The following is a 72,089-nucleotide window of genomic DNA, read 5'->3' as shown; positions in this document are numbered from 1 at the left end:
GTAACCATTTAATATGGAAAATGGAGAATTTTAGTGCGAGAAATTTGTAACTCTTTTTACTATGATAACATCACTAAGAATAAAATCAAGTGAGGCTATGCACATAAACAATTCCTATAGTAAAAGTAACTACTTCAACATAGAAAATGAATTACTTCAATATGGAGAATTTGCAACTTTTTTTTACTATAATAACAATATTAAAAATAAAATTAAGTAAAGCTATGCGCATCAACAACTCATGTAGAAAATTAATCACTTTTGTTGGGAAATGAACTTTAGTGTGAAAAATTTACAACTCTGTTTACAATGATAATAGCACTAAAAATAAAATCCAGTAAAGCTATGTACATCAACAACTCCTATAGAAAAATTTATCACTTCTGTACGGAGAATGAACTAGTCTTGTAGGGAAAAATTTACAAGTGTCTTTTAATAGACTTAAGCCACTCCCATAAGAAACAAGTGGTACTAGTTAAATGAACAACTGTAACATTCGAAATTAGCAACTAGGGTAGGAAAAATGAATAACTTGAGTTTGAAAAATGAACAACTTGTGCACAGCTTTGCAAATTAACAACTTATATTAATAAACTATTATTTTCATTAGCATCAAATCTTTTTTCCTATACAAATGAATCACTTTACAAAAAGCATCCCATTCCAAGAAATCCTATTTACAAAGATCTACTTATATCAATAAACCCTTTTTACAAAAAGCAATCCATGCCCAAAAACTAAATGAATTGTGTGGATGCATTCATATAAAAACTCTAAAAACAAATTTTGTTAAGCTAAGCTTTCTATATTGTAGGATCTTTACATTCTCAAACATGCTTGAACCTGGCAGCACACTTTGCAAGGGAAACTGAGTGTTTGCTATCAATCCATGCCAAAAAAACTAAATGAATTGTGTGGATGCATTCATATACAAACTCTATAAGACAAATTTTGTTAAGCTAAGCTTTCTATATTGTAGGATCTTTACATTCTCAACAATGCTTGAACCTGGGCAGCACACTTTGCAAGGAAAGATGAGTGTTTGCTATCACCAAATTGGGAGGACTCAATGAACTTCTCTATGCAAGTATTAACAACTTTAGCATGTCAAATTAACAAATTAAGAAGTGTAAAGGTAAATTAACAACTCAGTATATGTCAACTAACAAGTTAGTTAATATGAATTTTAAAATTATAGAAAATCCAATTCACAGTTTACTCATGCTAAATAAAATTACAAATTTCTCATATTAAAATTATTCATTTCCTTATAGCAATTATTTATTTATAGGCTTACTTTCACTTGTTCATACCTACACAAAAAAATACCATCGCCATCACATATTTGCCAATCATGGCTTCACATTTTTCTTCCTTTTCCATGACTCATGTTTCTTTCTCTCACTTGTGCTTCTCTTCCTTTCTCTGTTGTTGAGTAATCAATCCAAACCCTAGGGTTTTGGATTTGGTTTGTTCTTTTGGCTGCAACACTACAAATCTTCAAACTCAAGCCTGGATTCATTCAACACTATTTATTTCTTAATTTTTACTTGTATGATCTGATATATGCTTCAAAATGTCAGCTGTTTATGGAGCTCGCTTGATCGCCTTCAAAGATAGAGGAGGAAAGGGAGAAGGTTTTATATTTTTTTTTAATCCAAAAGAGGGTTAATTTTGTCATTTCTCTTGACATTTTAATTTTACTTCATTACCCCTGGTCTATAGTAAAGTTTAAAAATTTAAGGAACTCTCATTTTAATTAAGTGTGGTCAAAGAATGTACTGAAATTTTCTCTTATATACCCTAATTAAATGTTAGAAAGACTATCAAAAATAAATTTTTTTTGTTTTTATGAGGAAGTAAATGAAAAAATTTATTACATCTTAAAGCAGAGTTAATAAAATTTAAAATTTTGTTAATTTTAATAAAACATGTAAAAAATAACTTATAAATTGAATCATAAATACTTTCTTAAATAAAAGATAATTTTTGCTATTAAAACTAGGAGATAATTTTCCCCGTTATAATCCTTCCCGCTTCACAATCTAGCTATGGCTCTAAAGAAATCTCCTGAGGAACCTTATCTTTGCTGAAGAAACTCAAATGGTTTCAAACATTAGATTGTGATGAAGGTTTTTATTTTGGAAAATTAAATACTACTTCATTAATACTTAAACATACTCCCTCCTCTCTCAATTATAAGCAAAAACATGTCACACAATTCTTAATAATTTTAGTGATTCTTCTTAATTATGTTTAAAATTGAATATAATTCTTTTTCCTCGGCTAAAATATACAATTAGAATGAGCAGCACAATTAGAAACATGCATTAAATACATTTAAAATTGGGTAACTTTTCCTTATAGCTAATAATAAGAAAATTTGATAGTTTATGCTAACTGAAAACATGAAACAATTTATACGAAAAATGTGTCTAATTGAAAAACCAAGCTAACACTTGGCCGTACTAAGGTAATAACAATGAACACAAATGTGAAATCCAAACAAAATGATTACATCAATAACTTAATCCTGAAAGACAACAAGCATTATATTTTCAGCTCAATTTATATTTCCAATTAACATGAGCAAGAGCTACATCTAAAGAAGATTGGTATCAGCTCTTCCCTCCGGTATTACCAGATAAATATCACAAGCAGCAAAATTATTATTATTATAATTATTTTGAAATTATATACAAACTCGTCGAATCACAACCCAGGGACTTGAATATATATGAACTCAAGTAGTCTATGTATTAATACTAACTGTAGTTTTAAGAGTGAGCACAAGAGATCACAACCGATCTCAATTTTCTCACCAACAACCGAGCTGCCAAATTACTGTTACATTTAATGAAAGAGGAAGACAATGAAAGAATTGCCTTTTGAAAGCTACGCTATATCCAATTTTGTCGGGAACTATACATCAGTACCTAGTTGACCCAGCCCTGCAAAAATCACAGAACAAGGTCAATCAATACAAGATAACGTGCAGAAGATAACCAAAAGTTGATCAATCAAGGCATAGACTAAAGGCTACATGCCTTATGACATCATATATGCCTTATGAATCAGACCAGTGACACACTTGTCTTAGGACTCTCACTAAAAATGCCCAGAAAAACCATGACAATCGTATAGCAATGGCTTTTGAAATAGAGGCCTTTTAGCACTAACTATAATGGTGTTGCAGGCCTTTCAAACAACCAGACTTCTAACAATATAAAATCACTTCATGTTCATAGAAGGCCTTCCACTGCCAATCCAAATCATAGTGGCCTTCCGCTGCCAGGTGGACATCCAAAGACCACTTCATGTACAGCTTGATCATGGAACATGAGTGCTCTTTCAGGAGATGCGGGAGAAATTTAAAGGGGGTAAAGGGTTAGATTACTGATCATGCGGTTGTTTAGTGCGGGGCAACTCCATCTAATCTTTCAAATGTGTTTCAGTTACTCCTCTATTGAGCTATTTTGCTTTTGCTGGTACAATTTGCACATTATATGGGCTCGGACTCGATAGTTTTTAGGCTCCCTATCCAATTCAAATGGGTTTAGAGCCGTTTAAAGGATTATAGCCTGTGCCTGCCAAGTAGCTGAATTGGATCAAGAACCGTTTTAGTTTAGAGACTCAGGATCCCTCTGCCCATTCTATTCCCTCCAGATATATTGAATGCTAAAGAATGACTGACTCTAGGGGTTGAATGGGAAAAATCAAGGAACATAAAACCGGACCGGTCATTAAACCGGTGATGGCACTGGCTCACGGGTTAGTGGTTCAATCGGGGTTGAACCAGTGACAAACCGGTTATGATTAAAATAATACAATTTAAATAAAAAGACATTAATTATAAAAACATTCAATCAAATCCAACCACTCAAAGTCTAACAATAATAAAATACTATATTTTTGGACTTAGCATGCTCTGCCTCTAATTTTTCATTTTTTGACTTCAATTTCACTTTTTTTGGTTATCTTATTTTTGAACTCAGAGCTCTGAAAAATTAAAACTGAAAAAAAAAATAAAAAACAACGTCGTTTTGGAGATAAAAGTCTGAAAAAATAATAACCCGGTTAACCCAGTTAACCCACCGGGTTATACTGGATTACACTGGTTCACTCCCTCACCGAGTTACAAGTAAACCCAGACCGGACAGGGGACCGGGTCACCGGTTTCCGGGTTGACCCAGCCAGTCCGGTCCATTTTCAATACCATGGGAAAGATGACTCTAGTGCTGGAATCCTACGTCACTAAATTTTTTCATGCAGATAACACAACATATTACCAAAAGGTTTATTAACACAAACCAAGCAACATTCAGGCATCACAAGTTAACCAGATAAAGCACATTGTTAAGTAACAATACACCAGAGGCAACTGAAGGCTTGGCCCATTGATCATTCTTCAATCTTTCCTATAGTTTGTGCGTAGAAATACAGGATCCAAGAAAACCGACACCAGCATGCAACCAAATCCTTGTCCCCCCACCCAAAAAAAAAAAAAACAAAAACAAAGAAAACAAAACAAGACAATACAACAACAACAACAACAACAAGCCTTTATCCCACTAGGTGGGGTCGGCTACATGGATTGCAAGAAAAAAAACAAGACAATACAAAACAAAACAAAACACAAACGAAAACAAAAACAAACAAACTTCCTTCTAATCTCTTATAGCTTATCTGCCTTTAATAATAATTAAAAAATGTAGATAATAAGATTCACCCAATTTATATTTGAGAATGAGTTGGTTGAACTCGAAAATTCACTTGTTAAAATTGAAAAATTGAATAAGTAAATAATTGAATTGGTTGGATGGTACCAATAAAATCCACCATTAACACCCCCCCAACAATTTCCTATTGAATTCTTGTTGAATTTACTGATCAACTTGTTTTAACTACAAACATTCAAGTCTACATTGGCCAAACATACATGCTTCAAATGGGCAAGGGAAAATCAAAGAACCAAATTCATACCTAAATAATGGTTTTCGCTGCTGTTCTGGCCTGTCCATACCATCTTGCACAATTACATCTGAAGCTGACCGGTCTGTTCCACCAGGCAGCGTGTCTACAATGTCTATCAAGCCCTGCAAGTCAAATATGGTATATCCTAAGAAGTTTTGTATTTCAAAAGCACCAGGATACCAAGCAAATTGAAGTAAATAACACGACGTTACTGGAATGCGAGCACAGCTGCTCTAGCAACAAAGAGACGTGAAGAGGGTTAATTTTCCACTATGGAAATAATCCAATGCTATGTTTGGGAACATGTGAATTTTGATTTGGATTTGGATTTGGACCAAATTCCCTGTTTGGACTATTTGGACACTTGCAAATTTTATGGAAATCAAAATTTTATCTTAATTCCTTCATAATTTGAAATCCTTTCTAAACCCTTGTTATTTCAAATCTCCACATGCACCCTCAAAACACTACCTAATAATAATAATAACTTTTGTTATTTTTAGATACATGGATTTGAAATGTAAGAGTTGAAATCCAAACTTCAAATCCAAATCTACCAATCAAAACACTGCCTAAAATTATTCTTTCATGCTGGACAATTGATCTAAAATGAATGGAAGTAAACTTCACTGTAGAAAGAGTTTATTTTAGCTATCAATGATAGGATAATGAATTCAGTGAGTATTATTTTCATCTTAATATACTTTAGCAAATATAGATCAACAAAAAAAAAATTGTTCTAGAACATATTAGAAATGACAAAAACGAAGTTTCTCTGTGGGGGAAAGGAAATAAGAAGATAGGGTTAAAACCTTGACATTCGGGTTTCCAGAGTATTTGAGCAAACTGGGGGGCTTCCCAGGAAGTTTTGGCTGCCCCTGCTACATATTTACCATATTATGTTAGATGATAATCTATAAAGGAAAAACCAAAAAATAAAATTGAAAGCTAAACAACTAGCATTATGAGCAATTCTAAATGTCACTTAAACATCCACAACAGAGGGTGAATGATATCACATTTCTATCAACAGAAGGACAGTGTCAAATGTCAAAATAAGGTTTGCATATCTAGCAACCAAAGGGTAAGGAAGGGGAGACAAAACACACAAAACTGCAGTAAAAATTACAATTACCTGCAAAAATTCAGGACTTTTACTCGATTTTCCATTTACAAAGTTGATGAGGTACTCCAAACCATAATTTGCATAATCCTGCAATCACAATATTTTATCAGCACTTCATTTAGGTGATACAACAACAACAACAAGAAGCCTATTCCCACTAGGTGGGGACCTTTAGGTGATACACTGTAAAAGTAATAATCTAAGCACCAAGATCAGTCATACATATCGGTAATTAGCCAACAATAATGTCATACATATCAATAATTCTATTACAAGAATCTTTTTTAATGTTTGTACTCTTCATCATAACACATAAAAGCTCAATAAGCATAATAATACCTTTCAACATAAAAATAATTTTGTACTATTATTGTTAATCTTCAACCATTTTTTAACATAAGAGGATTCATTAAAAAGAGAATAGGTATTAAAAGAGGATTCTTCATGGATGAAAAGACAATACAGTAAGTACAGGAGAACATTTTACCTGCTTCCAACTCAACGTAGCTAATCTTTCATCCTGAAAAGGAATAATAATAATACAGAGTAAGAATAGTCCAGGAAAAGACAGTAGTGTTTTATTTCTCAATTGATGAGTAAGGATTTCTTATGCTGCAGGTAGACAGATTCCAGCTAAAGCAGAGAATAATCCAAAATCAAAGCAAGCCTACCCAGAGCATTCATTTCTTAAAGCAGAAAAGGAGCTCACAAAACTTAAAAAGCTTTCAATTTTGTTTTTAAAAAATAAATGGCAAACAAAGAAAAAAAAAATTGAAGCAAATAGATCTTTTTGTCTAAAAATATATGCTAAACTCCAAGCATCCATCCATCTTCATAACTCTAAACAAACAAAACCACCAAGACAACCAATAATTAGCCAAATAAAGATAACAAAGCATACCAACGTTTCCACCGTTTGTTGCAAGATACCCAAGTCATCATGGAAATTAGTGATTGTGTTTCGAACTCCAGCAACCTGTTTCAGAGGTATAACAATATCAATAAGGTGCTTAACATTTTTCTCATAAGTTTATCCAAAAAGAAAATGTGACCCAACTAAGCTTATGACCATAAATCATATCATTTAAAGAGGAGAAAAAAAAACTATCCTACACTAAAAAGTTACCTGTTACAAGCAAGATATGTATTTATACAACTACCTCCTTTTAATATTTAATCCTTCCTTCTAAATTGCAGGCGGACAAATATCAGCTAAATACATGGGTAATCTCTTTTGACTACACCTATCTTTCTATTTAAGCATATTTAGAATCATGAACATCTATATGTGACATTGTGTCAAAGGGCATACATCATCCTTGATCGAACGTGCCAACTCATTCTGCTTCAGCATTTTATCATCCAAATTTTGAATTCTCTGAGTCAAATGCTTCTTGGCATCCTGCATACGAAAAAAATTGAAAGGAAGTTAAAAGATAAACCAATCATAATTATAAATATTATAAACATTACATAATTTCCATGGAAAGACAAAGCTGCTTTGTATCCCCCCAAATTCACATGTATGGAGAGCAGAATAAACATTTTCAGACCATCCATGGGTAATGGTGTCAATACGTCATGTGAATTAAATAAAACCATACATTGATCATCAACAACAAATGGTGTATCCAGTACTTTATGAATATTAGTCCAATCCGTCTCAAACTCTTGAACCTCATATTTCATGAGTAGTAATACAAATAAGCACATTTTTAAAGTAACTGTTAGCAGCATTTCCACACAACTGAAACGATGATAAAATGTATTTCAATCACCAGGTTAATGTAAATTAAATTTTATGACAGCAGCATTCATATCAATGGCCCTTCATCCCCCTTCATGTGCACTGGTAGGATGCGCATTCACATGTTCAAACAAAACACTGCATGTTTGAATGTTCCTAACTAACATGAAAAAAAAAAAAATTAACTCCAACGAAATAAATGGACACTTACAGCAATGACATCTGAGGCATGCTGCAGCTTTTTTTGTCAGATCTAAGACAGCCTTTTCCATGTTACGTTTTGTCACATACATAAGATCTGAGAAAGAAATACCCTGATATTGAGTAAAAAATGCAAAAGATCAATAAACCAAATCACAAACTGCTCGGAGATAAAAAAGATAGATCATTCAGAAGAATTCTGTAGTTATCAAATAACTATGTAACTCTTCAAGAAAAATTTTTTAAACAGATACTGGCCAAAAAAAAAAATTAATAACAATAATAATAATAACTTATGACAAAAATAAATCAATGAAGCCCACTGAAAACCCCACAATTGCCCTAGTCATTCCGTACCTTCCACCACATGTAACCATACCCTAGAGCACCCAAGGTGGCTGCCGGAACCACAAAGGATGATAAGTTGCCTGGAAAAAGGATAAGCGCAATAAAAGCAGTCAAGACTCAATTGTCCAAAAAATATCCAAAAAAAAAAAAAGTGGAATAAGCTTCATGAAACGAATTGATGCATGGCCAACTTTAAGATAGAAATAATTTCTCTCTAAAAGTAAAATGCAGAACTTGAAAATAAATCACAGAATATACTGCAGTAACCAGAATAGGAAGTAAATTGTACCCATTTGCCCAGTACTCCCATTCAATATAGTGATTGGTTTATTTGCACCTAATTGTCGTACCTCATTTGCAAGACGACGAACCTAGAATGAAGTCAAGCTAAATTATCATAACAAGATAATTCATACGTATTTTGTGTGTGCATTTTGGAAACAAAAATTGACATATTCAATTGGTTCAAAGATAATAATTTTTCCAACTACCTGATTAGCAATGGCATCAGCATATTCACTGTCACCATCAGATTGATCCCCAGATTTTTCCAATCCTTTTACCAGCGACTACGAATAAAAATGTATAATAATCCATTAGGATAGGAAAAATCTAGATACCCTAAAAATTGTAATTGGACTTGTCAGTCCTCAAATCTGGAAAACACCATGCAGAAGCTAAATTCGTAAATCATCCAGCAGGACTGCGGGAGGAAACACACATGAACTACTGACAATCTTCCATGTATATTTAGATCATTATGAGTCAGTTCGATTATATAGGAACCCACCAATACCCTTCACAACGATCGCTAATTAGAATAAAGTAACAAAAAAATAAACGACTATTTAGAGAACCAATCATCCCGGCCTCCACAAAATTAGGTCTCCCCAAAATTCCAACTATGACATACAATCTAGGGAGAGCTGTGTTCCTAAATTTTAACAAATGGGGATTGTAAAAGAAAAACTAAAAAGTAAAACCGCATCTATAGCAGCGTGAACTCAGTCCAATTCGATTAAGCAACAGAAAGTAGCAATGATTACAACCTGAAGCTCGCCAATCAGCTCCGACAATTTCCCGTTCTTAAAAAGAACCGTGCCAGTGTATCCTGGACACACAAAAACTCAGATCAAGAACGCTGGTTCGAACTTCATCAGCGACTACAAGAGCGAAAGATATATAGAGAGAAATAGTGTGTGCAGTAGTAGTTGTACCGGCTCCAGCTATAATAAGGATCTTCGAAAACCCTATTCCAGATTGTAGAGCCATGGCTGCTGATTCCGATGATGAAAAAGTCCGAAGGCAGTTGACGTCGGATTCGGCACCTTGAACTTGAAGTAGCTGATGGATGCCGACCCTATTTAAGAGGCAACGCAAGGTGGGCAACCGACGTCGTTTTGCAGCCAAATTCCGTTAGGCAGCTCAATTCTCAATACGAACCGTTCGATTTATCTGATGCTATGGATCCTGCCACATCATTCATTACTTTGCTCCATATTAAGTAGAATACTTTGCTCCGGCTTCACCTTCCATGAATTTGTTTTGGCCAAAAAATTTATGAAAAATGAAAATTGGGAACTCTTCAATTTTCAACTTCTTCCATTTCCACCAATGGGCGCTCGGTAGAGTTGGCAAGGGCTACTACCTGTTGGTGACACCGGCGACAGACGTGTACAGCGAACTCCTAATTGGTTGCTTGAGTCGTGCCCGGAAGGACACTGTCCTTAAGAACTATTCCGGCACACCCTTCGACATCCGGCAGTTCCCAAGGATTAAACAAGCACCTCCTCATTGGAACGAGGGAACAGAACAACGGAGACAAAACGTAAGCACAGACGAACACAGACAGATTTACAGAGGGAGGAAGAGAGAACCCCGAAAACTCAAGAGGCTTGTGTCTCGCTCTATCTGCACCCATGGCTATATATAGCCCGAAGGTGGATATGAATGTTGGGGGGGTTACCACCGGATTAAAAGCTCGGTTACACTCTCATAAAAATTGTTTAAAAGCTTGTCTGGAAACGTTGGGTTACACAAACGTATGTAAAACACATTCAACCTCCTGTCTGGAAACGTTGGGAAGACAAACGTTTGGAAAAATTAATTTGTTTAATGATCAAAAAATGTTCTTGGTTTGATTTCAAACTCCAGACAGCCAAAATTTGAGTTTCTCCGGCAAGCCAAAATAATTATTTATTTGTAAAAATAATCCGGTAAAAGAAACCCACTACCTCTTGAACTCGCGCGCAGGGGGGGCGAATCGGCTGATTTCAACTGCGATTGCCCTGAGTTGGCCTGTCTCATGTGCGCGAGGCCACTTCTCTTCCAAGCCCATTTTACTAGCCCACTTCATTCCTTAGTATATATACACTAGGAGAGTCTTTCTTTTAATCAACGTGGGACTTTGACACATACACACTTTTGACACACATACAACAATCCCCCACATGTGTCAAAAGGATCTATGTTCGTTTGAGTTATTCACACGGAGGATAATCACTTTGAATTTGGTGTCTGTCGACTTGAACCAAACCTAGACTAATAAAACTTAGCACATAGAAAAGTCGGTGTAACTTCGTTATTGAACCAACAGATCTTGAGCATGTGCTAGAGGTCTTATTAATCGGATTATACCCCCACAGTCTCTGCTGTTAACGACGGTTTTGCACGTTATCAACCATGCGCACGCCTGGTTTTAACAAATGCTCTAGAGATTTTGCCACGATCTCATAAGAGCGGCCTCACTCCACATTTATATAGGTGTTTTCATCAAGTGTATCTGTAATGAATACACCATCCGTAAGGACTATGAAAACATTAAGAGCTTTCGCTCAGCCTCCGTTCAATGTATTCTAGCACTTTCTTAAGCCATAGGAAGGGATAAAATTTAGTGCTAGCAGAACTAACATGTGACTTGTTCTTACCCATTGAACCTTCTTCATGGGATCTCCAATCATAAAGGTTGGGTTGCCATCACCGTTAATTTCAAACAGGCTTAAGTCCCATTCCCCTCGACGTTTCAATAATAAATTTCTTCCCTAGGGGTTTAGTTAACGGATCCACCAGATTTAACTCTGATCTCACATAATCGATTGAGATGACCCCGTCTTTAAGCAGCTGCCTTATAATATTATGTCTCAATCGAATATGTCTACTTTTGCCATTGAAGGTCTTATTTTTAGCCGTTGCTATTGCAGACTGGCTATCACAATGTAAAGACACTGATGGTGTGGGCTTTTCACCTATTGGAATACTTGCTAAGAAGTTTTTCAACCACTCAACCTCAGTCCCAGCCAGCTCCATTGCAATAAACTCAGAATCCCTTGAGGATTTTGCGTTGATCGTCTGTTTTGCAGACTTCCAGGTTATTGCACCACCACCAAGAGTGAATATATAACCACTAGTGGATTTTGTCTCTTCTGAATCCGAAATCCATTTAGCATCACTGTATCCTTCCAATACAGTGGGAAATCCACTATACAATATACCATAATTCATGGTACCTCCCAAATATCTCAAGACTTTCACCAGAGCCTCCCAATGTTTACTGCCTGGACAGTGAGTATATCTACTCAATCTGCCTACAGCATAAGCTATATCAGGCCTAGTAAAGTTCATCAAATGCAACAAACTCCCAATAATTTGTGCATACTCAGATTGAGCAACGGGGTCACCCTTGTGCTTTTTTAATTGCACACTCGAATCATAAGGAGTACTCAAAGGAGCATCTTCAAGATGTCCAAACTTTCTGAGGATTTTCTCAACATAATGTTCTTGGGAAAGCAAGATTCCATTTTCATTCCTTATGATTTTTACACCCAAGATTACCTTGGCTTCACCCATATCTTTCATATCAAAATTTGAAGAAAGAAAATTTTGTTTCATTAACAACACATATACTAGAGCCAAAAATTAGCATATCATCCACATACAAGCATATAATCACACATTCATTATTTACAAACTTTGTATAAACACATCTTTCTACTTCAACGGTAGAAAATCCACCAGTTGTCAAAACTTGATCAAGTTTCTCATGCCATTGCTTAGGCGCTTGTTTTAAGCCATATAAAGACTTCACAAGTTTACAAACTTTATTTTCTTACCCAGGAATCACACATCCTTCAGGCTGTACCTATGTATATTTCTTCTTCCAAATCACCATTTAAAAAAGTGGTTTTAACATCCATTTGGTGAACAAAAAGTTTGTAAATTGAAGCCAAAGCAATAAGAACTCTTATAGAAGAGATTCTAGTAACAGGAGAAAATGTGTCAAAATAATCTATATTTTCTTTTTGAGTAAAACCTTGGCCACAAGCCTTGCTTTATACTTATCAATTGAACCGTCTGAAAATATTTTTTCTTAAAAATCCATTTTTACAATAGCCTTAGTTCCTTGGGGCAAATTTGATAAAACCCAAGTTTTATTTTTCCTTAAAGAATCAATTTCAATTTCAATTGCTTCTTTCCAAAATTTGGCATTAGGAGAAGAAATAGCTTCATAAAAATTTAACGGTTCATCTTGTACTAAATAAGTGTAAAAATCATCTCCAAAACTTGTTTCTTTCCTTTGTCTTTTACTTCTCCTTAAAACCAAATCCTCATTTAAATTTTGTTCAAACTCTGAATTCTCAACAGGTTTAGAAACATGCTTAATTTTTAAGGAAAAAATATGTTCAAAAAATTCAGCATCCTTAGTCTCAACAATTGTGTTTTGGTCTAAAACATTACTTTTTAAAACTAAAAAACGATACGCTGCACTTTGTTCAGCATATCCAATAAACATACAATCAGAAGTTTTAGAGCCAATTTTCCTCTTTTTAGGATCAGGCAATAAAACTTTTGTAAGACACCCCTACACTTTCAAATATTTTAAGTTTGGAGTAAACCCTTTCCATAACTCATAAGGTGTTTTCGTTGTTTTCTTATGAGGTATCCTATTTTGTAAAAAAACATGTAGACAAAATAGCTTCTCCCCACAAGTTATCAGGGCAGAAGAACTCATAAGTAAAGTATTCATCATTTCTTTTAATGTTCTATTTTTCCTTTCTGCAATACCATTAGACTCGGGAGAATAAGGAGGTGTTATCTCATGTATAATTCCTTCTTTTTCACAAAAATCATTTAACAAAATATATTCTCCTCCTCTATTCGATCTAACTCTTTTAATTCTTTTGTTTAATTGATTCTCAACTTCTGCTTTATATAAAATAAATTTTTCAAAAGCCTCATCTTTGTTTCTTAACAAGTATACTTTAGTATATCTTGAAAAATCATCAATAAAAGTGATATAATATTTTTTACCACCTCTAGTCATGGTTTGTTTTAAGTCACCTAAATTTGTGTGAATTAAAGATAGTAATTCAGACTCTCTTTGACTAGAAAAATGAGGTTTTTTACTTTGTTTAGTTTCTGCACATACTTCACATTTTTCAAAAACATTGTTTTTAATTTCAGAAAGTAATCCAAGTTATCGCATCCTATTTATATAACCTTTACTAGCGTGACCTAGTCTAGCATGCCACAAATCAAAGGAATCAATCATATAAACAGGCATATACTCAGAAGATTCAATCTTATTCATTTCATCAACATTTAAAACAAACAGTCCCTGATTACAATACCCTTTACCTACAAACACATTATTTTTTGTCATTATAATCTTGTTAGACTTAAATAACACTTTAACCCCATCTTTCCCTAAAAGAGCAACTGACACTAAGTTAGCTCTAACTTCAGGCACATACAGAACATCGTTCAGAGCCAGAGTCTTTCCTGATGTGAGCTTTAAGACCACTTTCCCTTTTTCTTGAACTTTAGCAGTTCGGGAATCAGCAAGGTAAACATGGTCTTCCCCTTCCTTTACAGGATTATAGGTGGTAAACATCTCTTGGCTAGCACATATGTGCCTGGTAGCCCCGGAGTCTACCACCCATTTCTTCACATCAGAAATCAAGAGAGCTTGTGACACCACTGCAGCAATGATATCATCATCACTGTCACCATCTCGTTGTACCAAATTTACATTTGGCTTTCGAGGCTTATCATGGGTTGCTCTCTTCCTACACTGTGCTGCATAGTGTCCTGGTTTACCACAGACAAAACAGTCTCTTTTCTTTTTGAAAGAGGGGTTAGAAGCATTGGGTTTGTAATCAGATTTTCTATTTCTCTTGTCTTTAGTTTTAGAATCATACCTCTTGTTGTGAGGCTTTGTCTCCACTAAGTTGGCTTTGAATGTCATTTCTCTGGTTCGAGCTGCATGTATTGCCTTACGGTTGGTGTCTTCGATGATGATGTGAGTGATCAAGTCAGTCAAGGATAGCTACTTCTGTTTGTGTTTCAGCTGCTGTTTGTAGTCAGACCATGATTCTGGCAGCTTCTCAATCAGTATCCCAGCAACGAACTCGTCTGGAAGGTTGATGTTTTCAGCACGAAGCTCCTCCAGCAGCTTATGATATTCATTGATTTGCTCCTTCACATCCTTATTCTCGGTCATCTCCCATTTGTAGTAGTTGCCCACAACGAACTTTTGTTTGCCGGCATCCTCAGCAGTGTACTTTATCACCAGGGACTCCCATATCTTACAAGCTTCCTTGTAGACACAGTAGACATTGACTAAATCATTAGATAAAGTGCTAATGATAGTGTGTCGGCATACCTTGTTTGTATGAGTCCATGCAACTCGCTGGGCTTGATCAGTATCAGCAGGAGGCTCGGATTGAGTAAGAGCAGCAGCCACACCATGCATGTCAAGGACGGTGAAGACACGTTCTTGCCAGCGTTTGAAGTTCCGGCCATCAAAGACTTCTATCTTCGATATGTTTGGAAACGGCCTCGGTAAGGGGACGACAACAGCGGCAGGGACGTACTGACCTCCGGCCGAACCACTCGGCACACCTTCGGGAGTGACATTCTCAGCACTGTTGGTCGCCATTAGGTTGAATAGTTCTTAAGATTGTTGGCAACACCGGCGGCAGACGTGTACAGCAAACTCCTGATTGGTTGCTTGAGTCGTGCCCGGAAGGACACTGTCCTTAAGAACTATTCCAGCACACCCTCCGACGTCCGGCAATTCCCCAGGATTAAACAAGCACCTCCTCATTGGAACGAGGGAACAGAACAATAGAGACAAAATGTAAGCACAGACGAACACAGACAGATTTACAGAGGGAGGAAGAGAGAACCCCGAAAACTCAAGAGGCTTGTGTATCGCTCTGTCTGCACCCATGGCTATATATAGCCCGAAGGTGGATATGAACGTTGGGGGGTTACTATCGGATTAAAAGCTCGGTTACACTCTCATAAAAATTGTTTAAAAGCTTGTCTGGAAACGTTAGGGTTCCACAAACGTATGTAAAACGCATTCAACCTCCTGTCTGGAAACGTTGGGAAGACAAACGTTTGGAAAAATTAATTTGTTTAATGATCAAAAAAACGTTCTTGGTTTGATTTCAAACTCCAGACAGCCAAAATTTGAGTTCCTCCGGCAAGCCAAAATAATTATTTATTTGTAAAAGTAATCCGGTAAAAGGAACCCACTACTCTTGAACTCGCGCGCAGGGGAGGGCGAATTAGCTGATTTCAACTGCGATTGCCCTGAGTTGGCCTGTCTCATGTGCGCGAGGCCACTTCTCTTCCAAGCCCATTTTACTAGCCCACTTCATTCCTTAGTATATATACACTAGGAGAGTCTTTCTTTTAATCAATGTGGGACTTTGACACACACATACTTTTGACACATTCAACCTCCTGTCTGGAAACGTTGGGAAGACAAACGTTTGGAAAAATTAATTTGTTTAATGATCAAAAAAACGTTCTTGGTTTGATTTCAAACTCCAGACAGCCAAAATTTGAGTTCCTCCGGCAAGCCAAAATAATTATTTATTTGTAAAAATAATCCGGTAAAAGGAACCCACTACCTCTTGAACTCGCGTGCAGGGGAGGGCGAATTAGCTGATTTCAACTGCGATTGCCCTGAGTTGGCCTGTCTCATGTGCGCGAGGCCACTTCTCTTCCAAGCTCATTTTACTAGCCCACTTCATTCCTTAGTATATATACACTAGGAGAGTCTTTCTTTTAATCAATGTGGGACTTTGACACACACACACTTTTGACACACATACAACACTACCGGCATTCCTCAGGACGAGAGTTCAAACCCTGGGGAGTGACAGACACGATAATTAACGCGACCTCCAAGAGATCGTCCCATCGGTACCTCGCTACCACCGTAAGGTCTTCTCGCAGGGGGTCCGGATTAGTCTGAGGCGGGCAATGAACCCAAGATACCCTAGGATACTGGATGGTTTATACCGAAATATGGCAAAAAAAAAAACTTCTTCCATTTCCCTGTTTGTATGGGCCCAAAACAAAAATTTTAAACATCTTCCTAAAGTTATTTCGTTTGGACAAGGTTTTACAGAGGAGATGAGGGCTCTTAATCTCTTGTTCATAAAAAATAAAATAAAAATAATTTATAAAACTCAAATGGGTCACTAATCAAACCACTATTCATGGTTTAGTGGTTGAGCTATAGTTAAATTGGCCATAAATAAATTAATATATTTTATATTACATATGATTAAAATAAAAGAAAATAATCATCCATATTAATAAAAATAAATATTCAAATCCAAAAATAATATAAAAAATTTAAATATATGGGCCCATTCATATAGCATATAAAATATAAATAGTGTGAATATTCAATAAATTTGATAGATGCATTTATAAGCTGATTATATGTGTAATTGTTATTAGTTTTCAACCTTAAGTTTCCAAAATTATTTGCATAAATTAAATCATTATGTAAAGTACACAATTTTCCGACCATGCGTCCCAGAAAAAATTCAATTAAAAACACTAATGAATTTATACATAAGGCTTTCAATGACTATTATATGCTTATTAGAAGAATAACAGAAAAAATTATTTTAAACGTGTGATCTAGCAAAAATCATTCATTAAAGATGAGAACAAACTTCCAATGTTCAATTTGAGATATTTGATTTTACAGATTACACCCATTGAATTTGACTTTTAGTCAAGCTATATATATATATATATATATAATCTTGGAATTTTGAATGAGCAATATTTATTATTATTCCACCACACATATAGATGGATATTAAAAGAAAGTTTTAGGATAAATGTTGGGTAAGAGCCTCCTTCTTTTTTATTGTCTCTAAATGAAATGAAGAAATATTTCTAAAAGAAATAAATGGATTTAAGAGACTTATATTGCATGATTAGATAATTGTCATTCGATGACCAAGCTTTCCCAACATAGGAGGGGAAGAAATGAGAAGTTGGAAAAGAAAATTTATTTCTTCTTCTTCATAAGTTTATCAAATATTCATTCATAAACTATTAATATGCTAGATACAATTATTGATTTAAATGAGAATTATTAAATTTCTTATTCCAGCTAACAAAATTATCCAATTAGTATAAATGAAAATGACCAAGACATGCTTGAAGCATGAATTAAAGATCAATTGGCTTCCAAATATAAATTTTTACAAAAAAAGGGAGAAAAAAATTAAGAAATATTATTTATTTAGGACGTAGATGCTCCTTAAGAGAAACAAGATATAACTAATTGTAAAAACTCTAGAAGAGGTTCGAGTACTTAAAAGTACTAGAAATCTTAATAAGTTATGTGATAACAGCAAAAATGAAATCATAAAGGAAAAGATAGAGTTGTCAACAATATTATTGATAAAAAAAATATCATGTGAACAAATGAGGATCTTGTACACAAATATTTCATGAAAAATAGACAAGATAATTGGCCAAAGAAAATAAAAAGAAAAAGATGTAATATGTTCAAGTAGAATTACATTTTGTAACTCCACTAAGTTAACCATATTTAACACATTACCATGGTAATTAATTAAATATTGGTCATATAAGGCTACCATTGAAAATAGCAATTTGACATAATGATTCACTCGACTATTCACTTAATTAGGAAGGTTGAAAAGTATGGCCCAAATAATTGAAGGTAGATGTACCATATTGAGCATAATATGAAGGTTCTAAAAGGATATGTGAAAAATTGAAGTTGATCTAAGGGTTGTATTGCTAAAAGGTACATAAATGAAGAGGCAGTTGAATCTTCTTAGGAGTACTTAAAAGATGGAAAAAATGTTAGGCTTCTAATGGATAGGCATATGGCAAAGGAAGATGAGGAAATGATAGTTGAAAAGAAATTAATCATTATATCACATAACCATTAGGAGCAAGCACACCTTTTTGTATTGCATAACTTAAATGAGATTCTCGAATATGTTGACAAGTACAATGCCAAGCTTAGGAAGGACAACTCTAAAAGAAATGACATTGCAATTACAAAACTTCATAACAAGAACTTCAAACATTAGTTGAAGGTGCATATTGTTGCCAAGTATAATGCCAACCAAACATTGGGTATTGAAAGGAGTTAGATGCTTGTCCAAGGCTCCAAACATACAAGTCCTTTCTTATACTAATTATGTAATCAATGGCTTCACATTTTACACTAAAGAGCAAGATGAAAGAAGCATAATGTAAAATAGTAGTGTAATTATGATTGGTAAAGCGATGTATGTATCTAGTACTAAAGATAAAATTTCCATATATGCAAGAATGTCATACTTCAGAGTTATTGAGCACATATAGGAGTTAGACTATAGTAAGTTTAAGATTTTGGTTTTTGGTTGTAAGTGGATTGATAATGAGAATGTCTTTCACATGGACAATAATTTAAGGTTCATACAAGTGAATTTAAATATACTAGGCTAAAAGACTGAGCCTTTCATTTTTATATCATGAGCTAAGCAAGTGTTTTATGTCATTGATCCTGTTTTGTCAGGTTAGTCGATTGTGTTATTGTCAAATAAAGGATTTAGAGAGGCCATCAGTCCATTAAATATTACAGTTAATGATGATCCATTTGAAGGGATGACACTTGAATGTAATGCTATCAAAGATGACACCAACTATATTAGAAGTGATCACAAAGATGGTACTTAGATTTTAAAAAGAGGAAAAAGAATAAAAGACAAGATTAATAAATTAAACCAAGCTGCCAAGTTGAAAAAGGTTCAAAAGGAGACAAGAAAAAGAAAAAGACCAACTTAAACATATGTTAGTTATTTATGCTATTTGTGTTTCGATCAATTAATTTTGTTTGTAACTTGTGTGACAGGTAAATGGCTCAAAAAATAGATTCAAAGAGACATAAAGTTACTTCTAGTGTCATTACTCCTATAAACCCTACTCTTATTGCTACTACTCCAACTAATACAACTCCCATTACCACTACTCCAGTTGATATTGCTCCCATTGACATTAAGTATGTGGACCTTTGAACAATCCTCCTAGTACCACTTCCAGTCTTGACAATGAGGATCTTTCTACTATTCCCACTAGCATGAATAAGAAAGAGGAAGCTCAAATGTCTAAAACAATCAAGAAAGGTTTGGTCATAATGGAAATGGTGTCTAGGAGGAGGTTGGCCGAACTTAAATATTCCCTTAGATGAAATCCCAAGGATCAACCAATAAAGGAAAATAAGCATAAATTTAGTAGTTATATCAGTGTAATGATTCAATCATAGCTTCGCCTATTAGTTAATGATTGGCGTGACGTTGATGAAGTGAAAAGGGAGTCACTATGGGAACTGATTGAGGTAAAATTAAAATTCTTAGTTAATTGGTTGTGTTTTTGAATAGGTAGCATTTCATATAACTTATGCCTTGATTGTGTTATTGAATAGGCAACATTTCATATTGACGCTACTCGAAAGAAATGTGTCCTTGATGTGGCAGCCAAGCCACATTGATAATTTTGGTACTACGTGGGAATGAAATATATTATCTTGGTTGAAAGAATTAGTGGTGAGGTTCTCTGATAAAGGATGTGGAAGTGAAATCATGTTAGTTTAGGGACAGAACCATAAAACAAAACAAAAACATAAGAACAAAAAGAAAGTGATGAAATTTATGATGAAAATAAAGAAAGAAATGAAATAAATAATGGAATAATGATCAATGAGAAGATCCTTTAGAGCACCTACATCTAAAAACCTCAACTTTCAAAGATACCACAAGAGTTGATCAAGCTCTTGATCATATCTGTTTCTCACATGGGATACCACCATAAAACATTAAGGCTCACAACAGTTATAAACTCTGAAATGACTAATTTCATTCAACTTCTCTTCTATTTTACAAAAGGGAGCACACCTAATATATATAAGCTCATAAAGAAGACAATTTCTTAAAATTAGAACCATAATTTCCTAATATTAAAAGGAGAATGAAAATAATGTAAAATAAAGAAAAAAAATATTCAATCATATAATTTAAGAGATATGATCCTAAAATTATGGGATTACAAAATTTAAAAAATAATATAACTAATCCTAATCTTTGACTAAACTTAAAATAGAAAACTATGACCAGTTTTACTCCTTAAGAAAGAGAGTCAAGTCAAAGGACCATTAAATTAGGAAACAATTAAGAAGACAATCAAGGGATCATAAGGGACTCAAAATCACACCACCCTTGACCTCTTCATTAAGGTTTCATGCCTCTATGCTTGCAAGAGGCTTTACTTGTAGTCTTCCTTACATTGGGCTAGGGTTTGCACCTATTGGGCTTGAATCTTCATAAACTTGGGCTTATGACACAACTTTTTCATGGAGTGAACCTTCTAAATGGATGTTTATCTCACTAATCACGTCCATACACATGCATGGGCTATTTGAGCAACCATTTAGGCTTGAATAAAGTTCATTCACATTCTGAAACTCCTATAGTTCGTTAGGCAATGCATTTGAGACCCATTTAACATATTAAAGCTCTATTGGATTCCTCTATGTGTATATAACAACATTAGGCCTTCAACAAATTGGAAATTGACCCATAGTGGCTTTAGGGGTGGCCTATCATGTGCTATGTCATATTCCATACGTGCAATTATCTATGTCAATGTCCATGTGATCCTTTTATATTTTTGGGTCACTGGTTGATTGTTGCCCTTAATGTTTCACCACTTTTGTATTGTGAACTTTTTGGCCTTTCTGAGCTTGTTGGACATGCAAGACCCATACTTTGTCATTCCTGAGTCATTGAGAGCAATTTTTAGATAAGATCAGTAGGGTGCATTTTTTGCCAACTATCCTAGCAATAAGTTCTAAGCATTGAGCCAGTGGAATAGGGATTTGAGGGCAAAAAATAATGATATGCCCTACCTAGGATCCATATAGGCTATTTAGACATTGAGCAAGAAGAGGTATATATATGTATGTATATTAAATTTAATAGTTTTTATTATATTAAATGACATGAAAATCTTTTTTGTCATTAACTTGTTGTTGTATTGATTCACATAGCTCACGAGATTGGGCACGGGAGAGGCATCCATGTCACGTGCCAAGCTTTTCATTCTAGCCTAGATAGATAAAAATAGCACAATCACTTCTTTACATGTTCAAGAATTTGTTGAAAAAGTTGGAAGTACAATCTTTAAATAATTTAAATAATTTAATTTAATATTTCCTTACTTAAATAACCTATATATCTTTTATAGAGTGCCATCTTAAAGGAAGTCTCTAGAGGTGATCTTCTAAGGATTGAAGATATCTTAGAGAAGGCATTATGCAATAAGGATCACCACAATCATGTTAGAGGTGTCAGCATGGATGTCACCAAAAAGCAAATTGTGAGTGAAAATATGGCTCTAAAAAAGGATGTCAATGCTGAGCTTGAGGCATTAAAAGCATGAGTAGTGTAATATGAAGAAATTATAGCAATAATAAGGAAGACCCATGGACTTGGAAAGTCAACCTTGTAGACTGTCCATACTCAGAAAGATAGCTGCATCATGCTCCTTATGACCTCCCTGAGGTATTTGAATTATTTTACTTTCTTCATTATAGTTCACAATTGTTATTTCCTTATTAACTTATATTTTTTTATGTCTAGGGCAGATAGCCTAGGTAGACATAGAGTTTCCATAGGAAAAATGTACAATGTCCTAAGGTAACATGTTCATAGTAAGCCCATACCTGAGGGGCAAGTCAACGAGTTGATTATTAAGCCTAATAATGCCAATTAAAAGCTGTTCAAATAAAACTATGAGTTAAAAATTATAGCAGATGCTGTTGGCTCTTATATTGGGAGATGGAAAAACTCTATCGCAGGTATGCCATTAATTTACACTACTATTTCAATTTAAATTTAAATTCTAATAATCAATGTTAATTGGTACTTAGTCCAAGGGGGTGACCTCCTTAAACAATCAAGTTAGCTATCAAAACCGAGAAACAACTGACCTCTAAGCTAGCACCAGTGGATGTTCCTTCTCCTTTACTAAAGACAAATCAAAACAAGCTAGCAAAGTATGCACGAATAGCCAAGAACATGGTGGCACAATTCGTACTATTGAATGACGACATGTATCGAAAAGAGGTTAGTGAGATAATTAACTTTGACATTGTCAATACCGTCCTGACGTGCAATAAGGTCGTCCACTACCCAATCAACATTTATATGAGGTACTTAATTACTCTTCCCATTCACATTTCTAGTTGTTGTTTTTATTCATATTTACTTTCGTTAATTTCTTCATTCAAGTACTTGTATGATACCTTTATCATCCTTAGTAACTTAGGATCGAGGTTTGTGTTTGTCAATCCCCATGAGTTCCTAAGTTTTAAAGGCAGTCAAAAGGATAAGCATTTATAATAGTAATCTCAAACACTGACTACGTACTTTGAGGAAAGATTAGCTTCAAAGGGGATGATGTTTTTAATTCCTTATTTGAATGGGCGAGTTACTTGGTTTTCTACTGCCTTGATTGCAATTTATTGTCTTTTTAAAATTCCAATTGTAACATACATCATCCAATTCTCCTAAGGAATATTGGATGCTTATCATGATTGAGCCAGTAGATCCTAAAGCTCCAAAGGTGTACTATTTAGATTCATCTACTTATGGTAAGGATCCAATTAACTGACAAGATATGATAGACATATTCAATAGGTAAGTACATTTAGTAACTAATATTTTATTTATTTTCAAAATTCTACCTTTTTAACATTTTGTCTTCCTTATAATAGAGCTATTGTGCCACGTCGCGTCAATGCAAATCTTCTAAATAAGAGGTTGTTCAACAAATACAAGGATGCCATTGAATGAAATGTAATATAGGGATGTATAAATTATTTCCAATTACTCAATTGTTTTCATTTTTTATATCAATAACATATATATTTATCGTTTTCTTCATGTAATGCCCCCGACAAATTGATAGCAGTTATAATTGTGGCTAATGTGTGATTAGGTACTCTAAAGACATCATCGTTCACAGGCAGCCTACAATCCCCCTCACGGTATCTATCATTTGTAATAAATTATTTTTATATTATAATGAATATTAATTGTCATCAACTAACTTTATTGTCATGTATGTGGTAATACTATCCAGACTGTGCTATACCTCATTTCGATGATACCCATATTAATGAAGTCCTCGAAGATTGGAGTGAATGTGCATATGAAAAGTGGGGCATATCTAATACGAAGTGATAATATATAGTTGGTTTAAGAATATATTAGTTTAGTTGGCAATATATAGATTTTAGGAATTAGTATTTTAGTGAAAATTGATTTGTTTATATCATTGACTTTTAAATACAATAACTTTGATGTAATTAAATTGTAAACATTATATTTTTGAATTGAGTAGTATAGATCTAATTTTTGGACTACTCTAAAATATTATTGAGTATATATGTATTTATATTGTAATAGGTTGCTAAAAAAGTAGCCTCCTTATTCAAAAAAAAAAACCTAGCCTTATAGGACGATTATGGACATAACCATCCTATATGGCCTAATATAAAGGACCATTATCACCATAATCATCCTCTATAATTGGCCACCATAACTGTCCTATATAGTCTCTCTGAATTTCTAAATATGAAACTTCATATAGGAGCATTGTTAATAAGCATCTTATATTATCTCTAATATAGGATGGTTTAATAACCATCCCATATAGATTAAGCAATAGAGGATAGTTAAAAACTGTCCTTTATTGAGAAAAACAACTATCCTCTATTATAAGATCTATTGTAGTGCCTTGTCTTGCTCAGAGCTACCACCTATAAAATATTAAACAAAGGGTGAATATAACTACTCAATAAACAAAGTAACTAAAGCATTCTCATGCAAATCAAATAATCAAAAACATCCAAAGTGGCAATTTATAAAACTAGGTAACAACATCAAAGACATTATAATGCAATACATGATCATTCACATCTCCAAACATCCATCATTGCTGACTGAATCCATGGACTACACAATAAATAGGAGCTAGACCTATGTAACAAACTCTTCAATTATAAGGGGTGATTCAGCCAAGGCCCCACACTCATTCTTGAACCATAGATTCTTCCATCTTGAACATAGGGGTGTCTCAAGACCCTATTACTAACTTCTCTAATTGGGGATTAAGGGTAAGCCCTTTTACCACCTTCACTATGTAAGGCTTAAGGATAATATATAGAACTAAACATTAAGGCCTTGCAATATTGGTGTGATCCACGTGAATATAAATGTCCACACCATAAAGGCAACCTCCCACTATTATTATGATCATGCAACTCGTCACATGCTAAATCACATAGCATATCACAATATCATCATCGTTTACCAAAATCAAGACTTGAGATCCTCTTTTTCTTGTTTCACAAATATATTAACATACAAAGCTCTAGTTGCACATTTTAAAACTAAAACAACCTACACACATTTAGATATATATATATATATATTCAAAGTTCATAAACACCTATAATTAATTAACAAGTAATAACATACAATTGACTACCCCAATTACTTCAAATCTTTGAAAACATAAAGGTTACCCCCAAAAACAACTTGCTTTTAAGCTCAACTCAAGCTCTTCAATAATTCACGAGGTTAGTCTATAATTAACATCAACCACCATCACTAATAATTATAAAAAACAACACTTCCAACTTCTAATTTCACACTTTAACAACCAAATTTCCTAATCCACAACCTCAATCTTGCAACCAATAAGTTTATTAACTCCCATTAACTTCATTTCACTCCCATTAATCTAGGTTTTAATGTAACGCCCAACAATATAAAATCATTCTTTAGAGGTCTAGGGTTCATCCAAAATAGATGACCCTAAACTCACAACCTTGTAAAACCTTCTAAACTAGGTATAGAATACATAAATAACTCTCTTTAGTCTTATTTAAACCAATGAATTTAGACCTATAACCATAGATATGAAACTTTCTACGTCAAACCTAGCTTAAAAATCTACTAGAGAGGGAGATGAATGATAGGGGAGGCATACATTAGGGTCTACAAGCTCTTAATCCCTTTCAAATGCTAGTACCTTCATGCTTATCTCTCTTTCTTTCTTTTCTTTTTTCATTTTGCAACTCACATTAGCCAATTTTTTATTTTAAAGTTTCATCCATCCACCACGGCACAAGGTGTGTCCACTGCAGCAAATGACACAAAATGGCTAGGCCTTAGTTTGTTTCCCCATTTTGGGCCCAAGTGATCCAAAACATTTCCATATTCAATCCAAATGCTGTAAATAAATTCAATAGGCCTATTAGCCACTCTAAACCATCCTTAAACTAGTTTAAAACTCAATTTTACTTATTTAATCTTGATTAGTTCACTTAATCCAATGATTAAAAATTCAAGATGTTTCACTTTTAATATATAAAAATTATGATCCTACTGTCTAAACACCTAAAATGTAACATTATCACAGGATAAATGTTTTATGTGACAATAGAATAAAAAGTCATTAGATCTGGAGAATGACTTGTCAATGTAAGGATTTTCACAATGGTATAATATTGATTATAATGAAGTATATTATTATTATGTGGTGGATTTTTACATTTACTATTAAATAATCTGGCAATTTATGAAAACAAAGTGTACAACTATTGAATATTGTCAACCTATGCATATGGCTTAGTAAATAGTAAAATTTATATGAGAATCCTTGAAGGATTTAAAATTCCAAAAAGCATGAAAAAAATTCCTGGGAGAATTATTCAAAATATATGCATGAGTAAGTTCTTAAGCTCATATGGATTAAAATAGTTTAAGTGTGTTTATGTATTGGAAAAATGATAGGCTTTGATCAAAAGAATTTGAGAATACATTTTGATATTGAGTTTCTATTCAAGTTGTTGATTGAATATTTAAAAATCCAAAGGTTTTAAAATCATTATACTCTTTTTATTTTGTTGATCTACAAGAATATTTAAAAATCCAAAGGTTTTAAAATCATTATACTATTTTTATTTTGTCGATCTACAAGAATATATTGAATTGATTGGTCTTGAAGTACTATATATTTGTGAATATTTATATACCTTGCTAATGTTATATTTGTTATAATTTTGTTAGTTAACATATAGAAATCGAAACAGAGATGTGATGTTACAATAAATTGTTTCATGAAGCAACCGCACAATATATCATGCATGCATGATGCTTTTTAGAAAAACTTCTATTTGTTGGTACTTTCACAATGCATATGGCAAGTGGAAAGCGTATTGATCATTCAACATATTCAAAAGATATGCTAGAGGAATATTTATTTCTAAAAGTCATATGATAATAATGCTTCTCGTATGGATCGATTAAAAGTAAGACCTATTTGAAAAAGCATTGACAATGATCATATTTGAGAAATTAGTATATTATCTTGAATTGAACCTAATATAAAGAGTGATGTTGTCATTAGGAAAAGTAAGTGTGCATTCTACTCTTTTTTTAGGTTTTGTCTCATTGAGTTTTTTTGGTAAGGTTTATAAAAAGGTAGTATTAAATGATGTATTAACAAAATAATGTACTTTTTTTCTTCTTTTGAGGTTTGTTTCACAGGGTTTTTTTCAGTTGAAATGTTGTAATAAGGCACTTTTTTAAATAAAGTACATCCAATACGGAGTGTTATAAATATCAAGAGTTTTGTGGAAACCCTCCCTCTACTTCCTCATCTTTTCTGAATTTCAAGCAATCTCATTGTTCTCCAACATTGTTCCACTATACCCTCCACATCACTATTACATTAACCTAATACTCAACTGAACTCCCACTTAGAAAATACATATCTTACAAAGCTTTTATAAATTTTGGGGAGGTCAAAAGTATGTAAAATCAATATAATATTAAAAAAATTTAAAAAGCTTAATTAGGGAGTCATGCCCCTGCTAGCCGGTCCCCTCCGTCCACCTTTACATGAGATTCATTATCCATAATTTGTCATTTAAATCATGAGTATTATCTTTTGATATGTAAGGCTATGTCTATAAATAGAGCAAGACATTTGTAATAAGATGTTCAAGATATAAGAATTCTTTCTCTTGTCCCTATTGCATCCTCTTCTATAATTCTCTACCGCTTAGCTTGCTTAAGGGACGTATCCACATTGGGAAAAGAGGGGGCAATTGCCTCCATGAAATTTGCAAAAATTAGACTTTCTTTTTTGTTAAAATTGCACTTGCCTCCTCTTTAAAATTGCAATTGCACCCATAAAAAACTAATTGCCCCACATTTTCTTTAAATCTATCACGCATATTTAAAAATATTGTTTATCCTTTTATTTATATTAAAAAATTATAGTGTAAATGAAATTAAGGTATATTTTAAAAATTTTATATAATTTATTTATATATTACTTTAATTATTACTTAAAATTATATTTTTTAAAAAAATATTAATATTTATATTTGGTATAAATATTGCTCCCATTACTAAATTTTTCTAGATCCGTTGCTTTATTTTTTTTTTTTAAACCAGCAACCGCTCTGTTCTTTATTTGAATTTTTAGGATCTAATCCTAACCCAGTTCCATATACATGTTTGTGTGCTACACTTGTGATTAAAAGCAGCCGGCTATACATGTGTGTGTGTGTGTGTTAAGTAGAATATGTCATGTGTCTACATAATAATAATAATATATGCGTGCATGTTCGTAAGTTTTGTCGTCCTTGTCTTGTACTTTCAGAATTTTGTCTAACCGTGGAAAAGCTGAAAAATTCATAATAACAGGTCTAGGGCAAACCCTATCTTGCCCCCCCCCTATATATATATATATAAAGCTTTGAAAAAATTGTTGGGCATTTGGGAAGTTAGATAGAGTAGGTAAAGAGCTTCATGAGTTGGCTAGCTAACTTCAAATGTCTTTCACATCTGTGCACAAGCCAACAAGGCTTCCATTATTAATTTGATTTTCCAACCAGGCATGGTTAATTTAATTTCTGGTCCAAGATTTTGGATGTAGATTTATTAATTAATTAAGTTCATATCACATTTAAGCCGGAAATGAGCTTGAATATGTATAATGTTGACAGCCAATAAGGATTTGAGAGAACCCCATATATGTAATTTAATGTCTTCCCTATTTATCTAATAATAATTTCATAACCTAAATATACTACTATTACATCTTGTGTATACGTTCAAGTTTCAAGCAATTGGACTATACTTTCGATATGCACCTAATTATATATATATATATATATATATATTACAAGCCAAACACACACACACTCACGCACGTCGTATTGCTTATTGATCGAATTAATATTGCCGGCCCTTCTTGCAAAAGATTGATATGGCTAATGCTTACAAGCCTTCAAAATTAAAGTACGTCATAACGATTCAGTTAAAAGTTGATTATTCTAAAAATTATTCGATTAATTTCTACACGCATCCTTAGCTTGTTTTTCAAAACATATTCATCTGCAGAAAATGACCCTTGAAAGACTCGAGTGGCTTTGAAAATGAACTTTAATTGTTTTTGACGCACTATATATATATATATATAAACTGCAATATAAAGTACGAGCTCTTAAAAAAAATTAGTAAAAAGTATTGATGTGTGTTTATACAACTAATTAATTAGCGACACTTAGGGTTTCACCAAACTTATGAGTCAATGATACTGCCCTCACTTGTATTATAATTTGAGGTTTCTCTGAGGTTGTCTCTTTCTTGCTCCAAAATGTTAATTCGAGTATCTACTTTAATTAATGATATGCTTAAAATATTTTTGGGTGTGTGTGTGTGTATCATGTCCTACATTTAGTTCTTTAGTGGACCAACAATATTTAATTGGTCATATGACACTTCGATTTCTCTACAGATCACCTCCAGACCATAATCAATAAAAGCGTGATATTTAGATTTATATTAAACTAAAATGTTATTTTCTCTCTTCTATACATAGAAAGAGAAAACACAAATGAATCCGTTATATGTAGAAAAAACCAAAAGTCTTATAAAAAAAAAAGAAAGAAAGAAAGCCAAAACAGTCATGCATGTGAGATATTTAAAGAATCTTACCATGCAATAACAATACAGTTTTCAACATGCAAGATTATAAAATCAAATCCTGCTGCTAATATATGGATCTTATTTGTGGAGAATTTTTTTTATATTACAAAAGGAGCAGACTCTTCCAAAAGCAAAAATTGATATTTAAATCCTCAACCACTTATTTAAATGATAAGAACCCTTATCATTTAGGCCAACTTTAGTTGGTGGTAGAGAATATATTTCCTCACATACATTGTCCGTCTAAAAAATTTGAGATTTCATGTTTTCTAAATATTATATGACAAAATTATTGATGTTAGTATCTCAATTCATATAAATGAAATAAGATTCAAGTAAAGTGACATGCGTATCTGAAGAAACCATGACTAATTGTGGTACATTGATTACTTCAAGTATAGGCAGACACATAACCCACTAGATCTCCATAGTTTATAGAGAGTTCAGAAATAATGGAGAGAGTGAAAAGTATCGTGTTTTGGTTATCGATTTATTGATTTATCAATTCATATGAACTAGATCAATAACTACTTTAATTAATTAATTAACTATCTTACATTATCCTTGACCCAATCAGTTAAGAGATAAAGAATAATTAATGGCTATAAAGTTGTAGGTTAGACATCTATTCATTGGGTTCACTTGTGTGGTCCACCTATTATGATCTATACAAAATTATAAAAATCAATCTGTTTGGACTTATTAATTAATATAAATCCAAAAATATTTATAAATATTCCAACAAAAATCATTTAAAATTGTTTGATTTAATTGAACAATAATTATTATCACGTCATGAGACACTTGTTGAGTTAGTGTATTGTCACTCATTGGATCCATCAAATCCTTTAATCAATCATTTTTTCGTTGATTATTAATTGACCTTTCATTATTTATAAAAAGCGCAGCTTTCTTTCTTAATTAGATTTTGTGTATTTATATGGTAAAATATGTCTAGTTTATGACTATAATATTAAAAAGGGTCCTCTCTCTTACAAACCTTAAATTTCAAATTATTTTATGATGTGTTTGGATTAATGCATATTTGGATTTGGATTTAATTTGGACCAAATCCTTCATTTCGATATACAAAAAATTATGAATTTAGGTTTGATTCAAATCTCACTACAAAAAAATATTTTTTGGCGATGACTTGGCATGTGGTAGTAACTTGGTGTAATGTGGGAGGAGATATGACAATGTGGTGCATGACGTAGCATGAGGAGGTGTACATGTGACGAGATGACATGGAGTGAGGTGTTAGATGATGTGGCACAAGGCATCAAGTGATATGACATGAGGAGGCGCACAGGTGGCAAGATGACATGCACATGCAAACTCACACAAGTGGCATGAGGTGTCAATTGACATAGCATGAGGAGGTGTAGACGTAGTAGAGTGACATGGCACGAGATGACTCTAATTTTTTTTCAAAAGGATTTTAGCGGCAACATTCAAAAAGGACAAACTTTTAGTCGCAAAAAACTTTTGACTGCAATAAATGTCGATTAAAAAATAAAGATAAACTATTGATATCTCTGTGACTCTTGAATCTTTTCTCATATCTCATTCTTTTCTCTTATCAATTGAAAAATATAGATAAACTTATTATTTGTAATTTATAATTTTCATTTTTGTTTCGAAACTCGATTTATATCTTTCTTCTTCATTTAAAATTTTTAAACTACCCAAACAAAAGATATTAACTAAGTCAAATTTAAATGTAAGATTCGAAATGTAAAAACCAAATCTAAATTGATCAATCTAAATGCTGCTGGCCTGCTACCTAAATCATATTTGTTAAGATCATCGCATGATAAATATTAAAATACCATGAATGTGGTATAATTTGAATTTATTTTTCTTTGCTGGGTAGTTTAATTGGGGTTGTTGACATTTAGTTGTAACTAGAGCCAAGAAAATGGATTGAATCTGTGGGCTAACCCATTCAATCCATAAATTTTGATGGGTTTGATTGAAAGAATTATCTCATTTTTTTAAAACAAGTTGGGCTAGCCCAACCTGCAAAAATGACGGGTTAAAACGGATTGGCCTAGGGGTTAACCTATTTTTTAAAAAATAATTTATTTTTTCAATTATAATATATCTTTTTATAAATCTACAATAATGACTACATTTTTAAAATTTATAATTTATGAGTCTCAATTATGTTCTTTACATTTGAAAGATAATGTAAATCTTTCTTACAATTTGCAAATAAAATTTTTATTATAGTTTGTAAATTAATTATTTATAAGTTTTTATATAAATATTTTGAATATATATTATTTGTTAATCTGATAAGATCTATTAATTGAAATTACGAATATAATTTCATTGATAAAAATAATATAGACTTATATTCAAATTTTATTTTAAAAAATAATATGAGAAAAATCATTATCTATATATATGATATGTTGATTATAATCTTTAAATAATTTTAAAAACTAAAATTACATTTTGCAGGCCGGCCGGCTTGCTAGCCTAGCAATGTACGATTGGGTTGGGTTTTCCTAGCCCATTTATTTTGGCAGGTTAGCCCAATCCAACCTGCTGATGCGCTAACTCGTGTAAACTAGCCCGCAACTCGTTTGGATAGCTCTAGTCGTGATTATAACGTGTGCAAAAGAAAACCTCTTTCTTTGAATTCTAGCAACCATATGTATATATATATTAATTATAATATGATGAAAGTCAAATCTTATTATTTTAGTATATATAGAAGAAGCCAGACCAAATATATATATATATATGATGAAGATGACAGAGAAAGGATCATTTGACGTAGAACATTGTAGAACTTCATAATAAGATCAAGGAGTCTCACGCGGTGACGAAGAGGTTGGTAACAATAAGGTGATTTTCTGTAACCCAGCTTTGAGTTTTCTTATCTTAATATCTTTGGAAACATTTCTAGCTTTTTTGTTTTTTGGGTTGGTTTAAAAATCATGTTGTCCTCTTTTGTTTGAAATTAATTTGGTTTGCTGGCTTGATCCAAAGATTGCAGGACAGACTTGATCCAACATATTAATTGTAGTGCATTATATGTTAGTTCCGATCCTCAATCAATTACAGATATCTAATTTTACTTTATTCATTGATATAATTACTTCGTATCTAGCTCGTATTATTATGTCAATTATTATTATTATTATTATTATTATTATTATTATTATATGTAATTTATTTCTTTTTTAACATGATTCTTAGCCATCCAGTGGCTAACTCTGGCGGTCTAAGCGTAGAGGTTAAAATTTGAAACGCTTCTGATTTTTTTTTTTTAAAGAAGGTTTAAGCCTTCAATTTTGTTTAAATAAAATTTTGTCACTTCTTTCGAACACTACATTAGTTTTACTTTTAAAATGATAATGAATATTTTACTTAAGAATTTGCGCGCGAGATTAGGGATTGTGAGCATATGATTTTAAAAAAAAGATTAAGAGAGAAAAGTGCCATATGTTTAATTTAGAAATTTCTTTGAAGCTTCATTATATTTCATTAATTTAGAAAGATTAAGAGGACAGCTATGATATGGTGTCCCTTAATACATTGTACCAAAATATTAACATGTCCTTAAAAGCATTTATATAAACTTTGGTCTTCTCCAAAGTAAGAAAGGGTTGCAAAAATATAAAATCATTAAATCAACAAATTGAGATTCCTTTTCTGTGAGTGAGCATATGGTTTTACACCAAACATATCATTGCCTCCCCTTGATTGACGAGCCTCATTATAATTAGGTTAATTGAGTTAAAATATATTAATATATATTGATGTGCTCCACACCTTCAATGTTGATCTTCTCTTAATTGAATCAAATTAAATTTTGGCAGTATGAGTGATCCTTAATTAATTGGAATTAATAATAGAGAGGAAAATTAATTTCTTACCGCCCATGCATAATTAATTAGAATTGGTTTTGTATCTTTAGCCTTTTCTAGTTGATATTCTCCGACCATTGAATTATAAAAAAGAAAAAAGTGATAGTCCCTTTTGATTATCAAAAAACTAATAACAAATTTATACTTAAAACACTTTATTTAATATGGCTTATTCTGTTTCATGATAATTAAATCATTGATTGAATTACATTACATATATAGTTAATTTTGAATACAATTAATAAGTCTGTTAAAAAATTACAATTGATAAAAGAGTATAAAGTAAGAATAAAAACTACTACGTATGACTACTGTTACTATATTGAAGTGATAATCATTTGTGAACAAAATCACAAAAGTGAAAAAAGCATACAATCAAATATGAATTTAAACGTCAATCAAGGGATCTCAATCACTATTTTCAACACAAAAGCACACATAGGTTTTGTTTTGAAAATTCCCACCATTAATTGGTATATAAATATTTCACACTAAACAAATCTCAACGTCTCTCTCTCTCTCTCTCTCTCTCTCACGCAGGAGAAGGATCAAAAGTTGATTGAATCAGCAAAGGGAGAATAAATAGGAGAGGCTAGAGAAGAAAACCAGAAGTTGAAAGTATTATTGGCAGAGCTTGTGAAGGAGTACCAATCACTTCAAATGTATTTCTTCGAAATCCTTCAACAAGATCATCATCATCAACAAGACGAGGCTAAAAATGCTGCTACATTAATAGGCACAGAAGACCATAGCGCTAGTAGTACTCATCATGAACAATACAATATTACCAGAGAAGAGAATGAACTAGTCTCTCTTTCTCTAGGGTTTTCTTCATCCAAAGATCAGAATTACAAAAGTTGCAATTATAGAAATTCTCTAAGAGAGGACGATCAGAAGGATTTGGGACAATCATCATCAGGGCTTGCTCTAGGGCTTGATGTCAGATTTGACCCTACATCATCATCATCAGCTGAAGTTGAAAGTACAAACATCATAACCATTGAAGGTACCTCTGATGATGATGATGATGATGATGAGATGCAGCCACGCAGTAAGGTTCTCAAGAAGATGAGGACTTCTGAAGATCACAGTATTACTGCTTGTAAAGCTACTCAACAACTTCATCATCAGCTCAAGAAAACTAGGGTTTCTATCCGAGCCAGATGTGATACCCAAACGGTTAGTATTTAATTTTAATCCTAAAGTCATTATACATGTTTCACATGCATGTTACATAGAACATGAGAAATGAGACTAAAAGTATTTTGGGGTTCTAATCTCAACACTTGTAAGATAATCTCCACTGTTCATGGAGTCTATTTTTTGTGATATGTAAAAAACAAAAAAATATGATGAGAAATGAGTCTCACTGTTTATGAACTGTGAATAGGGTGTGCTATGATCAATAACACGTTAAATACTTGTGAAAAGCAAATATAAAGAGAAAATGGTGAAGACTATAAGGAAAAACAATGAATCTATCTGTACACATATGTTTATATATGTACACATCAGCAGGTTTCAAACAAGTCAGAACTTGCTTGAGATATTTTTGTGTTGCAGATGGATGATGGATGTCAATGGAGAAAATATGGACAGAAAATAGCAAAGGGAAATCCATGCCCAAGGGCGTACTACAGATGCACTGCGTCACCATCTTGTCCTGTCAGAAAACAGGTCTGAATTAACTCTTCTTATCTTAATAAACTCCATACTACTTGAGGTATATAGTTGAGACTTTCTGTCTTCTTGAGCTTTCTCTACCGGGGGAAAAAAACACAGAAATTGGGTCGTATGCTTTAAAATTTGATTCTATTTTTTTTTTTTTGTGAAGCTTATCTATTTTTAAGAGAAATATTTAATTGAGATTATTTTAATTTCCCATAAAGAGTTTTTTTTTCTAGGGAAAATTATATCCAACTCCCCTCAAGAGAATTAATAACAAATAAAGATAAATGCGGAATGAATTGTTGTTAAAATAAGAACACAACTTGTTTTTTCCAAAATGAAACTTGTTGTTAGTTCTTATCTGTAATTAATTCCCTTGAAAGGGAACTGGATGTGATTCTTCATTTTATCTATTTATATTATAAGATAAAAATAATTAAATTCATAAACTATATCCCTATAAATTGATACTTCCTCTGTTCAAAAATATAATGTATTTTTTGAGGAGTTAGATATTAAAAAATGTAATGCATTTTTAGTCTTTAGAGGTGTAATCATTACCTTTTTTTCAAAAGTGCTCCTATTGATAATGATTTTATATTTATTATAGGGTGTTTAATAGGGATAAATATAAAAAAATAGGGTTAGTTAAAAAGTAAGTAACTACTTTATTGGGAGGTGAGATTCAGTTAAAAATGTCTTATATTTTTAAATAAAAGGAGCACTATACATTAAAAATAAAAAATAAAATAATCTATATATACAAGTAAAATCAAAATTACTGTAATTTTACTATGTACAATCAAGTGTAGACCAATTTGCTTGCACATACAACATGGAACTCCATAATGCAAAAGAAAAAAAAAAGTGGGGGTTGTATCTAGTTATACATGTAAGGTTAAAATTTTTCAAGACAATTTCTTGCACATCATTAGGCAAAAATTTACTTTTTAGTATTTTAAAATTTTAATCAACCATAGCTAATTTTAACAATTAAGTTCAATATATGATGAAATCATGCTTTTTCTAAATTTTGAATCTTGATTAAAGTGGTATATATATATATATATCCAAATATATATCCAAATTGAATATTTTTCAGGTGCAAAGATGTGCTGAGGATATGTCCATCTTGATAACCACTTATGAAGGAACTCATAATCACCCTCTTCCTATCTCATCACCCACACCTTTCACCTCCTTATCCTCCATTATTGCTCCTCTAGCTCCTCCTCCATCTTCGTCACAACAAAATACAAAATTCGCCACGAAAATTTACAACGAAAATCAGGAAAAGTCTTTACCTTCCATAATCTTCAATAATAATGTTCTCAATAGCTTGTCTAGTGCCTCTTCCATTTCAAGACCATCACCACCACCATATCAGCATCAGTATTTCCCAAACTCTTCCATTATCTTTATTTCACCACAACCACCACCTTCTTCTTCTTCCTCCTCATCCTCCTCCTCTCATCATCAGTTCACCAGAACATTCACTTCCTCGGGCTTCTCTTCCATGTATAGTACTTATTATATTCACCTTTATCTCCTTCAAAATATTTGATCTCTCCTTGTTGTTATAATGGTGGTAATTGTTTCAGTAATGGAACCGTACTACTGGCCCCCCACCAGATGAACAGATCAAGCCAAAGCAGTGATGGTAAAGAACCATTAACAATTGAAGATGAAACAAAAGCAATCACCAGTACTAATCCCAAGTTTCAGTCAGCCAATATTGCAGCAGCTCTCACTTCCTACGTCAATACTAATAATAATGGAGGTAGCAGAAATGGCTTGGACTGCATATTTAATCAACATCAAGGTATATGATGAACAATAGTAATATGTGTCTTATTCTTCTTCTGAGATCAATAAAGCTCAACATGGAAATTGACTATTTCCACCTGTACCAGCAGCGTCTAGAAGCGGCTATAACTCTGGTTCCGCTTATTCAGATAGAAGCAAGCTGATGCTGGAACAGTGGAAGAGAAAGAATTTGACTATTGCTCCGAAGGAATCAAACCTCTGATCATTAGTGAGAGAAAAAACAAGGGGTGAAGATACGGATCCATGTCTTCTGAAAATTGAAGATATGTGAAGTTGGCAAAGTTAAATGCAAAAGCTAAAGTATGATACATTTTATGGGATTACATGGCAATTTGGTCCCTTAGCTAAATTATAGGTATAAAAACGTTTGAAATCCTAAATTCGTTTTTTATGTAATTTTTTCCTGAATTTTTAAAAATGATATAATGTTGTCCCTACTATTAATAAAAATTCACTTTTACTGTTAATTGGTCAAAAAATGACAAAAAAAATTAACAAAATTATAGGAAAAAATCAAAAAATTGCAAATATTACAAACAAAAACCCAAAAAATTATAGAAAAGGCTCAAGAAAATTTTCTTGGTTCTTTTATGTAATTTTTAAAGTCATTTTTTGATTAATTAACTATTAAAGTTAACTTTGGTTAATGTAGAAAGAAATATTGAAAGAAATTTTTATTTAAAGTTAATGTTAACTTTTGTTAACATTATATTGTTTTCAAAAATTGAAAGAAATATTATACAAAAAATAAATTTAAAATTTCAAATGCTCTATAAACCTCTCGTGTTTAGGGGTCAAATTGTTATTTAGCTCTTCTTTAATGTGCATTAATTTAGTTAATGATGACAATGTGATTTTATTGAAAAACAAATTGTCATGCATGTTCATGAAAGAAAGCTTTCTCATTCTCTTTTCGATTTTGTTTTCATCTTACGGTTTTCATCTTCAGAGAGAATCTGTTCTTGTAAAAATATTACGCGGGAATTGTCAATTCATTCATTACGACGACAACCTTTAATTTTGTTCTTTTGGGTGTTTCTTCTTCTTTTTTATGATTGAAGACAATTTTTTGGTTTTGTGCTATGGGAGGTATATATGGTTATTGAGCAGTTTTGCTCGTTTCTTCAGTCACTTGCTTGGCCATAAAATGAATGAAATTTAAGCTCAAAGGTTATGCATTATTTTTATGTATGTTTATTTACAACGCATGAGTATGCTATATAAAAAGTGCTATAAGTCATGAATGATGTGTGTGTATATATATATATATATATATAATATTGTTGCGAAGAAAAAGGATAATATCGGGATATTTAATTATTGTTTCAAAATTGAAGATAGTACCCAAAAATTTATATTCACTCAAATTGAATTGATTGTGTAAGGAAATGAAAAAAAGTACGAGAAGAATCAGATAATTATACATTGGCATAAAATAAATAAAAAAACTAAGCTTTAATTTGTTTTGTTTGTATATTCTTTTGCCAAAACTAAAGGCTAAAATATCCACCCCTCCAATGAGACACATGATATTTTCCAAAATATTGAGGGTAAAAGAGAGTCCAGATAATGTAAAGGTTAAGTGTATTCGATTAAAATTGTTGCACTAAAAGGAGGGGGAAAACCTGTAGGAAATTTTTCTTTTTTTTTCCTTTTTTTTTTGGTCATTAGCAGCATTTTAAAACCCTCTAATAGCAATTCCAACGTTTCTAAGGGTCCATTTGAATAACTCTCAAAAATACATTTAAATTACATTTAAGACGTGCTTTTATTAAATCCAACAAATAATTAGATCTCTCAAATATATCTTTATTAGATGTAAACTGAAACATACACTAAATATATCGAAACTGTCAGAAAAACGTTGTCGTCATTGGCAGCATTCTTCTTGTAAATTAAAAACACCCCTACAGTAAGCGTTTCTGGAAGTATCCTTCTTAAGTGTCTTGAAGATCACCAACATCACATTGTTTTTGCCTAGCATGTTCAATGCTGATCTTTCCAAAGGCCATTATTCAATCTTTGGACACAATTTTGTGGATTAATGAATTCTAAATATTTAAGTCGTTCATATTGGGGTAAGACCTCAGAAGCACTGACATGCGAAAATGGCCGACGTGTCCGTGTTGGCTACGTATCTGCCACAGATGCGCATTTAGGATGAGGGAACGGCGTGTCCCTTTTCCCAGTTTTTGGCGGAAGCGGGCGGATGCAGGTCGAGACGGGTTGACGCAAGCGGACACGGGTCGTGTAACATCCCAAAAATTTTAACACTCGAATTTATTTTAAAAATAAAATAAAATATCTATAATTAAATTAAAATTTAGAATAATTTGATAGAGGTCCAAAGTTTGAATTTTTACTAAACAAAAGTTGGGTTTATTTTATTTTTAACTATAGAAAAAATTACCAAAGTTGACCTAGGCTTTTGTGCTAAATAAAAAATGTTGGGCCCTTTATTGTAATTTTCTCCAAAATCTTATGTCAACAATTTAAGAGCAAAAGAGAACGCAAAAAATGAAACAAGGAAAGAAACGCACGAACGGGAGAAAGGAAGAAGAGAAAAGAAAGAGAGGGAGTTAGGCTTGGATTTAAGAGGCTTTGTGACCGTTGCGAGCTCGACTACACGATAGGTAAACTCCCTACTTCAATCCTCTTCCCTTCCTCTTGATTTTCTTTAATTTTTGGAAGAGAGAATTTCTGGATTTTGATCCTAAAGGCTTTATTCTTGTAAGTTTTTGTTTCTTTGGATCATAGGGAGGATGTTTTGAGTTTCTATATAGTGATCTAATATTTTGAGTGGATAATTGGATGAAAACAGGTGTTTTAGGCACAAATCAAACCCTGAGAGATTGGGTTTTGCTCCTCAATGGTTTAAGCTTATTGACTTAGTTATAATTTTGCTATTTGAGCTCAATAAGATTTAAATTAAGGTTTGGTTTTCATTATAAGGGCTAATGGTAAAAGTTTGAGACATTAAGTGAAGGTTTTTAATTGATAAAAAATTATATAAATTGGAAATTAGCCTAGTGATGGCTAATAAATGGTTTTGGTGGTTAAGTAGTATTATGTGAATGGTTGGTTTAATATATGGACCATTAGGATGGATTATGACTCGTTAACTCAAGTTGTATGGTATGAGTTATCGTCTTCATTAATGCTATTTGTCATGATAAGTGATATGGATCACTTATATGTTGTAGAGATTGTTGGTGGAATTTGTTCGGAAGTTAAGGAACAAGCCGAGTCCTATTTTGTACAAGAAAAACTCTTTTGGTACCAAAGGGTTGAAGTAACAAGAGAATTTATATTTCTTATTACTTTGTTTTAGCTATTTTTGAATAAATATTATTAGCTATCATGCATTTCATGTTTTAACAGATTAAATGTGCTTTATAAGGGATTATAGGGTACTATTTTGATTATAGTGCAAATATGTTTTCTAATTGTTTAACAACAATGTTTTTTTGGAAATGAAATTTGTTTGCATGTATTGTAATCATAAAGAATAGAAGTTGCACTTAAGGAAGTGTAACTAAGTAAGGTACCTCAGATAGGCTAAGGAACCGTTTAAGGGAGGTTTATAAATGTTATACTACCTTAGAGTGTTGAAGTGGTTAATACTCGAGAAAGGTTGACACGAATAAAATGCATGATCTCGGTGGGAGTTCACCAATGAGAAGGTGTGGACTTTTGATATTCTATGGCACACTACCAGTACTTAGTGTTTCCTTACGTATTGTGGGCTTAGTGCATTAAAGTGGTTAGTGTATTGAGTGTTCGACATCTCTCAATGGGAGAAGGAATCTGACATATGAAGTGTGACGTTGAGTGCCTAGGCCAAGGTAGCCCTTACATGGAGAGTAAGTTGGGCTAACTCTGGGAGGAAGTTAGCTTTGACTGCTTAGAATTCACGTCGAAGAGGCATAGGCAGTTTGGTGTATTAAATCATGCCTTAGATTATGTTTTGTGCTTGTAGAGGTACAAGTAGGTATAAGATTTACCTGCGAGTTAAAGAGTGCCAGGGGGCATTCTGTTGGTCATCAAAGGCCATACTAGCCTAGGTCATACATTCATGCATTTTAAATGGCTAAATTATATACTATGTTGAATTTATTATTCATTTATTTGATTAGGGCTTGCTTTGTAATAATCAATGTAGATTTCTCTATTACTGAGACTGTGGTTATCTCACCCCTTTCTTTTCAATATTTCTAGGTCTAGGTGAAGGAACCAGTGGAGAACGGGGAAAGGAGCAGAGCTAGGGGTTGTTTTTGAATTATAAATAACTGCAATCCCTTTCTTTTGAGCAAATATATTGTAATGTATTTAGAATTAAGGTGCCAATAAGATGTGATTATGTATATGTGTGTGAGTATGTATAGATTGTATGGCTTGGGTATGAATTTTTGTTTGCTTGTAGACTTGTGGCTAGGAAACTTGGCTATGGTGTGTGGTTTTGATGGATTTATTTAGTAGACCAAGTTTTCACTACAAGTAAATATTTATTTTGGTATATATATGATTCCACAAGTAAATGCAAAGTAGTTGTATTGCAAATGGTGTGCTATGGGCAAACATACGCCTTGGATAGAGAGAGTGGGTGCGTGGGCCCCACAGAGATCTCTGAGCCAAATAAAAATGTTTAGCGTGTATATTCACTTGTATATGATATTTGAAATTGTTTTTGGCCGCTCTTATGTGATTTGTGCATTTTAAAGGTTTAGGGTCCATTTTGGGAAATGGCACTCGAGTGGTTAAATTTTGATATAAAAAGTTTTTATATCATTTAAATGTTCTATCAAGTGTTTTTAGTCCTATTTGACATGTCCAAAGTGTTCCTACAAGTTAGTAACCATTAGGATGAGATTTGGATAATTTTGAAAATGGTTTTTATCAAAAAACTGTACTTTTGCGTCCGCGTGTCCAAATCTTAATCTGATCGTTGGATTTCTCTAAAGTTTGGGTCACAAGTAAAACCTTTTATAATCCTTGTGTGGGCTTTGGAATCACGTCGATCGAATATCAGACAAAGAAATGGCGCACTCTAAAATTTGGTCCGGAGGAGCTGTCATGACAGCACTTTTGCTGTCATGACAGCAACTTTAATGATGTCACAACATGCACGAATTCAATTCGTCTGTTGGATCTTTCCAAAATTTGGTATGCTAATAATACTATTTAAAAATGACGTGTGGACTCTAGAATCGCTCCAATCGAAGGTCTGATGATGAAATGGTGCACCCTGGAAGTTAGTCTGGAGGTACTGTCATGACAGCAAAAATGACCAATCTTTTAACATGTCTAATTTTTAATCTAACTGTTAGATCTTTTTTAAATTTGGTACACTTATAGTACCCTTTGAATGTGAACTATGAGCTTTAAAATTTCTTCAATCGAGAATCGGATGACAGAACGGCGCCTCCCGGAAGTTGGCCCGGGAGGGCTGTCATGACAGCAATTTAATGCTGTCATGACAGGATCTTTTTACCTCGCTTTCGCCTAGCTTGCTTCCGTGCACTATAGATAAAACCTATAAATTTTTTTATGTAAAAAAATATTTTAAATGTATCTGCTTAGTGATTTAAATGGTTTGTTTCCTAAGTTGGTTTTAGGATTAACTCCTTGACCACACTTAGTTTATTTGAATTGTGTGATTTTTGGATAACACTGGGGGCAAGTGTTACATTTGGTATCAGTTTTAGATTTATGATTCCTCTTTCCTATTTGGCACCTTAAATACATTACTCTTATGCTCTTTCCCTTCTCCCGCTAACTTAGACTAATATTGTTTTTTTTCTCTGGCTTGTTCCTTTAGGAGGGGAGAAAGGTCCGTACACTTGTGGCCATACACCTTTCAGTTCTAATATGGCTCGAAAGGGAAGAGGTAGATTAATGAATGAGGAACGACCACCAACTCTACCTCCTCTTCCTCCGCCTCTGCCTCCGCCTCCACCACCACTACCACAGGGGACGGATGCAGTTATGGCTAGGCTACTTGAAGTGATGGTGGATATACAATAAAATCTTAGAGGTCGTGCTGTTCCAGATCAGTATGTTGACCCAGGTGCTGGGCAGGGATCTTCTAGTGCTATGGGAGCTCATAGATCGATTGTTGATAACTGAGAGGATGACATATCCAAACCTTGAAAGGAATTCTCTCGCTCTAGTCTGGCCACATATGATGGTAGTATGCTTGATGGGAAAGTTAAGAAGTGGTTGGATCAGATGGAGCAGTCATTTACTCTAGTGAGGTGTATATCTTAGCAGAGGGTTATCTTGGCTACGATGCAGCTTATTGGTAAAGTCAAGCATTGGTGGGATTCTGTTAGGCCTATGGATAGTAGATATATGGCTTGGGTCAAATTCAAGGAAAGGTTTTATGATTTTTACTTCTCACCAACTTTCAGAGATGAGAAAGAGGTACAATTTTATACTTTTCAACAAGGAGACTTAGATGAGGAGACCTTTATAAGAAAATTAAATTAGCTATCTAAGTTCTTGACTTATCTAAATGCTTCTAATGATAGCAAGTAGAAAGCAAAGAGGCTATTAGAGAAGATAAGACCAGAGTACCACCAACAACTATCTTTGCTAAGCGAGGTGACATATGATGAGATGTGCAATTGCTAAGGATTATCACTCACTAAAGCTAAGCACTTAGATAGAATAGGTATGCTTATTAAGCAATTACCTTATGATATAGAAGTTTCCTATACTTCTGGTTTAGTCGGTCGATCTAATGTGTTGTGTAAGACTAAGATGACTTTTAATGGGTGGTCGACTTGGGTGAATGTGATCAAATTACTTATGCAAGGGATTGATTTAATCATCGGTATGGACTAATTAGCTTATGGTACTATCTTAGATTGTATGGCTAAGATAGTGATTTTGGTAGAAGTACCGAAGGTGATCGAGGAATACCCTGGTCATTCTTATTTTCTTTCTTCTTTGCAAGCTGAAAGGTTGATTGAATAAGGTTGTGAGGTTTACGTGGTAGTGCTCGCTACCTAAGGATTTGAGTCATGTAAAGTAGATGAAATTGAGGTTGTTAGGGAGTTCCCGGAGGTGTTGTCAGAGGATGTGTCAGGATTACCTCCAGAGTGTGAGGTTGAATTCTCGATTGACCTGGTACTGGGGAGACAGCCAATTTCAAAGGCTCCCTATAGAATGGCTCCTTCAGAGTTAGTTAAGTTGAAGAAGTAGCTTGAAGAGCTATTAGATAAGGGATTTATTAGACCCAGTATTTCTCCTTGGGAATCCCCTGTCTTATTTGTGAAGAAGAAGGATGGTAGTTTAAGATTGTGTATTAATTATAAGCAGTTGAATAAGGTTACAGTAAAGAACAAGTACCCACTACCTCGCATCGATGATCTCTTGGATCAGTTGGTTGGTGCCACAATTTTCTCTAAGATTGATTTACGTTCAGGGTACCATCAGTTGAGGAGTGAGAAGGATGTGGCGAAGATAGCTTTCAGGACTCGATATGGTCATTATGAGTTTTTGGTTATGCCATTCAGCTGACTAATACATCTGCAGTTTTCATGGACTATATGAACCGCATCTTTCGGCCGTTCTTGGATTAGTTTGTGGTGGTTTTTATTGATGATATATTGATCTACTATAAAGATGAGGAGCAGCATGCCAAACACTTGAGGACTGTCCTAAGGTTTCTGTGAGATCATAAGCTATATGCCAAGCTCAATAAGTGTGAGTTTTTGATAAGAGAGGTTAGGTTCTTGGGACATATTGTGTAGGCAAATGGTATGCAATTGATCCATATAAGGTTGAAGCAGTCTTGAAATGGGAGAGATCAAAATTGATAACAGAGATCCTTAGTTTTTTTGGATTAGCAGGTTACTACTGGCATTTTATTAAAGGTTTCTCTCAAATTTCTATGCCTTTGACTAGGCTCATAAGGAAGGATAGGCCATTTATCTGGGATGATAGGTGCGAGATAACTTTTTTTGAGTTGAAAGAAAGGTTAACAGCAGCTCTGGTATTGGTGATTTTGGATCCTCAAAAGCCCTATGACGTGTATACTTATACCTCTCATAAGGGTCTTGGTTGTGTTCTAATGCAAGATGAGAGGGCAGTGGCATATGCATCTCGACAACTTAGGCCACATGAGGAGAATTATCCGACGAATTTATGATTTAGAGCAAGTCCTAAAAGCCAAATTCTAAAAAAAAAGACAAAACAAAAAAATGAAAAAGTAACCTACTGATAGGTTTTTCCTAATATATTGATCCAAAAAGGTAATAAGAGATTCAATCATAAACCACTTATACTCGGTTGTATGTCAACCTCCCCTTCACCCCCAAAAGTGGTAAAGAAGTATTTTGGGACTAATTATCCTTGAGTTAGCTGCGGTGGTCTTTGCATTGAAGATCTAGAGTTATTATCTTTATGGGACAGAGTTTAGGGTCATGGGCGACCATAAAAGTCTCAAGTACCTGGTGGATCAAAGAGAGGTAAACATGAGACAGAGACATTGGATGGAGTTTCTTAAACATTATAATTTTGAATTTAAGTATCATTCGGGGAAAGCAAATGTATAGCAAATGCTCTTAGTCGCAAGACCTTACATGTAGCCTATTTAATAGTTCGGGAGCATAGATTGATGGAGACTTTAGTTGAGACTTCTCTGGGTATGACTGAGTTCTCCTTGAATGGTCTTAAGACTACGGTTATCTCTAATGAATTTTGAAAAGAGATACGAGATGCTCAACTTCAAGATTCAATTTGTTAAAAATAAGTCAAGACATCGAGGATGGTGAGACAATAGACTATTGGTTTAGTGATGATAGGTATGTGGTTTTCAAGGATAGGGTGTGTATTTCCAACAATGAGTCTATTCGAAGAAATTGTTGGATGAGGCGCATTATAGTAGCTACACCCTTTATCCTGGTACTACTAAGATGTATCATGACATGCAGCATCATTGGTGGTGGCCAGGCATGAAAAAGGATGTTACAGAGTATGTTAGTAAGTGTTTGACCTATCAGAAGGTCAAGATAGAGCACCAGAAGCCATCAGGGTTGTTATAGCCTCTGGAGATTCCCAAATGGAAATGGGACAATATTTCAATAGATTTTCTATCTGGTCTGCTAAGAACCCAGCTAGTTTTGACTCTATCTGGGTAATTATAGATCATTTGACTAAGTCAGCACATTTCTTACCGGTCAAGGCCACCTATATGGTTGATAAGTATGCTGAGATCTACATTAAGGAGATTGTACGACTACATGGGGTATCGAGAGATATTGTTTCAGACCGTGATCCTCAGTTTACATTGAATTTATGGTAAGCTATGCAAAGGGCTATGGGCAAGGATCTGAAGTTCAGTATGTCTTATCATCCACAGACGGATGGACAAACTAAGCGGACGGTCTAAACATTAAAGGATATGTTGAGATCATGTGCTCTAGAGCTTCAGGGAAGCTAAGATAACCATTTTCTTCTAGCGGAGTTTGCTTATAATAACAGTTATCATGCCAGTATTTAGATGGCTCCTTATGAAGCATTGTGTGGAAGACGGTGCAGATCGCCTCTTTGCTGGTATGAGTTGAGTGAGAGGACAATGATGGGACCGAATGTGGTAGATGAGACAATAGAGAAAATTAAATTGATCTAACAAAAGCTTCTTACGGCATAGAGTAAATAGAAAAGTTATGTAGATAATCATCGTAAGGACCTGTCTTTTGAGGTTGGGGATCATGTGTTTCTCAAGGTTTCCCCATTGACGAGCGTTTGATGTTCAATTCGAGCTAAGAAGTTTTCTCCTCGATATATGGGTCCTTTTAAGGTTTTGAAGAAAATTAGGCCGGTGGCTTATCAGTTGGCATTACCACCTCAGTTAGTAGGTCTACACAACGTGCTTCATGTATCACAGCTGAAGAAGTACCAGCCAGACCCATTACATGTGATAGAACCTGAGGAGGTTGAAATTCAGGAGAATTAACTTACTGGACTGAACCAGATCGTATTGTCGATGCTAAGGATAAGTAGCTCAGAAATAAGACAATCCGGTTGGTAAAAGTGATTTGAAAAGGGACAGCTCCAGAAGATGCAACTTAGGAAACTGAGGATCAAATGAGGAAGGAGTATCCATAGTTATTTTCTTAGGTATTTTCTCTCTTTGATTCATGAATTAGTTTGGATTTTGGGACAAAATCCTTTTTAAAGGAGGGGAGAATGCAACATCCCAAAAATTTTAAGACTCGAATTTATTTTAAAAATAAAATAAAATATCTATAATTAAATTAAAATTTAGAATAATTTGATAGAAGTCCAGAGTTTGAATTTTTACTAAGCAAAAGTTAGGTTTTATTTTATTTTTAACTATGAGAAAAATTACCAAAGTTGACCCGAGCTTTTGTGTTATAATAAAAAATGTTGGGCCCTTTATTGTAATTTTCTCCAAAATCTTATGTCAACAATTTAAGAGCAAAAGAGAACGCAAAAAATGAAACAAGAAAAGAAACGCACGAACGGGAGAAAGGAAGAAGAGAAGAAAATGAGAGGGAGTTAGGCTTGGATTTAAGAGGCTTTGTGACCGTTGCGAGCTCGGCTACATGATAGGTAAACTCCCTACTTCAATTCTCTTCCCTTCCTCTTGATTTTCTTTAATTTTTGGAAGAGAGAATTTCTGGATTTTGATCCTAAAGGCTTTATTATTGTAAGTTTTTGTTTCTTTGGATCATAGGGAGGATGTTTTGAGTTTCTATATAGTGATCTAATATTTTGAGTGGATAATTGGATGAAAACAGGTGTTTTAGGCACAAATCAAACCCTGAGAGATTGGGTTTTGCTCCTCAATGGTTTAAGCTTATTGACTTAGTTATAATTTTGCTATTTGAGCTCAATAAGATTTAAATTAAGGTTTGGTTTTCATTATAAGGGCTAATGGTAAAAGTTTGAGACATTAAGTGAAGGTTTTTAATTGATAAAAAATTATATAAATTGGAAATTAGCCTAGTGATGGCTAATAAATGGTTTTGGTGGTTAAGTAGTATTATGTGAATGGTTGGTTTAATATATGGACCATTAGGATGGATTATGACTCGTTAACTCAAGTTGTATGGTATGAGTTATCGTCTTCATTAATGCTATTTGTCATGATAAGTGATATGGATCACTTATATGTTGTAGAGATTGTTGGTGGAATTTGTTCGGAAGTTAAGGAACAAGCCGAGTCCTATTTTGTACAAGAAAAACTCTTTTGGTACCAAAGGGTTGAAGTAACAAGAGAATTTATATTTCTTATTACTTTGTTTTAGCTATTTTTGAATAAATATTATTAGCTATCATGCATTTCATGTTTTAACAGATTAAATGTGCTTTATAAGGGATTATAGGGTACTATTTTGATTATAGTGCAAATATGTTTTCTAATTGTTTAACAACAATGTTTTTTGGAAATGAAATTTGTTTGCATGTATTGTAATCATAAAGAATAGAAGTTGCACTTAAGGAAGTGTAACTAAGTAAGGTACCTCAGATAGGCTAAGGAACCGTTTAAGGAGGTTTATAAATGTTATACTACCTTAGAGTGTTGAAGTGGTTAATACTCGAGAAAGGTTGACACGAATAAAATGCATGATCTCGGTGGGAGTTCACCAATGAGAAGGTGGGAGTTCACCAGTGAGAAGAAACGGCGCACTCTGGAATTTGGTCCGGAGGAGTTGTCATGACAACACTTTTGCTATCATGACAGCAATATTAATAATGTTGCAACATGCACGAAATTCAATCCGTCTGTTGGATCTTTTTAAAATTTGGTAATAGTACTATTTAAAAGTGACGTGTGGGCTCTAGAATTGCTCCGATTGGAGGCGGATGATGAAATGGTACACTCCAAAAGTTAGTCTAGATGTGATATCAAAGATGTCATGACAGCAAAAATGACCAATCTTTTAACATGTCTAATTTTTAATCCAACTGTTGGATCATTTTAAAATTTGGTAAACTTATAGTATCCTTTGAATGTGACATGTGAGCTTTAAAATTTCTTCAATCAAGGATCGAATGACAGAACGGTGCCTCCCGAAAGTTGGCTCGGGAAGGCTGTCATGACAACATCTTTTTGCCTCGCTTTCACTTAGTTTGCTTCCGTGTGCTATACGTAAAACCTATAAATTTTTTTTATTTAAAAAAGGTTTTAAATGTTTACTTTGCAATTGTGTATCTGCTTAGTGATTTAAATGGTTTGTTTCCTAAGTTGGTTTTAGGATTACCTCTTTAACCACACTTAGTTTATTTAAATTGTGTGATTTTGGATAACACTCGGGACAAGTGTTACAGGTCAGACACGGGCGAACATAAAAATTTGCATTTTTCACTTCTTTTTACTCAGTTCTAGCTCCAGAAAACCCAATGCCCTAAGATTTTCAGCTCCAGTCAACCCCCTTCTTGTGTTTTCTGCTCTGTAGCTCAACACCTGTGTCGACCTTCATCATTCTCGTTCTTCATCTCTTGCGTTTATTCACGCTGCCTCACCATCTGCACTGCCTCGGCGTCTTCGACCTCGTCGTTCTTCAGATTCAGCTTCAATCTTGGTAATTTATTCAGTTCTTCATGTATCGTCGTTCTTTGATGCACTGCCTCTCGTTATTCATGTATCGTCATTTATTCACTTGTTTTATTGTTCAATGTTGTGCTGCTACCTCCTAGATATTTATTAGTATAACTGCTGAACCAAGAGAGGCAGTCAGGCAGAGCAACTGATTAGTTTTTCAAATTTAATACTGAATTAGTGATTTAAACTTTTTTTATTTAGATGCATTATTTTGTTGAGTTAAACATTGATTTATTTTAAATTTTTTTAGTTCTCTTCATGTTAAAATTGCAGGATATTGTTTAAAATTAAACCTGCAATGGCTTTTAATTCTAGACCCGGTAGTAGTTCAAGAAGTGTGAATTCTCAATTTCAATCTAGTAATAAAAGATAGAAGAGAGTACTCCTTTATAGGCTTATGTAACTTTGGTTCCTCAAGAAAATGAAGGGGATGGTGGAAATAGAAGTTGGAAGTGTAACTATTGTAATAACCAATATAATGGCTCTTATTCCAGAGTTAAATTTCATTTGTTGAGGATCTCTAGAAAGGGCATTGCTATATGCCCGAAAGTTGATGATAGTTGTTTAGGTGAAATGTGAAAAGCTCAAAAGGAGGCTGAGAATAGAACAAAACCAAGATATATGCCATTGCCAACTCCAACTAAGAGCTTGTCTCCTTTATGTCAAAGGGGTTCTACCTCTATTCAAAGTGAACACAATTAGGGAAAAAGGAGGGCAATAAATACAATAGAAAGAGCTTTTCAACAAGGAGCTAGAGATAATTTAACTACTGAAATTGCTAGAATGTTCTATTTAGCTGGCTTGTCTTTCAATTTGGCACGTAACCTATATTTTATTAGTAAATTTTAATATGCTGTCAATAATGTAATTCCTGGTTTTAAACCTCCTAGTTATAATGCACTAAGGTCTACTTTGTTGCAAAAAGAAAGGGCCAATGTTGAAAGGCAACTTGAATCAATCAAAGGGACTTGGGATCATAAGGGGGTAAGTATAGTTACGGATGGTTGGACAAATGTACAAAGAAGGCCATTAATTAATTTTATGGCTGTAAGTGATGGAAGCCCCATGTTTTTGAAGGTAATTGATGCAACTAGTGAGTATAAAGACAGATTTTATATAGCTGACTTGATAAAGAAAGTGGTTCAGGAAGTAAGCCTCATAAAGTTGTTCAAGTAATTACTGATAATGCACCTTTTTTTAAATCTACTAGTAAGATAGTGGAAGATTCTCACATCTTTTGGACACCATGTGTGGTGCATACACTTAATCTTGCCTTAAAGAATATATGTGCAGCAAAAAATACAGAGGCAAATGAAATTGTTTATGGAGAACGTTGTCGAATCACTGAGGTGAGGGATAATGCAGTCTTTATCCAAACATTTATCATGAATCACTCCATAAGATTGGCCATGTTTAATGAATTTATGCCATTAAAGTTGCTTGCAATAATCGAAACAAGATTTACATCAACAATTGTGATGTTAAAGAGATTCAAACTTATCAAAACTTCTCTTCATACACTAATTATTAGTGAAGAATGGAATGCTTATAGAGATGATGATGTTAGAAAGGTTGCTACTGTGAAGGACATAATTCTTAATGATATTTGGTGGGCGAAGGTTGATTATATTCTCTCTTTTACTAAACTAATTTGTGATATGTTGAGATTTACTGACATAGAGAGACCCACACTTCATTTGATTTATGAGATGTGGGATTCAATGATAGAGCAAATTAAGGAACCAATTTATAAGCATAAGAGAAAATCACTTTCTGAGTACTCTTCATTTTATGAATTGTTTATAACATCATCATTGATTGATGGACAAAGAGTGCCACTCCACTACATTGTCTTGCCCACTAACTGAATCCTAGGTGTGTTATTCTTATTTTTTATCATGAAATTCTTTTCTTTATCATTTTTACATCACAACTCCAATTAATGTTATTATATTATTGTAGGTATTATACAACACAATGCCTTGAAGGTGGACCGAATAGAGTCTCTCCATATAGATATGCTGAAATATCAACTGAGAGGAAAAAGTGCATTAGAAGGATGTTTCCAGATAAAGAAAAGAGGAAATTGGTTATGAATGAATTTTCAAAATTTTTTGGATGTTCAGATGAGTTTTCTTTTATTGATTCCATACAAGATAGATGGATATTAGAGCCCAAGGTTTGGTGGAGCAATCATGGTGCTGATGCTCCTAAACTTTAAGGGATTGCATTGAAACTTCTCAATCAACCATGCTTATCATCTTATTGTGAAAGAAATTGGAGTACTTACTCTTTTGTTCATTTACTAAAGAGAAACAAGATGCTTCCAAAAAGAGCAGAGAACTTGGTTTTTGTTCATTCAAATCTTCGTCTTCTTTCAAGAAAGAGTGAGAAGTATTCCACTGGAGAAAGTAGATTGTGGGATATTAGTGGAGATTGTTGGGAAATAGATGATGCTGAAAAATCTTGAAGTTGCAAGTTTATCTTTAGATGAGCCAATTTTGGAGAGAGAACTTATAGGAGAAGTGGTGGCGTCAATGAAGATGGAGAAGATTAGAATTATTTTAAGTTAATAATTATCTTTTGCCACTTGATAATGTTTAAATGCTTGACTATTTATTGTACTATATTTTGTGATGGCATTAAACATCTTGAAATTGTGTTTTTAGACATCTAATATTTAATATTTAATTATTTATATACCGTCCCGTATCCTAAAATTTTAAAAATAGCCATGTCCACGTATCGTATCGTATCGTACCTGACACTCGTACTCGTATCGATACTACTTAAGGTAAGACTGGTAGCCTTATCAAAACTATATTTGGAGGAGGGAAATCATAATGGGAGTTAGGGTTTTCTTATGAAGAAGTTTCATAAAGGGAATAATAGTGGTCTGCCACTTTGCTTTTGAGTTCTCTAGGGTCATAAGTAGGCATGCACATGGTCCAACCGGCTTCATCTCAACTCGATACCTGGCCGGAGTCGGCTTCTCTCCTTTGAGAGAAGCCTCCTCTACCTCTCCTTTGAGGTAGAGGAAAATCTGGACCATCCAGATTTAATCTGGGCGGTCCAAATTAATAGTTTTTATTTTTATTTTATTTATATTTTTAAATTAAAAAATATATTAAAATTAAAATTTTTTTAATAAATATACTAATAAATCTGAAAGTCCATCTTTAATATAGATACATTAAATTAATTTAAAAAATTTAAATTAACTTTTCAAATATATTCTGGTCAGTGTAAATATATTCTGAACAGAACAGTAAATTTATTAAAATAATTTAATATTATTTAAACCATCTATATTAAATTTAGATTGTCAAATTGATAGATATATTTATTAAAAAATTATAATTTTATATATTTTTATTTTAAAAAATATAAATAAAACATAAAAATAAAAAAAATAAATCTGAACTTTCTTCTACCTCAAATGAGAGGCATAGGAGGCTTCTCTCAAAGGAGAGAAGCCAAGTCCATACTTGGTCACAAGGTTCAACCCTGATTTTGGTTCATCTAGAAAATTAATGTTAAAATACGAAAATAATTGTATTTATGAATAAAAATATAATTATAATATATAAAATAGATCTTTTTATAAAACTCATATTAGAAGGGACTTTTGTAGATATAGTCCATATTATATAACCAAAATAAAAAAAAATAGCTCAACATTTATTATATATTGTATCATGATTAATTATTATATTTGTCAATGGAATCCCTTATAAATTTTTAAATTTATAATGATAAACCCTTATATATTAATAATAAACTTCTTGTATATCAATAATAAATTTTTTGTATATCAACATGAACCCGTCATATTTTCAAATTTTTAAAAATTAAGTCTATATTTTTTAGATATAAGATTTTTTTGAGTCAGTAAGTCAATTTATCCATATTATAATTAAAAGTAATAATTTTTCAAATTACATGTATTTAACAATTATTCATCATTTTTACATGATATAAACTTAAAAAATATTAGAAAAATTTAAATCATAAAAAAAATTCCATAACAAACATAAAAAAAAATACAATAAATAAAAACTATTAAGTAAAATAATACTATAAAAATAATCAAATTTTACTAAAAAGAAAGAAAGAAAGAAAAGAAAAGAAAAAAGGCTGCCAGGATATCTGCAAAGGCCTAGTTCTGAGAACTTTAAGAGACTTGCAAAATTTTGTACAGAGACATTAGAAACAAATCATGTTTCCAAGATTTTGAAGTTATGTATGCCTATCTTGAACAACGTCCGCTGAGAAATAGTTGTGTTTAGTTTTGATATTAAGAACGTCCGAAACTAATCGGTAATTTATCAGTATATCTTCTTTTTCTTCACATCTTTTTGGGTCAAAATCTTTTGAATATGTGTGTGTGTATATATAGATATATATATTTCCTTCCTTAATCTTTTTACATTTCATGGTTGACTGCCGATACCGGTGAGAGGCAAAAGATTTAGTTAAATTATCTTCATTCCTCGTTCTTTGGATAGTGGTGTTTGACAGAGGATAGGAGTAATAGTAGCAAGACCAAGAAGATTTACTGAAGCATGCAAATGACATTATATTATCCTGCATTACCGTGATCAGTGGATGAAGATTACAACCATCAATGCCTCCCTTTTACTTCTTTCCTCCCCTTGAGCTCAGTACAACTAATAAAAACTAGTATAATTGGTAAAGATTTAATTCAAAACTCATAAGGCTGTGAATTCAAATCCTGCTACCTACATGAGAATCTTGTTGATGACTGATTTGTAAATACCTCTAAAAGTGCTCTTTATATCTGGAAGCATGTCTTTGACCTTGCAAATAAAACCCAACTCACCTAAACCATGTATAAGACAAAAATTCAATGCAAGCGGCCATTTGCCATTTGGCGTCAAAGATAAGCGTTTCTCATCTACCTTGAATAGAAATTTACATGAGAGGAAATCAAGAATCTACTAACCATCCACATTTAACAAAAATTTTGATACAGCAGGTCAAATCCTTTTGCTCATGCTCCTGCCTTTTCTCGAGAAGAACAAGCAGCTATGCATTTATTTGGAAAAAGAAAATGTCCAAGCCATGAAAAATCAGTCATGTCCAAACACATGTTCTGTCGTGGCTAGAGTCATAGCTACTTTTCACTTCTTGTTCTCACCAAAGATCAAACAGTGGAAAGGAATTAAGACCATAGAAACAAGTAGTTAATTTAATGAATAACGTAAAACAATAGAAAACATTTAAGTAGGGCAATCTTGAGCTGTTAATCTTCAAATTCGATAGACTATAAAGTACACATGGTACACTATTGAAACCATAGAAACAAGTAGCTATTTTAATGAACAATGTATAGTGTATCCTGAGTCCTAAATCTAAAGCTGTCAAGCTGCACTATTCTCTCTGGTTCTGTGCCCAATGTGTGCGGCAAGCATTATCCCATTGTATATATCCACAATTGCAACCAAAAAGAAAAAATCAGAGCATTTAAATTTGAGAATGAAACTTCATTGAGGTCCTTTCCAGCAAGCTGGCCGTTGGGTTATGCTTCTGAGCTGCACCTCGTTACATTAAATTGCTCATCTCACGTACAATTATAGCATCAAAAGGTTGAGCTTTCATGCTCTGCAACCTAGATTAAACACATTAATGAACAACAGAGAAAGCATATTCAACAATAGTGTACTCCCTCCGGTCCTAGGCACTTTCTAAAATAAGTATTTAGTCCTCAATATAAGGCACATGGAAGATTATTTACTATCATTTTCCACTTTTACCGCTATTGTAAATTTAATTTTATATCTCATTGTATATTATGTATTTCTCTTTTTCTATTTTTACCAAAGGTAAAGTTGGAAATTGTTTCATTTTAAGACATATTTAATAAATCAACTGTCGTTTTTTTTTTAATTCCGGTGAAGCACCTAAAAGAGCCTTGTAATAAGGACCAGAGGAAACACTTAACAAAGAGGCTCAATCAATGATAGTGAACTTACTAGGTAAATGATCAAGAACAGCAAGATTTTGGTATTCCATAACATAACTTAGTCCCAACTATCCTTACTTCTTCTAAATGCTTTCTTATCTGAGAGCGCTTTCTTGCTCTTAAGGCGTTTCTGCTCTCCAATAGCAGCCCTTCAAAATTACACACATGAGCCACAAATCAGTTACATGCCCTTCAACATAGAGTAGCACTAATGTAACTTTAAGCCCAAAAGAAAAAAAAAAAACAACAAGAACAACAACATAGCTAGCAATAAAAGAAATCATGTCACTGTAACTTGAAGACTCAGAAGTTTTAAAAACAGAACTGCTCTTACATCTTCGCAATTTTCTTCTTTTGTTCTTCAGAAGGAGGTGGGGGGACATACGCGGCAGCATCAATAATTGCCTGATTTTTCCATTAGACAACAACAAAATTACCAAGTTTAAAAAAACTTTTTTCGGTTGTTTTGGGGGGGGTTAACAGAGACAAAATTCTTCTTTGATGATCCTAACAAGGTAGGATGAGGAAAGATAATCAGTTTCTGAATGGATTTATAGGCTTGCTCACAAGAAGTAAATAACAAGTAAAACTAATTATAATTAAGAAATGTATTAAAAAAAAATGCAAACTGCAAGGACCATATAGCGACCAGTTCAGAAGGACTTAAAAAATCAATGAATAGTAAACAGAAGTAAAAAACTAATTGATATCTAAGTGGGATGGAAAACCCTACTCCAAAAGCTAGCTATTGAGGTGAGAAAACCAACACATTTAAATATCCCATTGAGCACTCCATACTATTCAACATGGGAGTTGGCATCCTATACTACCAAGTCTCTATCAATTGGCCCCCTTGCATGGAGAGTCAACATCCCGGTGACTGCACTCCATAACACTTAACTTGGCCTCCTACTAGTTAAAACCTTCCATGGTTAGCTCTCTTCAAAATTGCAGACAACTAGACTCTGATATTAATCAATGGGCACCAAAGTGGGATAGGAAACCCTATCCCAAAAACTAGCCGTTAAAGTGGGAGGATCAACCCACCTAAATATCCCATTAAGCACCCCATACTACTTAATGTGAGACTTAGTATCCCATACTAACTAGTCTCCATCAAAAACCAATTTAAAAATTACTTCCCTATCCTACATTCTTCCACCAGGTCCTCACTTCAGAAAGTTGAACTCTTGTCTTAACCAGCTGACATTAACTGTACAGCTTCCATCTCGTTTCAAAGGTCTCATTGAACTCGTGTTTTTCTTCTCTTCTTTTTTTATCAAGTTAATGATGGGAGAAGAGGATATATGGAAGCATGTTTATTTGCAAATGTCCCCAGCATAACAAAGTTTGATGCTAATGCAAAGTTTTGAACAATTTTGATAGAAGTCTAATATTGAATGTTCTATATCACCTGAAGTTTTTCCAAAGCATCCTCAATGTTACCCCTGAGAAAGAATGGTAGAATCAGGATAACTTCTCTTGCAACATACAAGGGAAACACAAATAAAATAAAATAACAGGGAAGATACAAACTTTTGTGTTCTAGTTTTTGTTGAGGAAATCACAAGTTCCCCATCCTTGTTAATACGATTTTTTTCCTGCTCAAGACATATTAAAGTTAGATCAAGAATTGAGGAAAAATAGGATCCAGAAATCAACTTATGAATCCATGAGATAAAGAGTTTAACTATCCGCTGTAAGCAGAATATGAAAAGATACAACCACATACATGCACGTGCACATGCGCACTTAAATACACATCTCAATGTATAATATTAAGATTTATGAAAATTGAACATTCCATTGTTTTGTACCAAAACAAAAGAGATCTGTTGCAACAAACCATTTGCATAATTCTCTCCCTGATCCTGTCACCTAACCAATATGCATTTTTAACATTGAACCGCATGTCCACCTTGGTGTTCACTGTCCAAGCAACAATAACGAGCAACAAATGGGAAACATCTCATAGTACGGGATGCAAAACAAAAGGACGAAATTAATAGCAATTTTGATGCAAAGTTACTAGCAACAGTTAAGAATAAGTTCCAGCAAAGTAGCAAATAGCCAAATACTGTTAAACTGACCTTTATTTACATTTTGACCTCCAGGTCCCCCACTTCTTGCAAAGCTCACTACGACATGATCTGAAACAAAAAACAAAGTACTTAAAATCTATACCATTTTCTTGATATAAACCAAGCTAGGTACAGAGGGAAAAGAGGGGGGAAAACATGATGAACCACTAAACTGCAGCATCATTATGTTCATTAAAAGAAGACAGTGGCTATCAAAATCCCAGAATAAATATATCAATGGACAATTTCTTAATAGGGTCCTGGGATAAGGATAGACTCTAACTGTTGAAAAACCTAGATGTGGCAGAAAAACTATTACAAATTGAAATTTATGCAGAAGTACTATAATAAGCATCGAGCAACACCAAATTTAAGAAGGCATACTGCTTCAAAGAAAATAGAATTCCACTGATATCTCTAGAATATTGCACATAAGATCTTGCAGGAAATTTATACATTAAGAGAAAATTTGGATTGATACAAATATCAGTTTAAGTTTTGCAGCAATTAATCAGAAGGTAATCGCAAGAAAAGAAATCACTCACCCAATGTGATTTTAGGAGTAGGCCCGCTATCAAATGCCTGAGCTCGGTCTTCAGCTTCTTGCAGGAGCTGCTGAACCTGGGAGAGTCGAGCTGATACTTTCTTCCCCCCACCATCAGCATCTGAAGCTGCAAATCGAATAGCACTGGAACCAACCCAGCGTCGTGATAACGGAAGAACAGCATTTCCACAAGCTAATGGCAAATGAATTTCTGGGTTTTTAGGAAGCCTGCACAGAGAAGAGATCGGAAGTATAGGGGAGGGGTCCAATATCTCCTTGAAGATCATTCTGCTGGTGTTCCTGATGACAGCCATATAGAATTCACAGCAATCCTAGATACCAAAATCCTGCTCTTCACTTTCTTAACAAGAGCGGCGTTGGAACCAAAACTGATAAAAAAAAAAAAGGAAAGAAATGAGGAAGGAAAACCACACATTTATGTGATCGTAATGAACTGTATTTATTACATCATCCAAATCTGAGCTGTCGTTTTCCTCTCATTTAATTTCATTTCCATGAAATTAATGTTAATATCATCAATGCTATATATAAAATGAAAACATGAATTCAGTTATAAAAATAATAAAATATATACACAACCTAGTAAAAGTAAGAAATAGGGGAGAATACTTATTCTCTTATTCATTATATCAAATGTGTATTACATAATCCTACATGTATCAAATGTATGTTACATTATCTCTATTCTCTAACCTTAAAAGACTAATCAAGAGACACAAGTACATTACATGAATTAATCTACATAATCATATATTGTAAAGATTTTGAATGTAAGGGGAATCAATTTAAAATGCATATTAAAAAACTATCCATTTGAGAGTAATAAGATATGATGCCGTTAAACATGGGATGAATGAACCGTAACGGCTTCATTTTTTAAGATTGCAGACATCAAACAATGCATTATCCAACACCATCAATGAAGGACAAAAATCAAATACAAAGATCACATCAAAAATTCAAAATGAAAAAATCAAGTAAAATATAATAGCTTGAGAAATTAAAAATCAACAATGTCCAAACTAATACTAAAATTGAGCATAGTGCTTATACAATAAAGACTCCAACACTATAATCATGGATCAAACATGTAAGGCAAATTTTATGAAGGATAGGGTATCATATTAAGCACCTCAAATTAGTATCAACATCATGTCAACCAGCATATAGCAAGCAGGAAATGCCATGTAGTTTAAGTAACACCAATCTTTTGTCACCACCAAATGGCTCATGCTCAAATATATATATATATATATATATAAGACTTATCAGAAGTGATCGGCAATGTTGAAAGATATTTAAAGCAAATATCAAGGGACAAACCAGGGGAGATCAATTAAATAATAGGCATTGAAGGTTTTGTGCTTTGAAATTAGCAACTATATATGCTTTTAGGTATAAAGAAATTGCATCCATCCTCTGTTTCCAAGCATTCCATACATATAAAGAACCATGAAATTGGACGGCTGGCAGGACAAAATCAGTCTTTCTAAGATTATGGGGTCCAAGAATCAACCATTAGGGTTGCCTAGAATTGCCTCAAGCTTGATTACTACTCTCAAATATTCTTCTCATTTCATTTTCAGCATTCAAATAAATTCCAGAACAAACACCTTCATGATGGGCTGTTTCAGATATCTTTCCTAAATTTGAGGCCAAGTTAGCTTTTTTTTTTTTCCCCGGTTCATCTTTGATGAGAAAAGGGAAATATAAGATAAGGATACAGAAAAGATATGAAAACTCAGATAATACCAATCGTCATAATTACTCTTTCATCTGAGCAAAAATTCATGTAAACCTCATAACTAACTCAAGTCAGTTACTATGATCAAGAGACTTCGAATTCTAAACGCCTAAAATTTTCTCAGCATCAAAGGCGAATTATATGGTTTAATAGATTATGAAAACCATTACCGGATAAAATAAAGGCAGTGAGACTATAAACCGAAGAAAATGAAACTCTGCTAGTCCAACTACTTTCTGCCCAATTAATATGAAAGAGAACCTAATTCAAAAATCACAAAATCACAAAATATAGGAAAAAGGCGAACGTGGCATGCGTTCATGAGTTGGAATCAAGTGTAGCATCCACCCCCCCTCCCACAACAACACCAAAGGATAAACAAAAGACAAAATTTTCGTAATTGATAGAGAAGGATCATTAATTAAACCTGGTCCGGTTCAATCGTCCTCATTGAGGAGGTCGAACGGATCCATGAAGAGATAAACAGAGCAAAACACTGACCTAGATGAAGAGATAATTGTGCCGACGGTGAGAACTAAGAGGTGAACAGAGAGAAGACGAGGTGAAGAGAAGCAAGGAAACTGGAGTCGAAGCCCGATACTGGTCCGACGGCGCTGGTAAAAGTGAACTTAGTTCGAAGGTGGCCAGGTGGGGTTCGGAGGAGCGAGATGACGACGTGGCTCAGGCTTCAGAGCGGAGCGTCGAGATAAGCCTCTCATATCTTTCACACTCTCGCTCTAGCTCCCGCCCACTCTGCCTCTCATTGCCTCCACTAGTCATTTTCTAAATTCTAAATATGGATATTTTTTTTATTTAATGTATTGTCATTTAAAAAAACAAAACAAAACAATAATCCTAAAACATATAAATGATAATTAAGTATTATTTTATTAAAAAATATATTTTATATTCTTATAATTTTCTTTAATAAATTAAGTCTATATATATAATTTTTAATAAAAATATAAATATTGTATTAAATTAATTTCTTATTTTTGGCTAAAAAGTATTAAATCAAATTTTCTATAAACTCAAAAAGAATTTTTATTAACGATGAAGTTAATAATTCATTATTAATTTCAAAGATTAACATCTCTAATAGCTCAAATTATAATGAAAGTTTGATTAAAACAAAATAAATTATAAAGACCCAATTCAAAATTAGAAGAAACTATAAGGACTTACTCCCTTCATTTCAGAATGTAAGATATTTTTTAAGAAGTTGAATGTTTAAAATTATAAGACATTTTTAATCTTTCGAGATATAATCATTGTCTTTTTTAAAAATGCCCTATTAATGAATACTTTTACATTTATTATGGGGTGTTTAACAAGAGTAAATATGAAAAAATATGATTAGTTTAAACATAGGTAACTATTTTATTGGAAGGTAAGATTTAATTAAAAATGTCATACATTTTTAAATAGAATGAGTATAAATTAATTTTTTAATTATTATTTAGTATTTAATGACTTGTCTAAATGTGGCCTTTTTTTGTAATAAAATGATATGTTTACTTTCAATAACTATTTTATATTGAGACTTAACTATTTTAGTTAGGTTATTGATTAAAACATAATAGAAAATAACTAGTTTCCTTTTACAAATTTGGTTATCAATAAAATACAACTAAAATAGTCATTTTCAAAAAAGAATTAGTCATTTAGCGATCTATGTATATGTAGCTAAATAAGAATAAATTTGTCCACAAATTAATCTAATGTTTATCAATCTAATCCCTTATACTACATTTTGTTCTTTTGTTTTTAAAAAAATCTTTAAGAAAAATGATAATGAAATCCCTTTAAGTTATATAAATGATAATTCGCTCCTTTGAAATGCTATAATTTCAATAAAGTCCTTAAGAACTTCTATGTTAATAAATTTTAAAGTAAAAAAAATCATTTGATCCGTACTAAAAATAACAAGCCTCAATTATAATTTTTATTTAAATAATCACAATTTTTGTTCTATAAATCGCAAGAGTTGAATAAAAATTATAACTTATCAAATATAATTTTTATTATTAAAAAATAAGCACCAATCACAACTTTTATTTAAGGAATAATTTTTTTCTTTTGTAAATCACAAGATTTGAACAAGAAATCATAATTCATCAAGTGTAATTTATATTATTGAAAAACAGGTTCTCAAAATAACAAACTCCATTCACAACTTTTGTTTAAAGAATTGCAACTTTTATTCAAAGAGTTGCAAGAATTGAACAAGAAATCACAACTTATCTATAAGAGTAAAATATTCTTTTTTCAATATACAATTTATTGACAAAGACAGCTCTAAGAATTTCAGTAAAATTATGACATTTTGAAAAACTAAATTATCATATATAGAATTCGAAAGAATTTCATTATTATTTTTTTAAATTTCTAAGTATATTTTCCCCGGCATAAATAATTGCACTTCTTTTTATAAATGTACAAGATTATTATCAATATTTCCTATCCATGTCAATAAATTTTAACTGCATTACCTCATCTTTGAATGATAAGTCTCAAATTGATAACTAAAGTAAATTTAAAAAAACTAAATCAAAAAAAATTAAACTTGAGGGATAAATTGATAATTGAGATAATTTATTATTATTTTTATTATTAGTTGATAATAATTTTTTAATCCGTTTTTCAACTAGTTATATATATTTAATCTTTTAATGTTTCAAGGACCCTCAATTTTAATTTCTTTTCAAAGTCATCCTTACTTAACGCACACCTAATTTTATTTATATTATGAATGATTGTCATTGCTATTTACTTTTTAGATAATATGTAATTCTCTTAAAAATAAAAATATTTAACTATTTATAATATTATGAGAAAATATTTCAGTCTCATGTATCAAGTATATTTATTTAATCAATTTTATCGGATATTACATAAAATTTGTATTATCAATCAAATCCAAGATTCGTTTGAAAAAGAATCCTTAATCCAACTAGCTAGGAAGGAAAAAAAAAATTCACTATAAATAATAGAGGCCTCATGCATCTATTTAGTTCAAGCTTCTTGAGATAAAAATGACAGAGAAGAAAAAAAAGAGAGAGAAAATTGGAGCAGAGGTTGCAAAATATATAGGCCCCAAAAAAATCTGGACAAAGTTTATAAAAACTTGGAGTGTGGCCCTTCACAAATTTAGTTAGAATGTGATCTTTCTTATTTGCTCAATAAAAACTCCCCTCAACAATTATAAAATTTTTGGCACTATATATCCAAAATAGAAAAAAAAATCCTGCATAACTAGTCCGTGATTTAGAATTCCGTATTATATGCACCTAGCAATTTAAAATAAAATATATATAAGAGTTTGTTAGATAATAATAATGATTCAAAGAAAATTTTTAGAATTTCACATTAGCAAAAATTGTTGTTTATTATCTAGTTGAAATTGGCTTGGCTTTTCATTTTTAGAAATAGAAGACCAGGCTAAGATTTATTATCTATTATTAGATTTTCACTATCTTCACATCTCTCGGTAACATTAAATTTTTTGCGGATTGTGTTTGATTCATTTTGGACAAATAATTATATGTTTTTCATGTTACTGATATGCAATACTACATTATCAATATACATTTGTATATTAATTATAAACAAGTTGGTAAATTTTCACTGATATGGCTTATGTATCAGTGTTATATAATAGTATGTTAGTGACAATCAAACATAAACTTGTTTATCATTGATATACAGTTATATATAAATGATGTAGTATCACAGAACAGTAACACAAAAAATATATGATCATTTGCCCAAAATAGATCAAACACAATTCGCAAGAAATTTTGGACTCTTAGCTTATCACAGAGAATCAAATACCTAAACTAATAAAATAAAAAAAATTATGAAGTAGCTTTGTTTTCTCGTTGGCGTGCTCTATTTCATTAAGTACCGTTGATGTCTCTCACCATTGTAACTGTGGCTCAGTCACATTGCTCTGCTTTCTTTCGTCTTCAAGTTGCTTCTTCTATCATAACTGTAACTTGCGTTTGTCTCTCTCGTTCGCTTGATTTCTCGTGTTTTGAGTCTTCTAGTGTTTGCAGAAAGTGTTATAATTTTATAAAAGCAGTTTTGTAAATCAAATATTAACTAAATATTTGAACGGTCATTTTTAAAATTTAAGAAAGAATATGTTATTTTTTTTATTTAATCTTATAATATCAGCTGTACAAAAGCTCCAAAAAAAAAAAACGTAGAGAGATGAAGAAATATCTCCAGCAACAAAAGAATCTGAATATTATGATACCACTTGTTTGCTACTTACAAACAATCTGCCAAGAGAGAAAGTCGTTGCAGAAAGGAGAACCAACCAGAAGAGAGAGAGATTCAAGAAAATAAAGACAAATTATAAAGAAAGATCAACATTATTGTAACCAAGATTCTCATGATGATTCCTCCTTGTTCGAGCCTCCACGTTTGCTGAATTTGCTTCACTCATTGATGCTGCCATGAAGGTTGACCAAAAGATTGATGATATGGGAGGTCATGATATACAAATGGTGATAGAAGAGAAGCTTTGTGAAAGTGTTACAAATTCAAACAATAATCGCTTCTCAATCCCAGAAAACAAGATCTTGAAGGAAGCCAGAGGCAATTTTCTGCAGCCTCAAGAGGTTGAGTTTCTGAAAACGTGTTCAACAAATAATAAAAGACCTCAACGTATAAATGTGTTGGTGCTGGAACCAAATCTTCAAGAAACTTACTTCTGAAAAGGTGGCAAATGAAAAGTTGTTCTACTTATAATCTGATTTATCGTTGGAAACATGCGCAATCTAATGATCTCAAGGCCAATGATATGGTGCAATTATGGTCGTTTAGAAGGCTTGATGATCAACTTGGATCTGCATTAGTCAAACTTAATCAATAAGAAGATTTTACATTTTGCAAAAGTTTGATCGATCTTGGATTCCTTTTTTGCATCTAATTATATGTTTCAGGTTTTTGTTAATTGTAATAAGAACTTGTTCTCAGATCTTTTTTGAGTAACATCTGCAATCAGAAGTCTCCTCTTCGTACCCCGTTTTTTTTTTTTTTTCCCTTTTATTCTTTTTGCATGGTGAAATGAAATGAGATGGGGGATTTAGATTTTTTTTTTCCTCTCGCTAGTTTATAATTTAGATATTATTTTCAGAGAGCTAAGGACTAACTATTTAAAATATTAGAAATGCAATAAAAATAATTTCAATGGTGATAATAATTAAGATAATAAATATAACTATTGTGTGTAACCTCCCCTTGATCCCATTTCAAATTAGTTTTCATTACTTTTAGTTAGAGCTGTTAATTAAGGTTAAATCAAGCTGCAAAATAGCCAGAATTGAACTGCTATTTTAAAATAGAAAATGATAATTCTGATTTAAAAGAGTCGGCCCTTTAAGCTCTTTTATTTTTAAAAAATTTTAATATAAAAAAATAAAAGACTAATTATCTAACCAAAAGAAATAAAAGCCTTAGACTCATTCCTCCTTCCACATTCATTCATTAAGATTTAATTGATAGTGCTAGCAAAGTTTAAGTTTTATTAGTATTAATTTTGATGTTGTTATTTGATATTATACTTGTGGTATAGATTGACATAAATTTATTTTCCTAAATTTAATCTTATGTGTAATAACTTTTTTTAAGATTACAAATATATTTTTTATATTTTTAAATTAAAAAAATAAGGCTAAGGCCTACAAGGTCGGCTCTTCAGCCCTGAGAGCTAGGTCAAACCTCATAAAATAAAACTTTCAAATATAATTAAGCTTATCAAGGCTATTCTGTGTAAGCCCTAACCCATCAAGAGTCGATGTTTAGAGCCGAGTTTGCCCTAATTGATAGTTCTACCTTTAATTAAGGGATGAATTGTGGTTGTAAATCATTCAAGTGAAGGATCATGATTTTGTAATGTTGAATAATCACCATCAAGAATGTGTTCATTTGTCTTCTCTCTAATCAATTCTTTGCAATCTTAACAATAAGTGTGCGTTGGGTGAGGGGGTGTAAATGCACCCTCTCACTTTGGAAAAAATTACAAGTGTAGCATATAAAATTTACAACTTTGCACCTCCGATTTTAATATTTTCCCCCCTTTGAACTAAATAAAAAATATTTAAGTTTAAAAGCTTATTAGATATATAATATTTTAATGATTTAAATAAGATATGAAGAGTATATTTATAATAAAAGACCATATCTACTTATTTAATATAATTTTTAAAATGAAAAATGATAATAAATTTATTTATGTTATTATAATTTTAATCCTAGTATAATTATTACTATTTTTTAAAAAATATTAATTTTTCATTAAATTATTCTGCATCTCCTGACTTAGGATCCTGATTCCGCCACTGTTAACAATGACTCTTTTCATGGTGTTTATCTTACGCAAGCTTGATTGTCACATGTCCTCTAGCTCCTTTCATTTTTTAGTTCCTTTATTGCATGTTTGTATGCAACAAAGTGTGTTCTAGAAAGGAGATGAGAAATATACCTAGAAAGAAAATGTGATAAGTATATTTTCATTTCTTTTCAATAAAACAATTTTTTATCTACCAGACATTGCATTAGTATCTATTTGGTTGTTTGAAAGAAATGAAATTAAATAGGTTGATAAAGAATAAAGTGAACTAAAATAAAATCATGGATTGATTGAAAATGTGAAAATGCTACAGAAAGGAAAGTCATGGAATGATAAGAGAGATAAAAATGGGGATTTACATGAATAAGATCAGCAATGCTCATTCTCATCTCTCTATCACTCTATAGTTCTCATCTCTCTATCATTGTCACCTTTCTATTAATTCATGATCTTATTCTAGTTCATTTTATTTTTTATCAACCCATTCCATTTCTTTTCAACAACTAAACAGGTCCTTAGTTTGTATGTTACTTGCTATAATTTCCCTCTTCATAATCTCCTAGTCACATTATATAGGTAGGTCACTTTTAAATCTTGTTATTGTAATTATTTTTATTTATAAATATATTGGTCTTCACTTCAAAAAAGGAAAAAAAAACAAAGAATATGGTTTATCTTCAATAGGGGAAAAAAAGAAGAAAAAGAAATTGCTTAGTTTTCGTTGTTCAGTACTGTACTGTTGTGCATTTCCAGTTGAATATGGGGAGCTAAGCTTTGGATATCAAGATAAAGGAGATTATCAATTTCAAATCATTTGGCCCCAATTAGCTAATGAACTTAATATGCGTCAAAGAAAATCAACATAGCTACAAGCTGTAACGCATGATATCAATTGAAATTTCAGCAAACAAGTACACCTTTCGATCTCATTTATAAAATACATTCTACAATGTTCATTTGGTCATATTTATTAATTATAGTACGGTATTTTAGACAATATTTTAAAAGTATTTTTACAATTATCTTTTATAAGGATAAAAAATATAATATTATTTTTTGAATATATTATTCAAGGACAATGAGACGTGTTTGAAATTTTTCACATTTTTATTTCTTCTATTTCTTTTGTTTTTTGTTTGTTGATGTTGATGATTTTGATAAGGGAGTGGAGGAGTATGTTGGACACGCAGAAGCAAGAACTAATTCAAACTGGATAGACAGGTGTACCTTGATGTCAGAGTATTTATGTGTTCTCAGCTCAGTTTGAAAAAGTAAACATCTTTTTGTCCCTTCCTGGCCAAATTATTTGCTGCATCCAGAGGAATCAATTAATTCTTAAAGCTTTCAAGCAAACGAATGACACAATTCGTGGACGTTCTAAAACATTGCACACACACAACTTCTTCGCCTTAAACCATGCATTTTGTATTTCAGGAAGCTTACTCTGATGGGTTTTATGAACACAATCATCGTAGTAACCTTATAGAAGGCAGAAGTTCTTTTTTGATGAAAGAGAAACCAAGCAAGTTACTTTCCGCATAACATGAAAACCTGACCCAGCTGTGTATGATGCGTTCATAGCTGTTGCATTTCTGTTTGCAGAATTTTTGTAGTAATGGGAAAATTGAGGTATAACCAGGTAATTTTACACTGAGACATGAGATCTCTTGTTTCATGACTGAACCTCCTTACCATTTTGCCTATTGCTTTGGATCAAAGAGATTTGGAACAGTGACTTCTGTGAAAGTTAGAATAGAAAGAGCACTCAAGGTGTGATAGCTATGTTAATGTGTCCAGGAAAATATTTTGTCCAAAATTTTCTGCACGACTAATTCTCATGTGACTTCTATCATGCTAAAGCCACGGAGTTTGTCCAGTCCTATGTCCTTTATCATTCCTCTTACAATTTCTACATCTCTCCATCTTCCCAGTCCAGCATATATGTTAGATAGGATCACGAGTGGAGTTGGGTTTTTCTGGTTCCAAATCGAGGAGCTTCATAGCCATTTCTTTTCCAAGATTGCAATTTAAGTAAGACCTGCATGCTCCAAGTAAAGAAGAATAGACAGATGAAGATGGCTCTGTTACTGTTAATTCTTCCACTAGGTCTCGAGCTTCGTCCAACCGGCCACATCGACCCAAAAGGTCAACTACGCAACCAACGTGCTCTGGATTTGGGTGCAAGCCATAATCTCTTTTCATCATTCTGAAAATCTGCAAACCCCTCTCTACCTCACCAGTGTGGCTGCAAGCAGATAGAACGCTAACAAATGTTGCACCATTTGGTTGAACTGTTTGCTCTTGCATTTCATCGAAGATTCCAAAGGCAGACTCATTGTCTCCATTTCTCCCATAACCACTTATCATTGCATTCCAAAATGCTGGGTCATTTGGTTTTATCTCAAATTGATCAAAAATTGCTCGTGCCCAAGAAGAATGCCCACATTTCATGTACATGTCAATAAGTGCAGTTACCAAAAATTCATCCCTATTAATATCAATTCTGAGAGCAAGTCCATGGATCTCTTTTCCATGTCTCAAAGCAGATAAATCCGAACATGCTGACAAAAGACTCGTGAGAATTTTCAAACTTGGAGCCATGCCGGCTAGCATCATTTTCCTAAACACACAAAAAGCTTCCACACTCTTTCCTTGTTGTTCAAACCCACTGATCATGGAGTTCCAAGTTACTGAATCAGGATGCATTCCTTCAAATACAAGAAGTTGAAACAGTTCAGCGGCTTTCTCAAACTGTGCATTTAACATCATTCCAGCAATCATCGTGTTCCATGTTACTAAATTCCTGTTCCCTTCAAGTGTTTTGAAGACATCAAAAGCTGAGTGCCAACAACCACACTTGGAATACATGTCCACAAGTGCGGTCACTACCATAACCTCAATCCCTGTCACAAGTTTTGTGATGAATCCATGAACTTGGCTTCCAAAACGCACATCCAAGAGACCGGCACATGCAGAAAGAACAGAAACCAACGTGACAGAATTGGGCTTATCATTAGAACATACCATCATGTCCTTAAACACGTCCACTACCAAACAGGGAACCCCATTCTGCAGTAGCCCTGTGATAAAAGCATTGTAGCTGACAACATTCTTGTTTACTAATCCTCCATATACCCTATTCGCCGAATCCAACTCTTCAGCATTAGAATACATAGAAATAAGCGAGGTCGCAACATAAGTATCTGATTCAACCCCCAATTTCACCGCCCAGCAATGTATCTGCTCACCACTATTGACCCCACCACAGGCAGACAACAAACTAGCAAGAGTAACAGAATTGGGTCTTAAATTACCATATCGATTAGCTTGAATAACCCTGAGAGCTACTCCATGATACCCATTTTTCGAAAACCCAGAAACAGGCGCATTCAAAGAAGCAACATTTCGGTGAGGCATATCGTCGAACACCATGAGGGCATCAATGAAGACGATGAAGTTTCATGTACATGGCCGTGTGAGAGCTGTGGAAGCGTAAGTATCTGCTTGGAAACCGAATTTGATGACATGGGCATGCAGGATTTGACCTTGCGAAGGAGATTTGAGGATGGAGCATGCTTTGAGGAGAGGAGGGAAAGTGAAACTGTGAGGAGAGTTGGGAAGCAGAGTGGAGTTGGGAATAGATATGAAGAGCTTCTCTGATAAGCCATCAGATACAAGTTTTGCGATATCGCGCTTCATGGATGACAGACAGAGAAGGGACATTACTCCTTTGCCAGTTTCATCACTCATAGTATCTCACAGAACCTCTCCTGGTCACTCGCATCGCTTTGAATTTGAGAAAGCAGAGTGAGTCCCCTCAGGAGCTTGGTAGAAGGCTAGAGGCGAAGTTTCTTTCTTTCTTTTTTTCTTTTTAATAATTTTTGGGTTGGTGTGGGGGCTTGTTTCGATGAAGATTGTTATGAAGAGAAAATACACTCCAGTTCTACGCGATAATCAAGTCTTTTTTGATTGAATTGTTCCGATGATCATGAAAAATATAATTTTATAACATTAAATGAAATTTTTAAATATATCAAAAATATAACTCATTCATCAAATTAATTAAAAGGGTATCTTTTTTTATTACTGAACAAATATATTATTAAAATATTTTATATAATCTAGTTCATGAATATATTATCTCATAATATTAAATAATTTTAACTTTTAACTAACTAAATAAAATCTAACACACATGTCCGTCATATCTCTATCTCCTTTTACAATCGTTCTTTTCTTTTTTGGTAGGCGAAAAAATTAAAGTGATATTCACATATTATTTTATTGTTGTCCTAATAAGTGCACTCTTTTACAAAAGATGTCATTGAAACAAGTCTCTTGCCAAGCTTCCTTACATGAAGATACAAGTAAACTTGAAAATTTCATTATAGAAGGGTATTGATTCTTTATTATAAGCTAAGATATTTATAATTTTTATAAATTATATAATTTATTTAAGCAAATGATTAAGTCTTTTCGTGTCTCTAATTCACGATAGTATATTAGTGATATATCGCGTAATAAATCAAAATAAGTAAAAATTTATCAACACCATTTAATTTTATAGATATGAAAATGTTTAATCCCATCATTTCTTATGATGAAAAATAAGATTTATTAATTAGATATTTAATTTTCTATAATAAGCTGAGATATCCAGAATTTTTTATGGATTGTATTTGATTTGTTTTAGACAAGTGATTATATTTTTTTAATGTTTTTGATTGTATATCACTGATAAACCTTATTACTAAAAACTTAGCAACACCATTTAATCATGTAGATATAAAAATGCTTAATTCTTGTCATTTTTTATGAGGGTCAAATGAAGCTCTCTTTCATCTTCTAGTATTTGAAAGACAGTTTTCATCAAAAAAAAAAAAGATTTGAAAGAAGGTCATGTTATTTGCAAAGAAGATAGTTTTGTCATATAAAGCTCAATTAAATATTAAAATAGCCATAACGCAAATATAACAAATGTTATGTTATTTATTGGTTAAAATTACAAAATGGGCTATATATGCAAAAACCCTTATTGTTTTGGAAATTACTAACCCCAACTTAATTTCAATTAAAATTTTTAAAATTCTAACATTTTTATATGGCATGTGAGGAATTGAAATAAAATTAAAGAGCTTACTAAAATAATCTTATTGTTTCTAATAAAGTTAGACAATGAACAACTCTATAAAAAATTAATAATTGATTTATGAGTGAATTTTACAACTCTCATTAATAGCATAACATTACTATAAATTTGCAACTATCATTTTGCTTATGTCAATTGTTCATTTTTTATATATTAATTAATTATGTTTCCTATATAAGTTGTTCATGTGCTTTGCTTGTATACATAATAATGTTATATTGTTAATGGAAGTTACAAATTCAATTTATGTCGGTCGGTCATTTTTTTTAGATTATGAATTGTTTATGCACTTAACTTTTTTATTCAAAATAAAAAAATTATTTTAGTTAGCTTTTTAATTTCATTCTAATTCTCCACATATGTAGTAAATTTTAGATTTTAAGAGTTTGATTGAAATTAAGTCTAGTCATGATGATATTCTCATTGAGACTTTCC

General features: G+C 32.9%; 2 protein-coding genes and 2 pseudogenes across 2 annotated transcripts; 1 reads left to right on the top strand and 3 right to left on the bottom strand.

Moving 5' to 3' along the window:
- Positions 1 to 2,649: 2,649 nt before the first annotated feature.
- On the bottom strand, positions 2,650 to 9,747 carry LOC129295150 (uncharacterized; annotated as a pseudogene).
- A 24,606-nt stretch (positions 9,748 to 34,353) lies between these two features.
- Positions 34,354 to 37,461, top strand: LOC129295149 (WRKY transcription factor 72A-like). Its single transcript, XM_054933625.1, has 5 exons — positions 34,354 to 34,872; positions 35,257 to 35,370; positions 36,464 to 36,879; positions 36,963 to 37,183; positions 37,275 to 37,461. The coding sequence occupies exons 1-5, from the start codon at positions 34,354 to 34,356 to the stop codon at positions 37,388 to 37,390; spliced, it is 1,386 nt and encodes a 461-aa protein (XP_054789600.1). The 3' UTR covers positions 37,391 to 37,461.
- Positions 37,462 to 55,026: 17,565 nt separating this feature from the next.
- LOC129295148 (uncharacterized) lies at positions 55,027 to 60,899 on the bottom strand. The gene is made up of 9 exons (XM_054933624.1): positions 60,646 to 60,899; positions 58,381 to 58,768; positions 57,845 to 57,904; positions 57,601 to 57,683; positions 57,291 to 57,355; positions 57,169 to 57,202; positions 56,089 to 56,159; positions 55,765 to 55,903; positions 55,027 to 55,400 (listed from the first exon to the last, which is right to left on the bottom strand). Exons 2-8 carry the CDS (start codon positions 58,691 to 58,693, stop codon positions 55,813 to 55,815), a joined length of 717 nt encoding a protein of 238 aa, XP_054789599.1. The 5' UTR covers positions 58,694 to 58,768; positions 60,646 to 60,899; the 3' UTR covers positions 55,027 to 55,400; positions 55,765 to 55,812.
- A 3,515-nt stretch (positions 60,900 to 64,414) lies between these two features.
- On the bottom strand, positions 64,415 to 70,204 carry LOC129295152 (pentatricopeptide repeat-containing protein At2g02750-like; annotated as a pseudogene).
- Positions 70,205 to 72,089: the final 1,885 nt, after the last annotated feature.

The sequence above is a fragment of the Prosopis cineraria genome, unplaced genomic scaffold (assembly GCF_029017545.1).
Source record: "Prosopis cineraria cultivar Desert tree isolate PC_DT_omini unplaced genomic scaffold, ASM2901754v1 PC59, whole genome shotgun sequence".
Lineage (NCBI taxonomy): Eukaryota > Viridiplantae > Streptophyta > Magnoliopsida > Fabales > Fabaceae > Prosopis > Prosopis cineraria.
The sequence above is the reverse complement of the archived record's forward strand: the minus strand, read 5'-3'. Positions and strand labels throughout refer to the sequence as shown.

Excerpts from the sequence above, each read along its gene's own strand:
- LOC129295149 (XM_054933625.1), top strand. The coding sequence starts at position 34,354 with ATGTATTTCTTCGAAATCCTTCAACAAGATCATCATCATCAACAAGAC. Across the intron at positions 34,873-35,256 it reads CCAGATGTGATACCCAAACG|ATGGATGATGGATGTCAATG; the intron begins GTTAGTATTTAA and ends TTTGTGTTGCAG. Across the intron at positions 37,184-37,274 it reads CATATTTAATCAACATCAAG|CAGCGTCTAGAAGCGGCTAT; the intron begins GTATATGATGAA and ends CACCTGTACCAG.
- LOC129295148 (XM_054933624.1), bottom strand. The coding sequence starts at position 58,693 with ATGGCTGTCATCAGGAACACCAGCAGAATGATCTTCAAGGAGATATTG. Across the intron at positions 57,684-57,844 it reads AGGTCAAAATGTAAATAAAG|TGAACACCAAGGTGGACATG; the intron begins GTCAGTTTAACA and ends TTGCTTGGACAG. Across the intron at positions 57,203-57,290 it reads ACAAAAACTAGAACACAAAA|GGGTAACATTGAGGATGCTT; the intron begins GTTTGTATCTTC and ends ATTCTTTCTCAG.